Genomic DNA, 68466 nt, shown 5'->3' with positions numbered 1-68466 from the left:
TGTTATTATCAATTAAGCTGCTAGAGCAGATGGTTGTGTGTTGTTTGGTTAAAGCGTGTAGTCGCGGTTTCGAACTCCCCCCCCCCCCCCCCCCGCCATTTATTTTTGGATTTTTGTTAATTCTTTGTTAATTAGCCATATTTAATCATTTAATTAATATAATAAATATTATAAAATCTGTAAATAAATTTACATATTTTTTTATTATTCATTTAATCATAATTAACCATCAATTAATATTGTAAATATATATAAACTCATAAATAAATTATTTTATAAAACTGACCTATAATATGGGTGTTTCTCGCATATTCCGTCTGTGTATGTACGTATATGTAAACATATATGTATATATACGCATATATAATATCACGAAAACTAATATTTATGATTTAATATATAGATATACAACAAGTAAATTTTATATATAAATATATTTATATAATTGAACAAACTAAAAATATTTTTCTTTAAAAGATGTATTTTACTTTTATATAATAATATACCTTATATAATTTAACAAACTAATAAGTTTTCATATGGTATCTTTGTATATAATATTATATTAATTATTATTTAAAAGAATATAAAATTAACTCAATCATAACTATCGAACTCTTTTATTCGATCTAGATCATTTACTTAGTATCTTCGTATTCTATTTTTCTTATTAGGTTTTATCGTCAACGCGTGATTTCCGCGAATCGTCATTCTTATTGATATCTATTTCCTTTGCTCGTCTATTTGAGATGAGTACCACATTCCCCGTATTTTTACTTGCTTTTCACGTTTTGTGGACATGTGTGTAAATTAGATTTCTCATGCATACTTATAAACAAAACTGCAACCATTGTCTTATGTGCTAACGAATTTTATACCATACTTGTTATGTGCTTATTTGCTTTATGTGAACCGCATTCGGAGAGGTCCAACATAATCTCATAATATTATGATCATACGCGAGTCGTTATAGCTTTATACTTCTTGACATCTCATTTATACTTGCTCATTTGGTTAATTTGTTATTCTCATATGACATGTTGCAATTACTTATTTTTATATATACTATACGTACATTTAAACTGGTGTGTTGCTCACTCAACCTCGTGTTGACAAAACCATTTTATTTTCAACGCATATGCAAGTCATCGTGTTATGTGAAGTAGTTGAAGTTTGGAAGATCACTTAAGGAATTATATTAGAGAAAACTTAATGAGGCAATTATTATTTTTATGGTTTTTGTTTGTTTGATGCACTATTGTTTTGATTTGGATATTGTATGGAATATTTACTTTAATTGAATTTATTAATTAGATATTGAAATATATAATGTTGCAATAGTAACATTGAGAGCTGTGGGCAATCAATTCACGCACCGGCATTTCCACCGTAGGTTGGGGTGTGATAGCCGCAAGTCAACTACTTTAAGACATTTGGATGTCCCTGCACCCTACTTCATACCGGTGCTCAGCCTGATCCAAAATTTGCTGAAAAGGCAGATGAGTGTTATTTTGTTGGTTTTGCTTCTAACAAGACTACTTATCGTGTCTATAATAAGAAGACCAAGCTGATAGTGGAATCATTCAATGTTGACTGGCAAGAGCTTAGCACCACTGATGCATGCACGGGACCAAATTGGTTGTTTGATCATGACTACATGTTCAAACAGTTTCGTGGCATGTACACTCCACCATCGGCGAACACTCAAGTCCCATATTCTTTACCAGAACCTTTATTGATGCAATCTCTTATCAATAGTATGTCCGAAGTGAGTTTACTAGTTGAGCCTTCCAACATAATAGTACCACCTGTTGTACCACCGGATGATCCCTACCTATAAAATAAGAAAATAATCAAGTTGTTGACAATCCTGCCCCTCAAACTGTTGATTCAACTGAGATGGTTGAAGTTGAAGATGTATCTGATACGGATTCAGATAACTCCTTTATGTCGGCTGACAATGTGGAACATCACAAGGCTGAACCCATGGTAGACACTCAAGCAGCTCCAAGCGTGGTAGAATTTGTTGCCACACCTCCCTCTCAAGAAGAAATCATTCAAGATGCTCTTGCCACTGAAGATCATGGTGCTGGCGAATCTGACAATACTGCATCAACTCCCATCTATGCGATTGTTTTTTCTTATGCCGAACATCCCTAGGAAGAACAAATTGCTCAAGAGAATAGAGTTAATCAACCTGACTATATTCAATCAATCGCTGATGTTCTTGAAAATGTTCCTCGCATTTTTCATCCCATTGAGACTCTGACTGTCATCTTCAAGCAGAACCTGTCACCATTGTTAATGGCATTCCTCAGTTGCCCATCCATCGAAATCATCCCACTAACAAAATCATTGGTTCTCCATCTGCTGGCATCCAAACAAGGAGAAAATCCGTTACCATTAACATATGTCTTTTTGAATGTTTTATTTCATAGGATGAGCCGAAGGACTACAAGATGGCCTTAAAGGAAAACTCGTGGGTTGAAGCTTTGCAAGATGAGCTGTTGCGGTTCAAGATGCTTCATGTTTGGAGGCTAGTCAAGATGCCAGCGAGCAAGAGACCAATTGGGATAAGATGGGTCTTTAGAAACAAGAAAGATGATAAGGGGTAACAATAAGAAATAAAGCAAGAATGGTCGTGCAAGGTTTCTCTCAACGTGAAGGTCTTGATTATGATGAAACTTATGCACTTATGGCTAGGCTCAAGGCAATCCGTCTCTTCTTGGCCTATGCCTCGTACATGAATTTCAAAGTGTATCAAATGGATGTGAAGAACGCTTTCTTGTATGGAAAGGTGAAGGAGGAGATCTATGTGAAGCAACCACCAGGTTTTATGGATCCCGATCGCCCAAACCACGTTTACCGTCTTGATAAAGCTCTATATGGACTTCATCAAGCACCTCGTGCTTGGTATGCTACATTCGCTAAACATTTGTCAAAGAATGGATATAGAAGAGGAACTATCGATCAAACGCTCTTTATCAATAAGGTGAAGGGTGATCATATCTTAGTCCAAGTGTATGTTGATGATATTATCTTTGGATCTACATCTGATAAATTGTTCAGAGAGTTTGCATAGGTCATGCAAAGCCGGTTTGAGATGGGCTCATTAGGAGAGATGACTTTCTTTTTGGTCTTCAAATTGAACAAAAGGAAGACCACTACGTGAAAAAAGGGCTTTAGCCACACATGTGCTGAAATCGGTTTGCCACACTTAAGATTAAATGTGTGGCTAAAGGTCACCAATCATAGTTTCAGCCACACAACTTTTAATTGTGTGACAAAAAAACACACATGTTCTGAACCTTATTCACACATGTTCGTAGCTTTAGCTACACATGTTTGGTCATGTGACTAAAAAACATACCTGTACACAGCTGGTCGAAACCTTTAGCCACACTTTAACAAAAAAAAGTGTGACAGTTACTAGCCACACTTAGAAAAGTGTGGCCGAATGTGATCTACGACCACAATAGGTTTCAATGATGTGGCTGAATTCTAATACATATTGTCACACTTACGGGTCAATGTGACCATATAACATTGTTTTTTAGCCACTTATATGTTTTTATGTGTGACTTAAATCTAACGATGACATTAAACAAAACGCATGACTATTAACATTTAATAGTCACATTTTAATTATTTCATATATGGCTAAAAGCTAATATATATGGTCACGCTTACGTGTTTATGTGACCATAAAGAATTATTTGATAGTCACTTATAATATTTGATGTGTGGCTAAAAGCTAATAGTGACAGCAAAACAACAAATGTGACTATTATTAGTTAATGGCCACACTTTATGCTTCATGTGACCATCACCTTCACCTTCTCCCAATTACAAACCTAATCCATAAACGTCGATTAAAGCTCATTACTCTTCTTCATCATTTTGCTTCTTGCTCCAAACTTCATCAACCATCCTGCGATCAGATCTAACGGGGGTTTTTAACATGATTAATTAGAACCCTAGAGATGTCATAAACATGTTAGGGTTTGAGTTTTGTTGAGAACAGTTGGCTGACAAATTCGTTCTCATTTATTGATTGGTCTGTAACTCGATGTTAAACAATGATTATTGATTAATTCTTGATTTTAGGATATAGTATTCTGAGTCTAGTTTCCAGAAAGGAAAACTTTGTAATTTTTGAATGAGTGTTGAATATCTTTTATGATTTTACAAAAACATATGTCAATGCTGATTCGAGGAGTTATATTCTGTTCCATTATTAGGACAACATAACTCCCTAATAACAAACCCAAACGGGTTGGTTCCACTTCTGGAACTTAGTATTATGAGTTTAAAAGATAACCCAATTTCTCTTACACAATTTGGTTTAATGAGTTGATAGAACCATTAAATTAGTTTTTGTTGCGCAATCTGCTGAACTGGTAGTACCTATCTGTAATAGTTGAATTATTGTGAGTTTTCTGTGCATGAGAAAAATATAATAAAAAGTGTTTGAGAAACCTGATTCATATATCCTACTGTGGTAAATTCTATAGAATTTATCCTTAATCTTTTCTTTGTGAATAAAATCAGTTTGTACATGTCAGAATCTGTCTCGTGAACTGAATGATCATAAGTTAAGTTGTATGATGAATATTTGGTTGCTTTGCCATGATATGATGTGTGGATACATTTAAGGACTTTGGTACTGTTGACATTACTTATTATCACCAACAATTTTTCGGGTCAAGTTTGTGTTTGTGTCTGAGTTCATACGTGGGTCTTAGAGTCATGTGTTGTTGAACATATTCTCATAACTTAAAACACTTGTACTAGGTAACAGTTAGCGAGTCAAATGCATTCATTTGGTTTTCAGAAAACTCTATTACACGCGACACCAGGTTTTGGATTGAAAACACGGACATACTTACATATTGGTTTTGAAAACACTAAACGTTTGCCTATACTTGTATTCTGGATTGAAAACGCAAAACGTTTTGAAGTATTGGTTATGTAACATGATGAAACAGGTAAAAACTAGCTGAACAGCTGATTTTTTATTGCTGAATTGCTGCAACATTGGTCAAAACGGGTTGAAACGATCTCTTAAGTGCCGAAACGAGCTGTTAAGTGCTGAAATGGACGGAAAATCGCTGAAACGAGCTGTTTAACATGTTGTTTGCTATAAAAACGAGCTGTTAAGTGCTGAAACGAACTGAAAATTGCTTAAACCAGCCAACACGAGTGTTTGTACTCGACGAGTTGGGTTTCGGTTTAGACTCATTTCTCAGTTTTTTTTTATGCCGAACGTTAACACGGGATAAAATGTTTTAGTTTTTTTTTTTTTTACTTTTTTCGTTTTTAACAACCCGAAACCCGTTTAGACCCGTTCCAACCTTGACCCATTTTGACCCGGACTCGTTATGACCCGAACCTTTTGACCTTGACCCGTTCTGACATGAACCATAAAAACCCTTTTTTTAATTGACCCGTTTCGACCCTGGCCCGTTTCGACCCTAACCGTTCCGACCCATAACCCGTTTCGACCCAACCCAACCCATTTGAAACCCCTATGTTTAATGTATATCGACGGGTTAGGCGAGTTGTGCCTCTTAAGACACAATTTAAAAAAAATATTCAAAAATAATAATAATAAATCATAAGTATATCAATCAATCAATCATACCCAGTGAAGTCCCACCAACAGCAAAGCTATAAGTAGAGGGTGGGATGTAGGCACACCGTACCTCTATCCAAATGGATAAAGAGGTGGCTTCCAGAGATACCCTCAGCTCTAATATGTATGGGGAAATATAAGGAAATCAAAGTTCAACAGTAAATAATAATAATAATAATAATAATACAAATAATAATAGTAATAATAATAACAATAATAATAATAATATATGGGAAGAAAATACTATTATTTTGTGTGACCAGAATAAGGTAAATAGACGCCCTAAAGTATTCATTTCTCCCTAAAAATCGTTAACTTTAATTGCACTTCTCCAAGAATTCATATCCTCAACCATGTCCTCTGAGAGGTTTAGGTCTATCAGATCATGTCTAATCCTCTCATCCCAAGTCAATTTAGGCCGTCATCTACCCCTCCTCCCCTCTATAGTAATGTTTTCTACGGATCTAACAGGATTCGTCGTCTGTCTCTTCACATGTCCAAACCATCTCAATCTCCACTCTCTTATCTTGTCTGATATGTTCGCTACCCCTAATCTCTCCCAAAAAACAATGTTTCTTATTTTGTCTAACCTTGTGTGCCCACACATCCAGCGTAGCATTCTCATTTCTGCTACCTCCATCTTCCGCACATGTGCCTTCTTGATGGCCTAGCAATCTGTTCCATATAGCATTGCAGGTCTAACTGCGACCCTATAAAATTTTCCCTTTAGTTTAGTTGGGAAACTCTTGTCGCACAATATACATGTGGTTGCTTTCCATCTACACCATCCTACCTGAACTCGATGGGTCTTATCACTGTCCAATTTCCCATTGCTCTGAACAAATGATCCTAGATACTTGAACTTCGTTACCTGCGGAACCAGCTGCCCTTCAAAATATAAATAAAATCAGAAAAATTAAATAAACTAAAATATTTCCTCCGTTGTCCTTGTTAAAAAAACGACCTGAAACCCGTTTTGACCTGTTCCGACCTTGACCCATTTTGACCCGAACCCGTAATGACCCGAACCTTTTGACCCTGGCCTGTTCTGACCCGAACCATAACAACCCTTTTTTTAATTGACTTGTTCTGACCCTGACCCGTTTCGACTCATAACCCGTTCCGACCCATAACCCGTTTCGACCCAACCCAATCCATTTGCCACCCATATGTTTAATGTATATCGACGGGTTAGGCAAGTTGTGCCTCTTAAGACACAATTTAAAAAAATATTCAAAAATAATAATAAAAAAATCATAAGTCAAAATATAAATAAAAAATGGAAAATGTAAAAAAAAAACTAAAACATTTCCTCCGTTGTCCTTGTTAAAAAAAATTACCCGAAACCCATTTAGACCCGTTCCGACCTTGACCCATTTTGACCCGGACCCGTAATGACCCGAACTTTTTAACCCTGACCCGTTCCGACCCGAACCATAACAACCTTTTTTTAATTGACCTGTTTCGACCCTGACCCGTTTTGACCCATAACCCATTCCTACCCATAACCCGTTTCGGCCCAACCTAACCCATTTGCCACCCCTATGTTTAATGTATATCGACGGGTTAGGCGGGTTGTACCTTTTAAGACACAATTTAAAATTATATGCATAATGGGACATTATAGATTTCAAGACCCAATATGGTCCATTAGGACATGTATGACTTGTTTTTGTCAATTATGGTCTAATATGACTCCCTATAACACGATATAACCCTTAAATATCTAATGTTACATATCACATGCCATAATAGGCCACTAAGAGATTTCAAGCCCTAATATGGCCCATTAAAGCGACTATGACATGAAAAAGGCAATAATGCGCCACTAACACCAACAAGGCCCAATAAGACCTATTGATGAAAGTATCACATGTTATCGGCCATTAATATCTAACTATGACTAATGACATTCCCATACAACCTTCTTAGAGCAACTATGATGTGATAAAGGCTATAATGGGCCACAAACACCAGTTAAGGTCCAATAAGGCCCATTGATGAAAGTATGACATATTATTGGGCGTTAACCAGACTATGACTCACTAAACTCATATTCAACCCTTTTAGAGCAACTATGATATGATAGAGACTACAATGGGTCACAACAATCAAGGCCCAAGACGGCCCATTAATGCAAAGTATGACGGCCAACTATGACTCTCTACACTCCTATACAACCTGTTAACGTAACTATGACATGATAGAGACCATATTGGCCATTAACAACAATCAAGGCCCAATATGGCCCATTAATAAAATTATAACATGTTATTGGGCGTTGACACATGCCTATGGCTCACTACACTCATATACAACCCTCTTGTAGCAACGGGGACATGATAGATGCTATAATGGACACTAATACCAATCAAGGCCCATTGATGAATGTATGACATGTTTTGGGCGTTAACATCTAACTATGACTAATGATAGTTCTATACAAACTTCTTGAAGCAACTATGACGTAACCAATGGACACTAACATCTAACTATGACTAATGATAGCCAAATAAGGACTATTGACGAAAGTATGGTGTGTTTCAGGCGTTAACACCTAACCATGACTAAAGACACTCCTATACAACTCTTTTAGAGAAACTGTGACATGATAAATGCTATAATGGGACACTAACACAGATCAAGAACTAGTATGACCCACTAATGAACGTATGGTTTATTGGGCGTTAACACTGATTACTACACTCTTATACAACTCTTTTAGAGCAACTATAAATATCACTTGTATTTATTTTATATGTTTAAGATACAATTTCTTATATTATTTAAGGTTTAATTATTTGTTATATATATATATATTTACACTAACAACTCTTTATTTTAATTATTAAAAATAAAAAATTAATTCTATTTAGTTCATATTAATTTCACTTCCCTCAAAATTTCAAATTAAATTCACCCCCTCTTTTCTTCAAAAAATTTTGAAAAACCCTCCCATTTTAAATCTAATTTGACCACATATTTAACCTACCTTTTTTTCTTTTTCTTCATTCCTTCTTATTCTTATTCTTCTTCATCTCTCTACACCCACCATAATCCTTCATCCTTAATTCTCTAACTCACTCAATTCTTAACCAAATCATTTGATTCCGGGCTCTAATCTTATTATTTTTGTGAGAGAAATTCCCATGTGGTGTCGGTTTCCATCAATTCTATCTCAATTTTTGTCGGATTCGTGTTGAGTGTGAAGAACCCTAAGAACCAAGTTTGTGGATTTTCAATTTTAAGTGTTATTTCTTGTAATTGAATCTTAGTACACCTTCTTTAATCGCTAAAAAGGTATGTATTTCACTTGTAATTGAAGCTTAGTACATATTATTTCGTCGCTAAAAGGTTAATTGATGAATTAGAACCCTAGAGATGTCATAAATATATTAGGGTTTGAGTTTTGATGACAACAGTTTACTGACAAATTCGTTTTTGTTTATTTATTGGTATGTAACTTGATGTTAAACGATGATTATTGAACTATTGTTTATTCTAGAATATAGTTCTATGAGTCTAGTTTCCAAAAAGGTAAAGTTTGTAATTATGGGACGAGTTTTGAATAGTTCTTATGATTTTACAAAAACACTGGTCAAAGCTGATTCGGGGAGTTATATTCTGGTCTGTCTTTCCGGCACCATAACTCCCTAATGACAAAACTAAACGGGTTGGTTCCAGTTCTGAAAATTATTATTATGAGTTTTGAAGACAACCTAGTTGGTCTTGCATAATTTGGATTATTGAGTTGATAGAACCATTAAACAATTGTTAGTTGTGCAATCGGTTGAACTGTTGGTACATACATGTAATGGTTGAATTATTGTGAGTATTTTATGCATGAGAAAAATATAATAAAAATTGTTTGAGAAACCTAATTCATATATTCTACCGTGGTAAATTTTGTAGAATTTATACTTAATCGTTTCTTAGTGAATAAAATCAGTTTGTACATGCTATAATCTGTCTCATGAACTAAGTGATCATAAGTTAAGTTGTATGATGAATGTTTGGTTGATTTGCCATGATACGATGTGTGAATACATGTTAGAACTTTTTTGTACATTTGACATTGATTATTATCACCAACGAGTCGTCGATTCAAGTTTGTGTATACATTATGTCTAATGTGATTGTGCGTGATAGTCGTCGTGCTATGCGTGGACGTACCACGATACCTAGGAAGGGTGAAAACCATCATGTGGGGCATCACTTGCTGGATCACATGAGGATGGTGTTGGTAGTGGCGATGTCGATGGTCTACAAATGTGTACTTGTGGGAGACACGTCATCTATCGTGCCTCGGGATACCTCTGGGAAGAAATTTATTGTAAAGATTTGGGATAGGTATGTTTTTAGTTTTAACATTTTCATTATTTATGTTACAAATATACTTACTTGGTTATTTCAATATTATAGGTTTGCGAGTCATGAGATTCATATATAGGAATTTCATAAAAATACTAATCGAGCACTATGATGAACATTGGACTACATTCAGAATGGTGCCAAAGAATGTGATCGCTCGTATGTTTGCTCGTTTTCGGGTAATATATTAGTTAATTATTTTATATTTGCTTGGTTTGGTTTGGTTTGGTTCGGTTTAAAGGGTATACGGTTTGGTTTTGGTTTACATAAATCAAAAACCGTTACCAACGGTTTGGTTTATGGTTTGACGAAAAACCACGAAAACCAGACCGTGAACACCCCTACTTGGCTTTGAGGTTTCGTCTCACATTAACCCTTTACTAGTTATGATGCTAATATTTTAACAATTTTTGGTTCAAAAAGTTAGAGCCGAAACGGAAAAATAACAAGAAAATGAAAGGAAGTCAAGAAACGAGTTGGAAGAACGAGTATAACGAATGGAACAAATGGAAAAAGAACATAAGGAAAATGAAGAAAGGAGGCAAAAACAATTTGATGAGTTTATGAGAAAGTTTGAGGTCGGTAGTAATTAATAGTAGTTTTAAATATTTTGAATTTATAACTTATTAGTGAAGGTTTGGTAATGTAAACTCGTTTTGAATTTATGTTATTGGGTTTGTTAAACTTATGAAATAGCCACATTTATCTATGTGTGACCAAAAGTATGATAATAGTCACACTTTATATTACAGAAACATTATGTGTGACAAACGGTAAAATAATGGCCACACCACAAACTACAAAAGAGCGTTTGAGTGGCAAGTTCACATTTTTAGCCACATTGAAAATAACCTCCCATGTCTATATGATATGATTGGTCACACAATACATCACTATGTGTGACGAAAAGTTTGACAATAACCACACTATAAATTAGGAAAAGCATTATGTGTGACAAACGGTAAGACAATGGCCACACCACAAACTACAAAAGAGTGTTTGACTGGCAAGTTCACATTTTTAGCCACATTGACAATAACCTCCAGTGTCTATATGATATGATTAGCCACACAATACCTCACTATGTGTGATGAAAAGTTTGACAATAGCCACACTTTAAATTACGAAAAGCATTATGTGTGACAAACGGTAAGACAATAGCCACACTATAATCTACAAAGGAGTGTTTGAGTGGCAAGTAAACATTTTTAGCCACTTTTAATGTAATATCCACTGTCTATATGATATAATTAGCCACACTATTATTAAATTTAAGTGGCCATTGTTTTGCTATATCCACACGGTATAGGTCACAATGGACGCTTAACACAACCCTATTGGCCACATTATTATAAAATTTCTGTGGCTAAAACATGAATTCATGTGGCTCTATACGTGCAATTCTTACTCATAGTAAATAGTCATGTGGCCATTTTCTACCGTTTAGCCACACTTATTGGAGAGGCTTCTTGATGGCCAGCAACTAATGCTTGTACCCTTTAGACACACTTATAACCACATAAGGCCACTAAAAACTGTGTGTGGCCATATCATACCCACAGTGTCGCGACCTTTGGTCACATATGACCTGAACCAAATGTGTGTGGCTAAAGGCCTACGGCCACACTTTTTTCATGTGACCAAAGGTCAATTTTCACGTAGTGGACGAATTTTAATTCATCAAGAAAAGTATGTTCGAAACAACGTCCAGAAATTTGGATTCAAGGACTCATTTCCTTTTCTCACTCCGATTGCTACCAGATCTGTGCTTGCTCCAGATCCATCAAGGATTCCAGTTGATCAACATCTATATAGATCTATGATTGGCTCCCTGATGTATCTCACTGCCAGCAGGCCGGTCATCATGTTCACTATCTGTCATTGTGCCAGATATCAATGTAATCCAAAAGAATCCCACCTAACTGTTGTAAAGCACATTTTTCGGTACCTAAAGGGAAAGCCCTGCTTAGGTATTTGGTTTCCCAAGGACTCGCCTATGGTGTTGCATTCTTACACCGACAGTGATTATGGGGGTTGCAATCTTGATCGAAAGTCAGCATCGGGTGGATGTCAATTCCTAGGTGATAGGTTGATCTCCTTGTAATGAAAGAAACAATTCACCGTGTCCACCTCCACTCCTGAAGCAGAATACATTGCCGCCTTAGCTTGCTGTTCTCAAGTGATATGGATCCAGCATTAGCTGCTGGATTACGGTTTATATTTCTTTAACACCCCCATTAAGTGTGATAATGAGGCAGCGGTTTGTATTGTCAAAAACCCGGTCCAACACTCAAAGACAAAACATATTGACATCTGAATGCATTTCATTCGTGACTGTTATGACTGGAAACTTATCACTATTGAACGGGTCGACACAAATTACAACTTTGTAGACCTGTTTACAAAAAGCCTTTAATCGTACCTAATTTTTGTATCTTGTTGAGCCATTGGGCATGATCTCGTTTGTTCAAAATTAAGTATTTTTTTTATTTTATTTTTTTATTTTACTTAATTTTTGTTCTATTTTATTTTTATTTTCATTTTACTTTATCTTATTTTGATAACTTTTTTTACTTTAGCTTTGCTTTTATCTTTCTGAATAAAAAATTGTAAATACTTCCCAATATGTCACAATTTTAGAGGGAGAAAATGAGTTAAGTTTAACTCACAAAAAAGATTTTCAATTTATTTAAGAAAAACAAAATGAGTCACTTGACTAACCAAAAGTATTTTGTACTTTAGTAATTAATTATATTTTAACAAGGAAATCATAAAAAGGTTCAAAAAGGATTTTCTCTCGTTTAGATCAGGGAGCTCATGCTTAAAGGGAATAGGATAATATAAAAATTATAAAATTTTGAGAAATTGATCCGACCTTTGGAAAATGATAAGAAATTATCTTTAATGATCCTAGCACATGAAAAGAGTAGATCAAAAGCCGACAAAATCATTGCTTGATATGTAGATAGGCTTGACAGATGAGTAAGTGTCACAATCATATAAACTTAAAATCCCGCCAATGCTAGTGGTTACACAATCATGAAGCGGTTGCCGACTCCAATATAAGTCATATCGATGAAGGAAAAAATGTTATTAGTTAGTCATACACGAGCCCGTTAGTGATTGGTCACCATAAAAATTATTTCTTGTTTTAGATTCAAATATTGAAAAATAAAAATTTATTAAAGCAGAAAAACTGCAAAATGCTTAAAAATATTCAAATTCAACAACAAAATTATTGATAATATATCAAACAAAAATGTGTATATTAGAACCACGTAACGTGGGGCAAACAAGTAAGTCTTAAACACTTTATATAAATCTTAAACACTTTATATAAAGGCTTGTAAGTCTATATGACAAATAAGTCCATGGTTCAACCTTTAAGAATTGTTTAAAAGAAAGTTTGAAAAATCTTTAAATAATCTCAAAAATGTTTTGATCAATCCTTAGGGGGTCGTAGTCAATTCTGTGTGATACTGATGAACACAAACTATGCCCAAGGTATGATGGAGTTTGTAATGGTCGGATTAAATGAGGACCGCATAAGTGTCGTGCTTAATATATATCTTAACATATCACGTTGGCATAAAAATACTTGTTAAGTTTTAAGTGAACAAATATATCTACAATCGACTTTGGGTTCTTGGCATAATAATATCCAAATAGAAATGCGATCTATGACGTTATAGATAATGTGATTTCATGTCGAGATCTTTCTCACCAAAAACATATATCTCATGTATTATGAAAATTGATGTAAATTAATTAAGTTTAAAATTAATGTAATTAATATAATATTAATTTCATCTTTACTTCAAAAAAATTTTATTTCAACTTTAGTTTTATTTTTGTTTTGTTTACATCCTTAAATGAATTTTGAGGGTATTATCTTTTAATTTTATTTTTATCTAATTAAACTTTAATTTTATTAAGTTTAAATTTTTGTTTACTTATTTTTTTAAATTTTAAAGTCTCTTTTAAAACGGGATTAATGTTTTACAGCAAAGTCCTCTATGCAACGTCTGTTAAGTGTTGATTCAACAAAAATATATCTTGTATATATTTAAAGTGTTTGGATTTGGTGAATAAATATTTTGTGGGTTTAAATTTGTAAATTTTTTCAGAGTTCGGGGGTTGAGAATGTAAAATCGTTTATAAATCGAGATGTTTGACCATATCGTGAGATAGGTTGACCCTATAAATAGGTCAACCCAAAATATCTTTCATTTCATTCCCTCTATCTTATCCAAAACCCTTTATCTCTCTTACTTTTTCTCCTAAACACCACCGCCTCCACCGTCTTCAAGATCTAATCCGGATCTTGTTACAAACACCAAATATTCTCCTCATAATCATACTAATATCATCAAATCAAGATGAATCCGCCACATGTGGTATATTTTGTCTTTAATTTCATCTTGTTTTTGGTTCTGGGCTCAAGAACAGTTTTTGACGGGACTGTTTTTGTCTAATTAGGTTCTTATATGTTGTTCTTTGACTGATTTGTTGCTATAATCTTGTTATCGATATCTTTAGGAGTGTGTGTGTTGATTTAATTGGTTTTTTTTATATTGTTTTGTGTAGTTTTTGTATTTTTTGTTTTTTGGACTGTTCTTGGGTTAATCTACCCAGAAAAAGAGTTTGTACATGGGTTATGACTGCCCAAATCTTCATATCTGGTGGGCATGAACCCAGAAAAATGTTAAGAGTTTAATGAATGGATGATTGTATTGTTTGGTTTGAATAATCGGATGGGGATTCTATTAGAGATGAATGATTGTGAAAACTAGTTCAAAGACCATGTAATCGAATGGTCTATTCGATTAGAGAAAAGATTGAATGTGATCTAGTTCAAGAAAAGTAATCGAATGTTCGTTCGATTGGAAGTGTTGAGTTAGGAAAACATCTCAAGGACCATGTAACCGAATGTCATTCGATTAGACAACATTTTTTTGAAATCTGTGAAGTACCAAGTATTTGAATTGATATTCTATTAGAAAACAAATCTCATAAAATTATTTTAAGGGCAGTCTAATCGAATGTCCATTCGATTAGAAAGGTTTTGAATAAATTGTTATCTTCTAAGGAAATTATAATCGAATATAAATTTCTAATCGAATCGAATTGATTTTTTAATCTAAACGAATCACCATTCAATTTGATTAGACATCATTCGATTAGATTAAAACTTTACATTCGATTAGATCACTTAACACTTGTAAATTTTCCTAATTAAACCTAAATCTAATCCAATTTGTCTAATACATTATCTAATCGAATACACATTCAATTAGATTAATCTATAACTAGATTAGATTACATTCAGATTCGATTAGATTAGTTTATGCTTAAAATTCTCAAATGTCGTCATTTCTAAAATAACTATGCAAGCATTAGATTCGATTACTTGGGACTTGAAATATTTAACTTTTGCATACAAACTAAGAGTGAATCCTAACTCAACACTTAGACAGTTTTTGTATATCCTTCTACAAACTAGTTTACAAAATGTTGTAAAGATTATCTTTTAATTTTATTTTTATTTATCTTTTGTATATAGTTTGTAACTTTATGCTCAATTAACAACACTAATGTTCCTTTTGTGTGTCATAGGGTCATAACAACTCTTGTCCATTGAAGATCCCAAAGAAAAGAAATTATAAGGTTTTTATATCTATGATCAAGGGTTTACAGAAGTGTCATCTATCTTACGCAATTTCTACTGATCCAGAGATTCACGGTCCATGGGTTGAACAGTTTTGGACCAAGGCAAAAACTAAGAAGAATGGTTCCAATATCACCTCAAAGATAGATGGATTGGATGTAGTAGTAAATGAGGAGGTTATCCGAAAAGCCCTGCAGATTAAAGACAATGCTGCTGATCCATTTACCACATTCTCCAAGGAAGATATTGTTGGGTACCTCAAGGAGATTGGATATGATACAGTATGGGGCACCTGTATAAAGAAGCATCTTCACATCTACTGGAAGCTTCTCTTCCACATTGTTGCTAACTGTCTATCCTCACAAAGGGAGGATTTGACAAGTTAAATGTTGACTGGGTGGGAGTAATGGTGTGTTTGACAAAGAATAGGAAGTACAACTATTCAAGACTGTTCTTCAAGTACATGCAGATGAACGTGCTTGTTAAGAATAGACGAATGATGTATCCGAGATTCGTCCAATTGATCTTGGATTACTTGCTTCCTGACACCCCAAGCCAGTATATATGGATGAAGTTGATGATGAAGGAAATGTTGTCGAGTCATCCGAGCCGTATCATGTGAAGATGGTTCGGCAATCTGCGTTGAAGGCCATTCTTGAGCGAACGGGTAGAAGTTCATATAAGTACAAAGGTTATGAACCTGGGGTAAAGATTGGTCATTTTCCCGATACGTAGACTGATAGTGATGATGCTAAGGTAGAAGAGGAAGGTGATAACAGTGGTGATGACCATGATGATGATGGTCATGACGAAGAAGGTAATTAAGAGGAGGAACAGGATGAACCTGTTGATGAACCGGCTGATGAGACTGAGACTGAGACGGAAGTAGATGTTGTGGTGGAACATAGATTTAAGCAAAAGCACGACAAAGGCAAAAGAAAAGCTGGTGAATCATCAAGAAAGTCTGTTGTTGCTGCTACTGAGGAGGAAGAAGAGGAAGAGCCAGAGCATCCACTGAAACGCTTGAAGAAGACCAAAGATTCCAAGAAGTCTTCGCCTTCCAAAGTACATTCCATTAAGGTACGTTTCCCTTCGATTACCGCTATGATTAGTGAATCCCTAGCACCCACACCCTTGTCCACACAAACCACCACTATACCAGACCCACACGTAGGATCACCCACAACCCTAGCCAAGACCATAGAAGCCCGTAAAGCCAAACAGATAAAATTTACCAAAGCCCAAACCTCCACCTCACCAAAAACCAAATCCAAAACCAAACTCAAGTCAGCACCCAAATCCCAAACAAAACCCAAAACTAGGATTATCCTGAAAACCAAACCCAAACCCAAACAAAAACACCATCACTTAGAGACGAACCCATTACACCTCCTGAAACATCACCAACCCGACTAGATTTGCCCATACCATCTATGTTTGAAAACATTCCTTTAACCACCCAAGCCCAAACCTTAACTTTACCTAGAACCACCGCACCTGTTACCTCACCAACATACCAGTTCACTTCACCGATTAGAGGCACAACATTTTGGTCCTCTACATTCACATCATCCATACAATCCCAAACCACCACATCAACCATAAAAACCACAACTGAGCCAACCAGCCTACCGTTAGCCTTAACCATTTCATTCCCAACCTTATTCCTAACCCTACCTATACCAACCACACCACACTCAACCATATCAACTACACGTCCCTCAACCCAAAAGAGCAGTATCATAGCTGCCACTCCCATCTCAAGTGGCAGGTCGACAAGTCGACCAGTGTTCCGAGATCCTGTCCTCGATAGGATTAAGGCATTGGAGGAGGCAAATGAAAACTGTGCCAAGCGTGAGCTAATGTTGATAAAATTCATCAAGGATCAACAGGCAATCAATCAAGAGGTAACAAAGCAACGCGATGCTCTGGCTAATCGAGTGGCAACTCGACAAGAACAGAGGGACTTGGACCAAGCCTTGATCGTGAGTCAGCGGGAATGGATTCAAAATCTGCAAAAAAGAGTCGATAATCAACAATAGTTGACTAACCAAAACTTCTTGCGAAACGCTGAGCTTCACGATGAGACTGAACAGCTTCAATCACGTGTCTCTGGTTTAGAATCCGATCTTCCCTCTGCCTCAACCTTGGCTAAGCAATTCAGAGGGGAATTGAATTCTAAACTCGATCGATTTTGGATAGATTTTGAGCGACTGACTTCAAGAGTAGTCTGTTTGAGAGTGAATCCAGTTCCTCACGGGACGCGGATAGAGTGATGGGTGAAAGTGTGAAGCTGCGTAACTTGGTAAGGCAGCTTGAAGGAGAGTTAGAGGAGCAGTGCGAGACACAAGGTCACGTGAATGAGGCTGGTCAACCGATACCTTGTAGTAATGGAGGTGATGCGGTTGACAGATGTGGATGTGGAGAATCTGAGAATGCATCTCATGAAGACCTTCGTATGTTTCTCCGTGTTAATGAGCCGATGACCGAGCAGAGCAATAGACAACAAAATACTCTAGCTAATCTGGTCGCTGATGCCGAAAGGGGTCAGATCTCAAGGAAACTTGTATGGTTTCCTATATACCGGTGAGACAAGAAAGGATGCTGGTGTAGGTGGCTTAGGTGTGAAGGATGTCGTTGAGCCTACTTCTGCTACTGAAACAGTTGTAAGCACTAAGCTAGTGGTTACTATTGCCACTACAACTGGGCAGGTCAGTTCCACTAGTTCACCTCTTGTTGCACCTACTTCAGGTGAGCATGTCAGTGCTGCTTTTACAACTACTCTAGTTCAGTTTATCCCACAACCTCATGTAGCTCAAGGTGGTGGTGGAGGTGATGGAAACGGCGACGATGAGAATGATAGTGATAACGATGAGAATGACGGTGATGATGAGAATGAGGAGGAGGAAGATGATGACAATAATGACGATGACCATGAGTATGACAGTTATGACGAGCCTCATGGTGGTGATGGTGGAAATGGTGATGATAGTTGTGATGGTGGTGCCACTAGGAATAAGACGGGAGATGAAGATCTGCCAAGTGAAGCTGTGAAAACACGAGAGACTGATGTGCGGTTGAGGCTGAAATTACCTCTATTTTTAATGTTTGTTTTGCTGCAGTTACCAGCTCTACAGTTCAAGAAGTCATGGAAATAAATGATGATAGTGATAACGACATCAACTATTCTCCTAACCCGGATACTCCGATAAGGGAGAATGTAGAATCTGCAAATGAAGAACCCGTTGTTGCTCCTGCCGCCAAGCCTACTCAACGAAAGTCAAACAAGTGCATCAAGTATTACAATGTGAGCCACATGGCGAGCCTGATATGGAGGTCGAAGTCGTACCATGATGCTGATCCTATCCTCTACGCAATGGCAACAGAATAGAAGAAGATGTGCCAACGGCGATCTCACATATCTGTCCTATGCAGATATGCACACACAGACACTGTATGTTCTTGATATGAACTACTTCAGAAGGGCAGTTGGTGGAGGAGATGAGGAGGATACACTACAAAGAGGTTCAAGCGCTTTCTCAAGCATGAATGGAGGAAAGTCTATCCAAAATGTGATCTCAATCTAGCTAGAGCATACAAGTCAAAAGAGATCAACCCGATCACCAACAAGCCGGTTAAAGGATGGAGGTACAAGATGCCTGAAGACCATGGAGAGCCTATCATGCATGGAATACCATTTGATGACAACCTTCTTTATGACTTCATCTCTTGGGAGTTTGATAACGACACGGGAGAGGTGATAATTCATTGCAAGAGTATGCATCACCTCATATTCTTTGATGAGCATGAACTATCGGGCTTTTGAAAGGAAAATATGCTTAAGCTGCATGGATCTCCTTTGTGCACCGTTGAGGACGTGATCAAGGACAATACCGACGCCATCGTGGGCAAGTTCAACAAGTTTGTCCGCTTACTTGTTTAAAAACAACCGTTTGATGAACACGAGGTGTTTGAGTATGAGTCTGAGTCTGCTGAAGATAGAAGATAACAAGACAAATACCAAAGACAATAGGGAGATTGTAAGGACCATTTTGTGATATTCTTTCGTATTTGTATTTAACGTTTCATTTATGTATTCGTTAGCTAGTTGAACTTATCATTTTGTATGTTTGGGCCCAAGGCCATCTACATTTGAGCCCATTGGGCCGTTTATAATGAAAGAATGGTGTATGAGATTACACACTATATATAGATTGTGTAACTCATACACAATATAACCTTTTGCAAAAACCTTATCTTTACAACCTTCAAACTCTCTTCTCTCTTTCTTTCTCACGGCAATAACAAACACCAAACAAGATCTGAGATCTCGGTCCTCACTTGTGATTTCCGCTAGCTAGTGTAGAGGTTGATCCAAGATAACTAGTTGTGTTGTTAGATCCGGTCAAGGGACCTACATTAGTTGATGTTGATATATAGATCAATTCATATTAGTAACATACAAGTTTAGGCAAAAATAGGTAACTTTGATTATATTGCTCATCTACCGAATTGGGTAGGCCACACAGGTTTGAGTAAAAAAAACACAACATTCTATTTACATAATATTCATACATTCTATCATAGATAACAATTGTACCTTACGTTCACGAAAATTATTTACTCTAAAACAACACAAAACCCGTAGTGGTTAACTTAATGATTGTTAGGTATCAAAATAGTAGAAGGACTAGTTTATAATAGTTGAATAATATAGGGTGTCTTTGGTTAGTTAGCCTGATTGTTGTACTTAAACCCAGAAGGGCACATCTAATGGATATCGATGAATTGAGTTTACTTCTTCTTCTCTTAGTTTCTTCTTCTCTTTATCGATCTTCGCTTTATTACCGATTGTATTGTAACAATGGTATCAGAGCTTTCTTTCCTCTCGACCTTGGGTTAGGGTTCGTATTTTTACAACCACCATTGAAGTTAGGGCATTAACGACTCTGTTACAACAAGAAACATTGGTGATTCAGTTCAACACAATTAATTCATTGGCGATTCAAGAACAAAAGGTCAACGAAAACTGGGCGGGGATTTCAAGTAGAAACGACGATTCTCTGCCACTCAATCGAGAAATTAGGGTTACAAAGATCGTTTCACGGCAAGCAATATTAAACAGCAACAACAAATAAAGAACGCTTACATGGAATTTTCTTTGTACAAGATTATGGCCGTTAGCCAACAGGGAAATGTTAAAGAATATTGTGAAAAATTCCGATTTTTGTACGATAAGGTTCAAACTTCTGAAGAAGTTTCTGAATATTATTTCATATACCTCTTTATGGATGGTCTTGAACCAATAATTAGAGATGTTTTCATAGCATGGCATCAATATAGTCTTCACACATTGAAAGACGCCATTTCTTTGGCTTTGAAATTGGATGCAAATGAATTGAAAGATTCGTTTTCTCCTTATGATCCAAATTCTTCTTTATATGATACCTTCAAGGTATTTGATATTAATGATTCATTGAAGCAAGAAAGGGTAATTGATATTGATGTTTTAAGAGAAAATGGAAATGATAATAAGATTGCCCCCAAGGTGTTTGATGAAATGCCTAAAAATCTTGAACATGAAATCGGAACTAATATTCTTGAAACCATTAATGCATATGGGACTGAGAATGTTATTCAAGCTAAAGAATCATCTGATAGTGAAAAGATTGATCAAGATGAAGGTGGGGTTTTGAATCAGGATGTGAATATCAAACAAAACGTTGGTGATCATGAGATGATAAATTTGGTTTGTTTCCCTACTGGAATTGGGGTTGGAATTCTTCATTATGGAAAACAGTTTAAGTTGATAGATACAGGTTGGTTTTGTAATTTGGAATGTAAAGGTGGTGAGATTATGGAGTTTAAATTTGTTAAAGAACCAACAACCAAAAACACAGAATTGAGACCATCAAATGTTACAATTGATAAAGAAGATACTGGGTTTTTGCTATTAGTTAATGAGACCATAGGTTGGGTTTTATATGATATTACTGAGTTTCCAAAGAGGGTCCCACCAGATAATCCTTTAGTTTTTCAATGTCGTAATTTGGAAGATAGGAAAGGAGAGAACAGTGACGCTAGTGGTGTTTATACTGATGTTAGTGTTGGTATAAAAAGTTGGCTAGTTAAGTGGAAGTTTAAAGTCGTTCATGCCAAAGTTGGTGAGTGTGTTAAGAAGAGACTACTAAAATGGGCAATTACTAGTTGGAAAATTAGTGCACAACAGGCAAACGTGTGTATGTGGCATAAATGGAAATCCAAATTGTTGGAAAAAGATATTATATCTTGGCATTTAAAAAATGGCCAACCTTTGTTCCATGTTTTCATAGGCAAATTTAATGCAGCGAATGATCAGGCCATTAATGAGCATCGTGGTTGGGTTGGATCAGTTTGTGGTACTAAACAAATTCGTGAAACACATTATGTTATATGGAAATGTCTCAAAAACCACAGCCCTCAAGGTGGTTATGGTTTGTTGAAAGTCAAGTTTAAATGGATTAGTATATTTTTAGTTGTATGTTGGAAGCTGGTATACATTTGGAACTTTGATGTGAGATTGATAGAAATAAAAATCAATATGGGTCAGTGGGTACTCATGGAAGGAAATTATGGTGGAACCATGGAAATTATCAATCAAGCCATATGGTCTCTTATAAGTGACTTATCATGTTCTGTCACAGCTACACAAGTTTACTTTCAAGAGGTTCGTTATCACTATGTCCGGAACCAACATCTAGCTGATGAAGAAAACAAAATGCTTCTACTTTCAAGTGAATTTTCCCAGTTGGTTTTTGATAGTTTTGATTAGTAATTTTTTTCCCCCTTCTTTTCTAATTTTTGAGGATAAAAATCTTTTGAGGGGGGAGTATTGTTAGGTATCAAAATAGTAGAAGGACTAGTTTGTAATAGTTGAATAGTATAGGGTGTCTTTGGTTAGTTAGCCTGATTGTTGTACTTAAACCCAGAAGGGCACATCTAATGGATATCGATGAATTGAGTTTACTTCTTCTTCTCTTAGTTTCTTCTTCTCTTTATCGATCTTCGCTTGATTACCGATTGTATCGTAACAATGACTCAAAGGAGGTACGATGGTACATGCTTAATTTTGACTTCATCCTATGAATGGTGTGGAAAGAATTATGTTTATTCATCTTATTTTCCATTCACTATTTTAGTACTAATTGGTTAAGTTCATTATCTCAACAATTTGAGAAAAGATTTACGGCACAAGTACACACGTTTTCATAGTAATTTGCTAAATTCGTTGAACTTTATGTTTGACCAATTCTTGACTTGCAGGCAACAGCAAACTGATGAAACACTGTTGCAGTGGAAACGTTATACATATGCATCCTATATTCAGCAGATTAGCACTACCAAAGTACTATGCCAACATTTATGTCTACGGTGTGTCTTCTATTTTAGTGTTCTTCATTTTATATACCATGTGTGTTGTGAAGTGAGAGAGTGAGAATGCGGACTTTTGTAATTTAATTCAAAGTTTGCCATGCCATATACTCTCTTTTGTGAGGTATTTACATAGATTAACCTTTTTTCGATAATGACAAAGCTTAATAACCGAACCGGTATCAATTGCATCTTCAGCGCGGAACGCAGGGTAAAAGTCCTTGTTAAATATTAAAAAAGAAAATATGTGATCAAAAGTTAATGTTATGTTCAATCCCCTTTAGTCATAGCACGTGGAATAGACATTATTATCTATCAAAATATCTTTCTCACTGACACGTGGAATAAACTAAACACAATAATAGAATCAAATTCCACTGTTGGATTATGCCAAGTGTCGCCAGATCTTAGCAAGTAAATCCTATCACGCAGTCGACTTCACGTAGAAATTTCAATCTTCATATTAATGTACAACTTTTAGATGCTGATATTCTTATGATCAACAAATTAAAATGCGAAATAGCATCATTGCTCAGTACCTGTTCTCTTTATCCCTTTTGATATTACTACTATCAGAATGTGGTGGTGCACTAGATACAGTCTATGCAAATCAAGTATTCAAAGATGGTGAAACCATTGTTTCTTCTGGGAGTACGTTCGAACTGGGATTCTTTAGCACCCGAATGTCCAAGAACCGATACTTGGGGATATGGTACAAAAAGATATCACTCTGTACTGTTGTTTGGCTTGCTAACAGGGACACACCCATTACCCACAACTCGGGTATGTTCAAGCTTAGTAGTGATGGAAACCTGGAGATTCTGAGTGGCAGCAATACCATGGTTTGGTCATCCGAATCAACGGTATCTCGGGGCAGTAATAGTTCAGTGTTGCGGCTTCTGGATTCTGGAAATCTGGTTGTGTCTGAGATGGATAATTACAAAAATATTATTTGGCAAAGTTTTGATCATCCTGGAGACACACTTCTGCCCGGAATGAAAATCCGGAAGGACTTGATAACAGGAATAGGGCCAACGATGGAATGGAATTCTTGGAAGAGTCCTGATGATCCATCTACGGGTGTGTATACAAATATATTAGACACTAATGGATATCCGCAAATACTCGGGTTGCGGGGTCAAGTTGTAATATCAAGACTTGGACCATGGAATGGTCTCGGGTATAGTGGCCTTCCTATTGATAAAGAAAATCCAATCTACAACGCCGAGTTTGTTGTTAATGAGAGGGAAATATATTGTTCGTATGAGCTTAAAAGTTCGGTTGTTCAACGGATAATTTTAACATCGGATGGCCGGACACGCATGATGCATTGGATCGAGCGATCCCAAGAGTGGATTGTGTATGGAGATCTTAAAGTAGATAATTGTGATCGTTTTGGGTTATGTGGTCCTTATGGAAGCTGCAGCATTAACAAGCGTCCGCCGTGTACTTGTTTGCCAGGTTTTGAACCAACCAGTCCAGAAGAGTGGGATGTGTCTGATTGGTCAGGTGGGTGTAAACGCAAAACGCCTTTGACTTGTGGAGATGTGAATGCGGATAGGTTTCGCAAAATTACAGGAGTCAAAGTACCAGATACACGAAGGGCGTGGTATAATGTGAGCATGACCCTTGAAGAATGTGAAATGGCTTGCAGAATGAAATGCAATTGTACGGCTTATGCAAATTTAGATATCAGTAGCGGCGGAAGTGGATGTTTGATATGGTTTGATGAGTTAATGGATATACGAGAATATGATGCAGATGATCATATTTACATAAGGATAGCTGCCTCTGACTTAGCAGGTACACTTGTTTCTTCATTACCTTTGATCTTTGCCTACTAAAACTAGCTGACTGTTATTGCTTGCTAATAGAAGGTCAGCAGATCGACCCCAACAAAAAGAAAAGAGTTGTCACCAGTGTCTTATCATTTTCATCAGCTGCACTGCTTCTGTGTGCGGGAGCTTATGCCTATAGAAAGAGAAAGAACACGCTTCAAGTGAAAGATCAAGGTAACCCAAATGAACCATTTATGCATGTTTCTAATAGTACGGCGTTTACTATTCATGTATTGTAGAGTAATTGGGTATATCTTTTTAGGGGACTTCGAATATGCCCTTGATAAAAAGAATACAAGTGTCCAGACACAACTCCTTGGTGATATACCATTCATTTGCCTATATAAAGTAATAAAAGCAACAAATAACTTCAGTGTATCCAATAAGATTGGTGAAGGTGGTTTTGGTTCCGTTTACAAGGTAATTTGTTGATTTTTATTTAAAAGAATTTTAAGCATACGGAAAATTGTACTGAAAATGTAAGTTAAACTTTGATCTTTTAGGGTGTGTTGGAAGACGGGCAAGAGGTGGCTGTGAAACGACTCTCAGGCACATCTCAACAAGGGATTGAAGAATTCAGGAATGAACTCATCTCTATTTCTAAGCTTCAGCACAGGAATCTTGTGAAGCTACTTGGATACTGCATCCATGGGAATGAAATGATTTTGATTTATGAGTACATGGTTAACAAATGCTTGGACTCAATTATCTTTGGTATGGATGTCTTTATTTTGTAGCATTTATTACCAGATTGACACATCAATAGCACATAAGTAATATTTCCAATTGCACAGATGAAACAAGAAGTTCAATGCTTGATTGGCCTCAACGCTTTGGTATCATACATGGAATAGCTCGAGGCATTCTTTATCTACATCAAGATTCCCGCGTTCAAATTATCCACCGAGATCTCAAGGCAGGTAATATTTTGCTAGATGATGACATGAATCCAAAGATATCTGATTTCGGCCTTGCTAGAAAGTTTGTAGGACATGATAGCATTGGCAAGACAAAGAAAGTGGTTGGGACATAGTAAGAACCTTCAAAATGTGATCAATATATTACTAATAAAAACTTTCTCTAAAGAAAATGCAACTAATCTGTTTTTATTTTCATCATCCACGATGCTGCAGTGGCTATATTTCTCCTGAGTACGCAGTACACGGGCGTTTCTCTATAAAGTCCGACGTATTTAGTTTTGGTGTTTTGGTGTTGGAGATAGTGAGTGGTAAGAAAAATAAAGAATTCTCTCATGTAGATCATAGTGACAACCTTCTTGGACATGTAAGTTAATTTGCTGGCCTAAAATTAATTTCAATATCGCAATTAATGCTTCTTTAAAACAACACCCTTTACTACAATATGAATTCTGGACTGATGTAGGCATGGAGACTTTATAAACAAGGCAGGTCTATTGAACTTATTAATACATCTTTGCATGCCTCATGTGTGGTCCATGAAGTAATACGATCAATACACGTGGCACTATTATGCGTGCAACATCATGCAAAAGATAGGCCAACAATGTTTTCAGTGCTTCTAATGCTTGTTAGTGAAAGTGATTTGCCTCCACCAAAACAGCCTGCTTTTTTCACAGAAGAGGAGAGTACCAGTAAACTTGAATCTGATTCTTCACTTGATGAGTACACGATAACACTATTGTATCCTCGGTCGTAAGAAGATGTGTAATCATCAAAATGCATAAAAAGGCCTAAGGTATGCTTCTTCCTCCAACATGAAATGTATAACTCATCCATAACACATCTAAAATGCATATTCTCGTGTTCTTAGTCTATGTGCTTCACTGATATTTAAAACTGATTATGCATATTCATGAAATGTATAATTCATCCTTCACACACTGAAAATGCATATTCTCATGTTCTTAATCTCTGTGCTTCACTGATATTTAAAACTGATGATGGAAGAGAAAATGCTTACCTTCACATATGATGTGTCCTAAACAAGTCAATTACCGGGTCGTGGTTGATTATGAATCTACTTAAATTTGGTTTAACTACTAGATAGCAGGTTTCACTACCAGAAAGTTGAGTTTTAGTGCTAAGAAAAACCTTTAAGAAAATACAATATTTCAGACTTGTTTAACCTATGTGACCATGTTTGGGACATGAATCACCAAGATGACGGGGTTCGGTTTGGACTAGGTAGCAGCAAGAGTAGCATCGGTTGTAACCCGACTCGCATCAGGAGGGCAGTAGTAGTTTTGCCAGGCGTTGTGATTCAATAGCCACATCTAAATCCTTACTCAGGAGGTCATTTGTGATATGGTAAATATGATGTTGGTGCAACGTGTACCACGGAACGGAAACTTGATACAGATTCTGTACAATATTGTGTTCTTAACCTAGCTTAATCATGGTTCATAAATGATTGATATCACCATAATGATTGGTTTATAATTTTCGTGAAATTGTGATTAGCTGCAATGATTATATATTGACCTTGTAGTAAATTTTGGGAAATTGGTGACCAAATTGTTTGTATTGGAAAGTCTAATACTGCGGCACTGAAATGATTTCCAATCAAAACAATATAGGCAAAATAACATATACGAACTAAATTTGCTGTCAAAGGTGCAAGATTAGGTTAAAACTCAATAAATTGTGATTTTTATATATTATTTGTAACAGCAAAGGCCCGGATGCCTGTGATCACTTTGTTAAAGAGATCACTCTTTCATGCGAAATACAAAACGTAATGACGCGGCTGACCAACACAGAAGGAAACCACAACTAGGAAAACCCCAGCTCAACCTCATGGAATGATTAGGGGGATTACAATAAGTTAATTAAAATAAATTTATCATGATCAAAGTTCAAGAGACTTTTTTTTGGCAATTTTCGATAACACATGTAAGGCGCAAGTTAATTGGAAGCAAAAGACTGATAATACATGTTGGTTTATGTGTTTTAGTTGTCTTGTTTAGCTGGCTGGCCGAAGCAGAAGTAGACATTTTTAAAGTATCAGAAAAGAAAGAAAAGCAGCGATTGAAGTGGGTGAGCTATAGCAAAGCCGGCTCTAAGGGAGGGTCGGGTGGTCGATGGACCCCGGCCCGACACCTCAATAGGCCTGGATTTCTGTAAAAAAAATTATATATATATTTTTATGAAAAAAAATATGTTATATAATTTTTACACTCTTGGTATAGTGGTAAAAGGGTATGACTTTCAACCAAAATGTTGAGTGTTCTAACCTCAGTTGAGACATTTTAACCCTATTATTATAGAAATAAAAAAAATACACAATAAGCCCATAAAAATTACAGGCTTAAGTCATAGCAAAATAAGCCCATAAAAATTAAATTATAACAAAATAAGCCCATAAAAGTTAAATTGTTTAAACCCAACAAGATACCTCTTCTTACTTAAGGGCTTAAGGCCCAAAAATTTTTTGCCTTCGGTACAAAAATTTTAACCGTATTCGGAGTCGGCGTGAGTTATAGCTATCATGAATAGATTCAAGGATGTTTTGGTTTAAACCTGTATAAACCATATTGGGTTTATCAAATTGTAATAATCAAGTTTTGTGAATTTTTTTTATAATAAATCTTTGGGAATTAACCAATTTTGCGTGTTTGGTTTTAAATATGTTACCAATTGGATTTTTAAATTGGTATTAGAGCCAAGATCAAGAAGTCATTATCGATTGAGACCATGTAATCGATAAGCCATCATCATCAAATGAGCCATTGCTGACCAATTAAGGGGTTCGATCGAAGGCATGTTATGGGCCCGTGACGAAATTAAAGCAAAAAAGACAATTAAAAACCAGAATACCTCGTGTAAAACCAAACAAAGACAAATGAAAACAAAAACACCAAAAATAGCACTTTGTGCATTAGTTCCGCCGTATTTTGATCGATGTGGAAATGTCAATCAAATACATTTATAAAGCTCGGTTCTTAGCTACCTTTACTAGTAAGGGTAAGTAAGATCATTTTTACAGGAAATTAGTAGAAAATGCTATTTTATGAATTATAACTTAATTAAACTAAACGGGACAATCGATGTCACTGATATGCTATTTTATTGCTTCAAGGACATCACAGTTAGTCTTTTGTACACTTATTCACTGTAGTATATGATGGTAATTTGAGCATTTCTTGTTACGGTAGTCTAGATGTTCATTGGAGCTTGATTTGGTAGAGCCGTTTGTTCTTTCTTCTATACTCGTTTAAATTTTGTTGGCATTCTATTGCAGGCAGTTTTTACCTATCTGAGAAACAGAAGATAGTTTTCGTTTTGATAGCACTGCGGTTTTGTGCCTCAATCAAAAGTCTTATGAATGGATTCCTCTTTGATGATGGACCATATAGAACTTGTACCCATTGGGCCACAGCCTACAAGTTGTGAAAGTGTGATAATTTGTTAGCTAAGGGTGGAGGTTTAACTTATAGTCCAAATATTATGCTAACGAGTAAACACTTATAGTTGGTCCAGTTGGATAGGTGATGTTACCATTTCTGTCTCTTAGGATACACTTCGAATGGAAGTTGAACATCGATTTCTGCAGTAATCCTGTTTTCACTACATTGATTCTGGAATTCTGTATTGTTAATAAGACTTATCTTTCCAAAATCTTGGTTTTCTACTGTGAAAGAGTGTAGTCATGACTCATGAGTCATGGTGAATTGATAATAATATTGGGATTTTATTATGTGGTGGGATGAAATCTGAAACACTATAATGCCACAGCCCTTAAATGTCAACATTCCAATGTAGTTAGTGGCATGCAGGAGTTCGACTCTGTAAAGTAGAAGTCACCTTTGATTTGATGTTATTGAAGAACATAATAAGCAATAGGATGCAAAAAATTGTTTTTTACTCTCTTCAAAGGTTGTACAGGTGAGTTGGCAAGGCGGGGCTTTGCTCATATAATCATAAAATGATAAAAATATGAAATAAGTGGAACACCATTTCTGTGTTACTGGTTGCTTTGCTGTTGAGGGTTTACTTGTGAGTTTGCAGAAGGTTTTGCACTATCACATTCAATTGTATAAGTTGTAACCATAGTGAGTAATGCAAGTATAGTTTTCCTATATACGCTCGTGACAGTTCCATGTAGCAAAGAAGAGCACTTAGTTGTAGTTTCATATTTTCATATATGTGACTGACTGTTAATTTGGATCCTAATTTGTCTGTAACATATGGTGTGCTTTGGCCTGTGAGGAAAATTGTATCGTGCAAATTTCTGGGCTATGAAGGTAATTTATATTGAAAATTTGCTAAAATTGGTTAGTGTATGGATTTATAGCTGTACATGGTATAAAATTTGCCTTCCTAAAACACTAGTCGTACTAGCTGGAAGGATGCCTATAACTTGTTACTGTTGGAAGATGAATTGTTCAATTTTCTAGCCCTCCACGGAAATAAAGTGGTCAAGAATCAGGACTCTCATCCATCTATCCTTCACATGTGTCTGTATAAATATGTGTGTGTGTATGTATATGTATGTATTGTCATGGATATCAGTGACGAGTAACATTTGTAGTCTAGTTGTTTCAGAGACAATGAATATCTCTTGTCTTATATTTATAACATGCAATCAGTTGTTTCTACAAAAGCTACCATCTATATTGTGACAAGTTCTATTGTTCTAGTCCTTGAGAGTGCTGGATTTGCAGTGTTTGTAGATATGGATCGGCATTTCTTCTGGTATGCTATATATTGATGCTTTCATTTGACTTTGCATTTATTTTAAGTACTCCTTGCATATAATTTCTCATATTTAATAATCATCTTGAAACAGCAGCATTATTTTACTCGAATAATGTTTGACTTGTAGTAGTTTGATGCAAATGTTTCAGCAATTAGTTAAATATTCTTAAGTGCTCACTAGTTATTACATAGTTATTTGACTGAAAGTAAAACACTTCTATCGAACTACTGTCAAGTCAAGCATTGTAGCTATTGTGGGAACTTTAAAGAGAGTATTTTTAGATACCGGAAGCAACTAGTAATCAAACACTTCAAGTAAACTTTGCATACTTTGGTCTTATAGTTTTAGTCTCTTGAATGTTGTTTTTTGTTCTTTTTTCCCCTTCTCAATACATCGACCAGCTTCTTTACTGTTGTTAGATATTAATTCTGTGATTTTTCCTAAGAAACTTCATATTATGTTCATACAGCTACTTTTACGAATGCTATCATGACAAGGTTGGTTGTGAAATAGTAAGCAACATAAACAAGAGCACATGTTGGGGCCCAGTGCCACCGTTGGATGATGGGTGATTATGCCACCTTGTTGCAGTGCATAGAGAGCACAGGTTCTATATAAGTTCCAACTTGTCAAATGAACCTAAGCATTTCGGTAGAAACTAGTTTATCTTCATGTTCTATGTTATCTATTAAAGTATTAGGATCCATGCATATGGTGGATTTCAAACACATGATCTTTGCTTTCATATCATACTAGAGTTGGTGAAAAATATTACTGTGAAGTTGCTAGAAATGTTCTTTAGATGCTTGATTAGCTATTTGATTTCTTCAAATAACTTGAATGAAAATTTGTAGACTAGTCACGTGTGTTGTGTGTATTGATACATAAACCGAAAAGGGTCGATTTTATGAACTTATTCGTCTGGTAATTTTAGACACCTTACAATGCACTTAACATCAATAGGTAGTTGTGAGGTTCATGCAAATGTTGCTTACTGTGTTGAAAATGCCTCTAAGGTGAATGTTGGTTGCCATCTTTCTTAGTTTCTGAGATACTTTTTTCTTATTTGTGCAGAATTATTTCAAAAACAGAGTGAGATCAAGTTCTTTCAAATAGGATGGAGCATAGACACATGTCTAATCAACTCATGATACCAGAGCATTACCAACACGGAAACAATCATCCTCCTGTTGAACAGCCTTTCATCCCTACGGGTAACTTATTCTTGTTCATATAAATTTTTATTTTCATTAAAGTAACTTCCCATGTTTATTTGGTAGATATAAGCATTTCTGAGCCTTACTGGTAGCTTGTAGAGGTTGCATTTTGTTGAGGAGGGGTGGTGGGGTCAGTCAACGAGCCAAATTGGGTTATATTATTTTATTTAATGTCTTCAATAAATTAACCATGCATCTTTTGCAGGGGGTGTGGGCATGGAGAATGGTCACTTTGTCACTCCAATGGATCATCAAATAAGAGGTCGACACCATTCAAATTCTCATTGGAGTTCATCTGGTTCTCATGTGCCGATTCAAGAACCTGCTGTGGATGGTTTTAGTTGGCCTCCACGTAGGGGATCTAATCTCTCGATCAATGGTCAGGATTCGATGAGGAATGTTAGAAGAAGATATGGACCCGAGTTGGAACCTTGTGTGACCAGAGCTCATGTGCCCAGCTATGGTTCCTGGGATTACCAACCGACAACACACTCTGCAAAACTACTCTGTCCCTGTCCACCCTGTCAATCTAAGTGCTAGTGGAATACTGTTCCTTATGCTGCTTCATATCACCAAAGGACCTCACATGCAGGTAAATAATTTTTTAATTTATAAAGAATTTTTGAACTTTTGGTTCCATGAATAAAAAGATGATGAGTAGGCTAGAGGTCGCAGTATTAGCAGAGTATAGGTCAAAACTGGCCGGGTCGGGTTGACCCACCCAGCTTTTTGTCGTTTCTTACACTTTTTATAGATGCTTTAACTTGTTGGCAATAAAAACACGGGTGTAAACGAGCCGAGCTCAAGCAGTTCGAGTCTTATTTCTAAAGCTTAAACTTGGCTCGTTTATTAATTGTTAATTAATTTTTTTTGCATTTATAATTTATTTTTTTATACATAGCTTAGTTATAAGTTTTATACATAATATATATTTAAGTGTATATTAATAAGTATTATAAATATTAATTTTTTATATTAAATAGAAGTTATATAAATATTAGGCTCGTTTAGGCCCCCATGCCGACTTGCGCTCAATTCAAGATATTAATGGCCTGCGACGTGAAACTAGTCAGGTCGATGCTGGAGAGAGTTCTTCCTCACATTTCCCATTTTCAGATGGACACAATTATCATCATCAAAGACCAACACCTTTTTACAGACACAATTATCCCCTTTAGTCATAGCACGTGGAATAGACATTATTATCTATCAAAATATCTTTCTCACTGACACGTGGAATAAACTAAACACAATAATAGAATCAAATTCCACTGTTGGATTATGCCAAGTGTCGCCAGATCTTAGCAAGTAAATCCTATCACGCAGTCGACTTCACGTAGAAATTTCAATCTTCATATTAATGTACAACTTTTAGATGCTGATATTCTTATGATCAACAAATTAAAATGCGAAATAGCATCATTGCTCAGTACCTGTTCTCTTTATCCCTTTTGATATTACTACTATCAGAATGTGGTGGTGCACTAGATACAGTCTATGCAAATCAAGTATTCAAAGATGGTGAAACCATTGTTTCTTCTGGGAGTACGTTCGAACTGGGATTCTTTAGCACCCGAATGTCCAAGAACCGATACTTGGGGATATGGTACAAAAAGATATCACTCTGTACTGTTGTTTGGCTTGCTAACAGGGACACACCCATTACCCACAACTCGGGTATGTTCAAGCTTAGTAGTGATGGAAACCTGGAGATTCTGAGTGGCAGCAATACCATGGTTTGGTCATCCGAATCAACGGTATCTCGGGGCAGTAATAGTTCAGTGTTGCGGCTTCTGGATTCTGGAAATCTGGTTGTGTCTGAGATGGATAATTACAAAAATATTATTTGGCAAAGTTTTGATCATCCTGGAGACACACTTCTGCCCGGAATGAAAATCCGGAAGGACTTGATAACAGGAATAGGGCCAACGATGGAATGGAATTCTTGGAAGAGTCCTGATGATCCATCTACGGGTGTGTATACAAATATATTAGACACTAATGGATATCCGCAAATACTCGGGTTGCGGGGTCAAGTTGTAATATCAAGACTTGGACCATGGAATGGTCTCGGGTATAGTGGCCTTCCTATTGATAAAGAAAATCCAATCTACAACGCCGAGTTTGTTGTTAATGAGAGGGAAATATATTGTTCGTATGAGCTTAAAAGTTCGGTTGTTCAACGGATAATTTTAACATCGGATGGCCGGACACGCATGATGCATTGGATCGAGCGATCCCAAGAGTGGATTGTGTATGGAGATCTTAAAGTAGATAATTGTGATCGTTTTGGGTTATGTGGTCCTTATGGAAGCTGCAGCATTAACAAGCGTCCGCCGTGCACTTGTTTGCCAGGTTTTGAACCAACAAATCCAGAAGAATGGGATGTATCTGATTGGTCAAGTGGGTGTAAACGCAAGACACATTTGAATTGTGGAGTCTTGAGCGCGGATGGGTTTCGCAAGATTAACAGAGTCAAATTACCTGATACACGAAGGGCGTGGTATAATGTGAGCATGACCCTTGAAGAATGTGAAATGGCTTGCAGAGTGAAATGTAATTGTACTGCTTATGCAAATCTATACATTAGTGACGGGGGAAGTGGATGCTTGCTTTGGTTTGATGAGCTGATGGATATACGAGAGTATGATGCAGATCACAATATTTACATAAAATTGGCTGCCTCTGAGTTAGCAGGTACACATATATCTTCATTACATTTGCTCACTGTCTACTAAAACTAGTAGTTGACTGTTATTGTTTGCCAATGGAAGGTCACCAGTTGAATTCCAACAAAAGGAAAAGAGATGTCACCAGAGTGTTATTACTTTTATTAGCTGCGCTGCTTATATGTGCGGTAGCTTATGCCTGTAGAAAGAGAAGTAAAAGGCTTCAGAGGAAATATCAAGGTAACCCAAATGAGCCATTTATGCATGTTTATAACACAATGGATATGAATTTTAGGATTAAAGTAGTGTTTATATTTTTTCGTTAGGGGACATTGGATATGCCCTTGATAAAAAGAATTCAAGCGTTCAGACACAACTTCTTGGGGATATACCATTTATTTGCCTATATAAAGTAACAAAGGCCACAAATAACTTCAACGTGTCCAATAAGATTGGGGAAGGTGGCTTTGGTTCCGTTTACAAGGTAATTAGCTGATTGTTCTCTTATCAAATGCTTAATGTACGAAAATTGCGCTGAAACATGTAAGTTGAATTTAATCAATCTGTTAGGGTGTTTTGGAAGACAGACAAGAAGTGGCTGTGAAACGATTGTCAAACACATCTCAGCAAGGGATTGAAGAATTCAAGAATGAACTCATCTCTATTTCTAAGCTTCAACATAGGAACCTTGTGAAGCTTCTGGGATACTGCATTCATGGAAATGAAATGATTTTAATTTATGAGTACATGGTCAACAAAAGCTTAGACTCAATTATATTTGGTATGAACCGATTTATTTGTAGCATTTCTTACCAGATTGGCACATTGTAGAACACAAATCAAGTAATGTTTAAAATTACCAGATGAAACAAGAAGTGCAATTCTAGATTGGCCTCAACGCTTTCGTATCATACATGGAATGGCTCGTGGTGTTCTTTATCTACATCAAGATTCCCGCCTTCAAATTATCCATAGAGATCTCAAGGCAGGAAATATATTGTTGGACGGCGACATGAATCCAAAGATATCAGATTTTGGCCTTGCGAGAAAATTTGTAGGCCATGATAACATCGCCAAGACACGGAAAGTGGTTGGGACATAGTAAGAACCTACAAAATGTGATCCAATATATTTATTTTAAAATGTTTCAAAGCAAAGAGAAAATGAAACTAATATATGTTTTTATTTTTGTTATCTACTATGCTTCAGTGGTTACATTTCTCCCGAGTATGCAGTGCACGGACGTTTCTCGGTAAAGTCAGATGTATATAGTTTTGGTGTTTTGGTGTTAGAGATAGTCAGTGGGAAGAAAAACAGAGAATTCTCTCATGAAGACCACAGTGACAACCTTCTTGGACATGTAAGTTAATCTGCCAGACTTCTTTTTTGTTTTTGAACGGAATTTGCTGGACTTAATCCCACTATCATTATCATTGCTTCTTTTAAACTACACCTTTTAATTGTATAATAGAATATAAATTCTGCTCTGATGTAGGCATGGAGACTTTATAAACAAGGCAGGTCTATTGAACTTATGAGTGAATCTTTACGTGCCTCGTGTGTGGTCCATGAAGTATTACGATCGATACACGTGGCACTATTATGCGTGCAACATCATGCAAAAGATAGGCCAACAATGTTATCAGTGCTTCTAATGCTTGTCAGTGAATGTGCCTTGCCTCCACCAAAACAACCTGCTTTTTTCACAGAAGAGGAGAGTACCTGTAAACTTGACACTCTTTCCTCATTTGATGACTACACGATAACATTGTTGTATCCACGATAGCTAATGTATGTACCTCCAGTTGCTTCAGTCGTTTCAATCATGGAGAATCTGATTGTTTCGTCCATCAAAAGCAGGAGATCATCAGGTTGGCAGCGCATTAACCAAACCTAAATTATGAATGGGAGTGTTCACTATTTACTATCGACAAGACCAATTAAGATCTTTGTTATGGTCTGGTAGGATATACCTCTAGAGCTAAGTTACCTCATACTCGGCATGTGTAATCATCAAAATGCATAAAATCCCGCATGAAATGTAAGGTTCATCCCTAACACAACTTAAATGGATAGTTCCCCATGCTCTTAATCTATGTGTTCCATTGATGCTTGAAACTGATTGTGTCAAATTGGTCTGTCAGTTACGATGATAGAGAAAATTCTTATTAATAAAGTGCTTACCTTCTCATATGAAAGATCATGAATGTACTTGATGAATTTGGTTTATATGCAATGGGACGTGTTTAGCTAATCCCAAAAGTGGGGCTTGTACATGTTTCGCTGATGAGTTATAAAATTTAACTGAAGTGAAAAAGTTGATAGAATATATTTTGGGTATGTTTGGCAAGCATCTTTTAGCAGCTTCTAGGAGCTTTAAGTTACAAGCTTTTAAGAAAAAGCTCATATTTATGGAAAAGTCTTGTTTGGTTTGAGTAGCTTGAAGCTTTTAGGTTATGAGAAAAAGCTTGAAGCTAAAAGCTCCAACTAGTAGCGTTTAGAAAAAACTACAAGCTTTTAGCATTTCAAATTTTACAATTTTGGTACTTGAACTGTCATCACTTTTTTGTTAATTTATATCCTAATTTCATATTTAACCCTTATTCAAAACAAACTACCCCCTATGACTTTTTAAAAGGCCATTACTTTTTCACACATTAATATCTCTTTAAACAAATTTCATCATAAAAACGCGCATTTTATTCTCTTTAATTTGAGTATCATATTATTATACTTCTTTAACTTTAAAAAGTTATCATATTATGTGATTAATTGTTAGGATCAGCAGTAGTTAATTAGGGTCAGAACGAGTCGATGTCATGTGTAAGATCAAATTAGGGTCTGAACGAGTCGATGCAAAAAGAGCTAATTTAGTTCGCTTCGTGTTGATACAGTTTTGAGTCGAAAATGGTCAAGTTAGAATAGGTTTGGGATTAGAACAATGCACCGCACGAGCACCGAACTAGTTTTATTAAAAGCTCCGGGTACTCTGCCAAACACCTAAATATTTATAAAAAGCTACCGCTAACAGCTACAGCTTCTAGCCTCCAGCTTTCAGCTACCGGCTAGCAGTTTCCAGCTACAGCTACTAGCTAGTTTTACCAAACATACCATTTACATCTATTTGATTGGTAAGCTATCCATTTGAAATAACACCAGAGAAAGTGTGATATATCACAAGGTTAACTCTCCCTCTTTGTTGTTGCCTTTTTAAGTTATCATATAAGAAATTAGTTATTAAAAAGTTACCCGATCTCATCCTAAGACCACGTGTTATGGGCTAACAACCCTAGCCACCTCACTCATAAATGGCGTCAAACACCAAAACGCGCATGTTAAAGAAAGGCGTCAAACAGGAGGTGCCACCCCCTTAACGTTTGTTAGACAGAATTTTGGTGGGGTCTATGTAAACTCAAACCATTCGCCAATTTTCTTTTACTTAATTTTTATTTAGTAACCCAACATGATATTGGGAAAAAACGACCACCTAGTCACAAACGGTAAACAAAAATTGCGGAATTAGTCTTCGTTTGGCTAAACTTTTTCCCGACCCGAATGAACCAATAAGGATGCAAACAAATAGGGTATTTAAAAGTAAATAGGACACAATAATTTTAGCGTGGAAAACCTCTCAAGGCGAGAGTAAAAACCACGGGACTACTAGAGCCGCTTCAAATCCACTATCACCAATAATAGCAATACAAAGTCTTCTCTATGTAAAACTAGAGGCATACACAAATCATCATATACTTGGAACAAACAATCTTCAAATATATGGAATCAAACTACAAAAGATTAAACGAGTAAAATGTATCACCAACGAGAGAATAAGTCAATCTCTGGAACGTCTCTTATCTTCACAAAACACCAAAAACTTGGAGCACCAAAATTAATCTCTTTTATCTTCTTCTCAGTTTGTCGACAGAGAAGGAATGCACAAAATCAGTCTCTGGATACTTTCTTTTTGACGACAACCATAATAATAATACACCAAAGGTTTTCTATTAATACTTGCTTTGATATCGGCTTGAATACAAGAAAACAAACCCCAATAATCTTTCTTTTATATTCTCTCGTGGACCGAAGCCCAACTCAAAGCCACCACTCCAACATTAGTGGACATGTTGGCCCAAACCAAAACACAAATATAATTTTGTGTGTACTGTGCATTCGTGAACAAAAAAAGTTATAACATATTTTGTTCTCTTCCTTTTATTATTAAAACAATAATAATGATAAAACCCCATGAACGATTAATTTTTTGGCTTTCACATAGGCAAAAATACCCCAACAAATCTCCCCCTTTTTTTGTTTATGATAAAGAACTCACCACCCCAGCGAGTTCAGCTTCTCCCTTGCCAAAGATTTGGCTAACATATCGAAACATTTATCATTGGTGTGAACATTATCAAGTTCAAACAACTTGTCTTTAATAGCATCTCTAATTCAATGATACCTCACATCAATATGTTTTGTTCTCTTACGAAACATGAAATTCTTAGCAAGGTGAATAGCACTTGATTATCACAAACAACCACATAACGATGTCGCATAAAGCCAAGCTCTTGCATAAATCATTTCAACCACAATAATTCTTTGCATGCTTCTTTTGTTGCCATAAACTCTGCCTCGGTAGTAGACAAAGCAACACACTTTTGCAGTCTTGACTGCCGTGACACGGCTCCCCCTGCAAATAACATCAAATATCCATAAGTGGATTTCATTTTGTCCAGATTTTCTGCCATATCAGAATCCGTGTAACCAACAAGCATCGGCTCCTCATTTCCAAATGTTATACCCAATTTGGAAGTACCTCGTAAATATATAAAGATCCACTTAACTGCTTCCGAATGCTTCTTACCCGGATTTGACAAGAACCGACTAACAACACCTACTGCATGGGCAATATCAGGTCGTGTACATACCATTGCATACATCAAGCTTCCAAGCGCTAATGCATATGGAACACCATCCATCTCTTCAATCTCTTTATCAGAAGTAGGGCAATCTTTTTCAGTTAACTTAAAGTTGGGAGTAAGAGGTGTACTAACCACATTAACTTTAGACATCTTGAATCTGCTAAGCACCTTTTCAATGTATTGCTTTTGTGACATGTGCAACTTCTTTGAAGCTCTATCTCTAGCAATCCGAATGCCTAGAATATTTTTAACTGGCCCCAAGTCTTTCATAGAAAACGACTTGCTTAATTCTTTATTCAACTGGACAATTCTTTCCGCATTTTTTCCAGCAATCAACATATCATCAACATAAAGCAATAATATGATGAAATCATCACCACCAAACCTCTTAAAGAAAACACAGTAATCAGACGCAATTTTTCGGTTGCCTTGCTTCCCCATAACTGACTCAAATTTCTTGTACCACTGTCTCGGTGCTTGCTTCAACCCATAGAGACTTTTCTGAAGTTTACAAACATAATCTTCTTTGCCTTTAACATGAAAACCTTCAGGTTTCTCCATATAGATTTCTTTATCCAGATCACCATGAAGGAATGATGTCTTGACATCCATTTGCTCAACCTTAAGATCAAGACTAGCAGCTAAACCAAGGATCACCCTGATGGAACTCATCTTCACAACTGGAGAGAAAATCTCATCAAAATCAATACCCTTTCTTTGACTGAACCCTTTGACCACCAATCTTGCCTTATACCTAGGTCGTGAGGTATGCTCTTCAATCTTCACTTTGTAGACTCACTTGTTCTTCAAAGCTCTTTTGCCCTTATGCAACTTCACCAACTCAAAGGTATTGTTCTCATACAAGGAATTCATCTCATCTTGCATGGATTCAACCCTCTCTCTCTCTTATACTTATCTTCCATGGCCTCTTTGTAATACTTGGGTTTTCCCCAATCAATGATCAGTAAGACGTACTCCCTATTAGAATAACGAGTCGAAGACGATCTCTTGTAGACCGCTTGAGTGGGACAAATGCAGGCATATCTATTGGTAACTTGTGATCAGTAAGACGTACTCACTATTAGAATAACGAGTCGAAGATTGACGATCTCTTGTGGACCGCTTGAGTGGTACAAATGCAGGCATATCTATTGGTAACTTGGGATGAATATCCTCATCTAACTCTACCTGCTCTTGATTATCAACATTATCGGTACCATGTTGTTCGTCATTTTGAATATCATCTACATGATGTGACTCAGTATGTTGAGTAGTAATAAGATCCAAATCAATGAGATCATTAGTATACTCAGGAACTACCTTCGTCTTCTCAATATCTTTCAAACTCTCATCTTCCACAAATACAACATCACGACTTCTTACTAGCTTCTTTAAAACCGAATCATATAGCCCGTATCCAAACTCATCTTGCCCATAACCAAGGCATATACACTGTCTAGACTTCACATCAATCTTTGATCTTTCATCTTTAGGAATATGCACAAATGCTTTGCATCTAAAGACCCGCAAATGATGATACGAAACATCTTTGCCACTCCAAACCATGTCTGGAACATCATTATGCAAAGAAAAACAAGGAGTAAGATTAATAACATGTACCGCTGTATTTAAAGCTTCTACCCAAGGCAATCCTGGATGTGAGAGTAAATACTTAAACCTTTCAACCAAAGTTCCGTTTATCCGTTCTGCTAAACCATTCAACTGTGGTGTCTTAGGAGGTGGCCTTTTGGTGTCGAATACCTTTCTCTCTACAATAAGCATTGAAAGGACTAATATATTCACCTCTGTTGTCTGTACGAATACACTTGAGCTTCTTCCCAGTTTGTCTCTCAACTAGGGCATGAAACTGCTTAAACACATCAAATACTTGATTTTTAGACTTTAAAGTATAAACTCATACCTTCCGCGAATGATCGTCCATAAACAACAAAATATAAGCAACCCCCAAGTGTTCTAGTCTTCATAGGAACACATACATCTGAATGAACCAAGTCAAGTATACTTTCTTTTCTATGAGGCGGGTGATTATGAAAAGAAACTATCTTTTGCTTACCATTCATACAATGAGAACACTTCTTCAAATGAGCATCTTTCACACCGGACAATGCATCTTTCTTCAATAAAATAAACATCCCTTTTTCACTCATATGAGCAAGTCTCTTATGCCATAGATCCATCACATCAGAATTCGTCAATGAATGAACTGAGTCTCTGGAGATCTTTGGATGTGCCATGTATAACTTTGAAGTTCTTTTACCTCTTGCCACGATCAACAAACCACGAGTGAGTTTCCAAATTCCACCACCAAAGGTACTGTAGAAACCATCATCATCTAATGTCCATGCGGAGATCAAATTAAGTCTAATATCCGGTACATGTTTCACATTGTGTAAAACCAAATCCACCCAGTATCAAACTTCAAGCAAACATCCCAAACACCAACGATCTTTGATAGCTCATTATTACCCATCTTGACATTACCAAAATCACCAGGAGTATAAGATAAATAAAAATCCCTTTGTGATGTCACATGACAAGTAGCACCACTGTTAACAACCCAACTCGAATCATCACGTGAAATGTTCACCCTATAGTAATCACAACAAATATGAAACTCTTCGGTGGCACTGCTAGTTTCAGAAGTACCTTCATCACCGTCGTCTTTCTTTTGGTTGTTCGTTTTATTGTTGTAATTAGCCTTCTTGTTCTTCTTTTTCAATTGTTTGCAGAATTTTACTGTGTGCCCTTTTCTTTCACAATGATAGCATTCAAAATCATCATACTTCCCTTTGGACTTACTGTGGTGCTTTGCTCTATTACTCAGACCTCTACTATGGCTTCTCCCCCTACTTTCAGTAACCAAGGTATCTAAATATGAAGAGGAACCTTGTGACTTTCTTCTCATCTCTTCATTTATAATACTACCTTTAGCCAATTCCATAGTGATAATAACGTTTGCTTCGGAGTTGGAAAATGAAGTCCTAAAAGTCTCCCAAGAATCCAGTAAAGTACCAAGAAGCCATAAACCTTGTAGCTCGTCTTCAAACTTAATGCCCATTCCTGAAAGTTGATTATAACACCTTGAAAAATATTCAAATGGCCAGTAACAGGAGTTCCATCATGGTATTTCAAGTTTATCAATTGTTTAATCAAGAACAACTTATTGTTCCCGGTCTTCCGAGCATACAACTCTTCAAGCTTGGTCCATAGAGTACGAACATGACTCTCCCCGCTAATATGGTTCAAAACATTATCATAAACCCATTGTTGAATATACTTACAAACCTTTCTATGCAAAATATTCCACTTTTCAACAGTTTTACTTCAGGTTTATCGATACTAAAAACAGGCAAATAATAATCCTTCACATAAAGGTCTTCCATCTTGCCTTTCCAAACATGATAATTAGAACCATACAAATTCACCATCCTAAATGTATTTTCTTCCATCGTTCAGACAATCCTTAACCCAAGAACAAGAGCCGATGCTCTAATACCACTATGTTGGGAAAAACGATCACCTAGACACAAACGGTAAACAAAAATTGCGAAATTAGTCTTCGTTTGGCTAAACTTTTTCCCAACCTGAATGAACCAATGAGGATGCAAACATATAGGGTATTTAAAAGTAAATAGGACACAATAACTTTAGCGTGGAAAATCTCTCAAGGCGAGAGTAAAAACCACGGGACTACTAGAGCCGCTTCAAATCCACTATCACCAATAATAGCAATACAAAGTCTTCTCTAGGTAAAACTAGAGGCATACACAAATCATCATATTCTTGGAACAAACAATCTTCAAATATATGGAATCAAACTACAAAAGATTAAACGAGTAAAAGGTATCACCAACGAGAGAATAAGTCAATCTCTGGAACGTCTCTTATCTTCACGAAACACCAATAACTTGGAGCACCAAAATTAATCTCTTTCATCTTCTTCTCAGTTTGTCGACATAGAAGGAATGCACAAAATCAGTCTGGATCTGGATACTTTCTTTTTGACGACAACCATAATAATAATACACAAAAAGTTTTCTAGAGTTTTCTACCAGAATAGTGTACTTAGAAAAAATATTTACCAATTTAGTGTAGTTTTAAAACTATTTATCAAATTGGGTATTTTCTTGAAACTTGTTTTTCTCTCTCATATTTTAATTGGATAAACCAAATTCTTAAATTAACATCTTTTTAAACATATAATTTTATCCATTAAAATATTATTTTAACACCAATTTCCTCTTCCATAATTAAGAATAATTCTATTATTCTATTAATGTTATGAATATATTAATTTTTATGGTTTTTTCTCCAAGTTTTCCTATCCTATATATACATCTCATTGTACCTCCTTATATTACACACATAATTATTGAAATCTCCATCTTTCTCTCTACATCTCTTCTTTACATGTTTGACTATTAGGCTTGTTTCAAAACAATTAATAGTTTTCTTTTTATTGTTCACTGTAATATTTGCCATACACATAGTATTGTAATAAAATAATATTAAATTATCTATTAATTTATTTCAAACACACTGTCACAACATTCAATAGTATTGGTTCTAAACTTAAAATAAGTTTTCTAACCTTTAAAAAACTAAATACGACGTAAGCGTGTAAAAAAATTATTGATGTTGCTTTATAAATTTCATTGAAAATGAAGTTCTACTCATAATATAAGTTTTTTGGTACGTATAAGCTAAATGTCAGTACTCACAATATAAGTTTCTTGGGGTTTATATGTTGTTCGGATGGTATCGCTTTGATTCGTCACAGTGCCGGTACAAGTGTGACATTCATTATAACTTGTGATACAAAAAATATAATATTTTCAATGACAATCAATATTAGAACATCAAGAAAAATACACACAGCAATATATTTCGATTTTTTTATTAATATAAATGATGCAAGTTATAACTTACTTTTAAATATATTTTTTTTCTAAATTCAATACTGTTGAAAAGCTATGGCTGTGTAGTAAAATAAATAGTAATTAGTTTACTATTATTAATTTTATTACAACGGTTGTGTGAAAGAAATTTTTGTTTTGAAAGCATTTTTATTTATTTATTTATTTTACGTACTTAAACTGTAACTTTAAATAAAAAACTGCTAATAGAATTATTCAAGATCAAAAAAAAGATTGTGAACTACAAAAGGAGGAATCGGTGTTAAAATAATATTTAAGTGGCTAAAATTATTTGTTTAAAGAGATATTAATTTAAGAATTTGATTTATCCAATTGAAATACGAAAGAAAAAAACAAGTTTTAAGAAAGTACCTAATTTGATAAATAGTTTTTAAACTACATCAAATTAGTAAATACTTTTTCTAAGTACACCATTTTGGTTAAAAACTCTTATAACTTGCATCATTTATATTAATAAAAAAATCAAAATATATAGCTGTGTGTATTTTTCTTGATGTTCCAATATTGATTGTCATTGAAAATATTATATTTTTTGTATCACAAGTTATAATGAATGTCACACTTGTACCGGCACTGTGACGAATCAAAGCGATATCATCCGAACAACATATAAACCCCAAGAAACTTATATTGTGAGTACTGGCATTTAGCTTATGCGTACCAAAAAACTTATATTATGAGTAGAACTTCATTTTCAATGAAATTTATAAAGCAACATCAATAATTTTTTTACACGCTTACGTCGTATTTAGTTTTTTAAATGTTAGAAAACTTATTTTAAGTTTAGAACCAATACTATTGAATGTTGTGACAGTGTGTTTGAAATAAATTAATAGATAATTTAATATTATTTTATTACAATACTATGTGTATGGCAAATATTACGGTGAACAATAAAAAGAAAACTATTAATTGTTTTGAAACAAGCCTAATAGTCAAACATGTGAAGAAGAGATGTAGAGAGAAAGATGGAGATTTCAATAATTATGTGTGTAATATAAGGAGGTACAATGAGATGTATATATAGGATAGGAAAACTTGAAGAAAAAACCATAAAAATTAATATATTCATAACATTAATAGAATAATAGAATTATTCTTAATTATGGAAGAGGAAATTGGTGTTAAAATAATATTTTAATGGATAAAATTATATGTTTAAAAAGATGTTAATTTAAGAATTTGGTTTATCCAATTAAAATATGAGAGAGAAAAACAAGTTTCAAGAAAATATCCAGTTTGGTAAATAGTTTTAAAACTACTATAAATTAGTAAATATTTTTTCTAAGTACACTATTCTGGTAGAAAACTCAAGTTTTCTATTAATACTTGCTTTGATTTCGGCTTGAATGATGATGTGCTCTACAAGAAAACAAACCCAAATAATCTTTATTTTGTATTCTCTCGTGGACCGAAGCCCAACTCAAAGCCACCACTCCAAAATTAGTGGACATGTTAGCCCAAACCAAATCACAAATATAATTTTGTGTGTACTGTGCATTTCCTTTTATTATTAAAACAATAATAATGATAAAAACCCATGAACGATTAATTTGTTGGGCTTTCTCATGGGCAAAAATATCCTAACACATGATAGTTAAAGAGTGAGTGAGTCAAGGCCTATTGCCTACGTGATGTAACGTGACAATGCGTTATTACATTGCGTTATTACACTTTTTAGTTATACCACAACATATAGACAAGGGGTGAGCTCGGGATGTACCTGTATCGATCCCGAAAATTTAAAATATTTGGTACGGCCGGTACCGGCACCGAAATTTTCTGTTCGATACCGTTATGCTACCGGTATTTCGTGCAAAATTCAGGAAATACTGGTACCCTACCGATACCGAAAACTAAAAACTTTGTATAGATTCGATACCGACTGTACAAAATCGATACCAAATTTGGTACCGAAGCCAGATAGGTACCGATGCCGAAAATGCTCATCTAATATAGACTAAAAAAATAGTTTTGTGAATTTTATCTTTGATTTACACCACCACTTTGTTTTTTAAAAATTGTTAATATTTTAATTGAATGACAGTAACTATTCAACCGATAAAGTCAAATGTTCAACTAGTAAAGTCAATCACGCCGTTTACTTGACTTAGAAATTGCAACCGTTTGAAGTCTCAGCTATTTTAAAATTATTACTATTTTAATGTGATTTTCAGTTTTTCAAGCCTTCTTGATCAATAAAAAATGAGAAAGAAGATGATTGCTCCTTACGTGCACTCTTGTTTATTTCTCTTATCATTACTGTTATCAGATTGTGCTGCCCTGGATACACTCTATGCAGATCAACCAATCACAGATGGCAGAACTCTTGTTGCTGCTGGAAATATGTTCGAACTGGGATTCTTTAGTCCCGGAAAATCCAAGAACCGATACTTGGGGATATGGTACAAAAAGATATCACTCTGTACTGTTGTTTGGGTTGCTAATAGGGACAATCCGATTACCGACAAATCCGGTATGCTCAAGCTCAGTAGCAGTGGAAATTTGGAGATTCTAAGTGGCAGCAATACCATGGTTTGGTCATCCGAATCAACGGTATCCGGGCGGAGTAATAATTCGGTGGTGGTGTTGCGGCTTTTGGATTCTGGAAATCTTGTTGTCTCGGAGAGGGACGATAATAATAAAATTTGGCAAAGTTTTGATCATCCTGGTGACACATTTCTGCCAGGAATGAAATTCGGGAAGGACTTGATTACAGGAATAGAGCGGTCGACGACTTCTTGGAAGAGTCCTGATGATCCTTCACCAGGTGTGTATAGTAATATATTTGACACAAATGGATATCCACAAGTTTTCGAGTTGCAGGGTAAAGATGTAATATCAAGACTTGGACCATGGGATGGTTTCGGGTTCAGTGGCCTTCCTATTGAAACAGAAAACCAAATTTATGCCTCTGAGTTTGTTGTTAATGAGAAGGAAATATATTATTCATATGAACTGAGAAGTTCAGTTGTTCAAAGGATGATTTCATCATGGGATGGCAGGACACGGATAATGCGTTGGATCGAGCGAACCCAAGAGTGGATTGTGTATTCAGATCTTGCAGTAGATAACTGTGATCTTTTTGCAGCCTGTGGTCCTTACGGAAGCTGCAACATAGACAAGCGTCCACCTTGTACTTGTATTCCAGGTTTTCAACCAAGAAATTCACAAGGATGGGATGTGTCTGATTGGTCAAGTGGGTGTAAACGCAAAACGCCTTTGAATTGTGGGGATGTGAATGCGGATGGGTTTCTCAAAACTACTGGGGTCAAATTACCGGATACACGAAGGGCATGGTATAACGTGAGCATGACACTTGAAGAATGTGAAGTGGCCTGCAGAGTGAAATGTAATTGTACTGCTTATGCAAATTTAGATATCAGAAATGGAGGAAGTGGATGTTTGCTATGGTTTGACGATTTGGTGGATATACGAGAGTATGACGCGGATCATAATATTTACATTAGACTGGCTGCCTCTGAGTTAGCAGGTACACATGTTTCTTCATAACCTTTGTTATTTGTCTACTAAAATAAGCTGACTAGTATTGTTTTGTTTTCCGATCAAAGGTCACCAGCCTGATTCCAACAAAAAGAAAAGAGTTGTCACCAGTGTCATATTGTATTCATCAGCTGCATTGCTTCTGTGTGCGGTAGCTTATTCGTGTAGAGAGAGAAAGAAAAGGCTGCAGATGAAAGATCAAGGTAACACAAATGTGCCATTTATCCATGTTTATAGAAGAATAATTTTTAGGATTATTGTAATATATAGTAATTGGCCATATTTTCTTATAGTGGACATGGATTATGCCCTTGATAAAAAGAATGCGAGTATCCAGACACAACTTCTTGGTGATATACCGTTCATTAGCCTATATAAAGTAGGAGAGGCCACAAATAACTTCAGTGTGTCCAACAAGATTGGAGAAGGTGGCTTTGGTTCTGTTTACAAGGTAATTAGTTGATTCTTCTTTAATAAAAAGCTAAGCGTATGGATGATTGTACAGAAATATATAAGTTGAACTTTAATCTGTTAGGGTGTTTTGGAAGACGGACAAGAAGTGGCTGTGAAACGACTGCCAAACACATCTCAACAAGGGATTGAAGAATTCAAGAATGAACTCATCTCTATTTCTAAGCTTCAACACAGGAACCTTGTGAAGCTTCTGGGATACTGCATTCATGGAAATGAAATGATTTTAATTTATGAGTACATGGTCAACAAAAGCTTGGACTCAATTATATTTGGTATGAACCGATTTATTTGTAGCATTTCTTACCAGATTGGCACATTATAGAACACAAATCAAGTAATGTTTAAAATTACCAGATGAAACAAGAAGTGCAATTCTTGATTGACCTCAACGCTTTCGTATCATACATGGATCGGCTCGTGGTATTCTTTATCTACATCAAGATTCTCGCCTTCAAATTATCCACCGAGATCTCAAGGCAGGGAATATATTGCTGGATGGTGACATGAACCAAAGATATCTGATTTCGGCCTTGCTAGAATGTTTGTAGGACATGATAGCGTTGCCAAGACAAAGAAAGTGGTTGGGACATAGTAAGAACCTACAAAATGCGAACCAATATAATACTTTTATAACCTTTTTTCCACAGAGAAAATGAAATAAACTAATATGCGCTTTTATTTTTATTATCTACTATGCTGCAGTGGCTACATATCTCCTGAGTACGCAGTACACGGGCGTTTCTCTATAAAGTCTGATGTCTTTAGTTTTGGTGTGTTGGTGTTGGAGATAGTGAGTGGTAAGAAAAACAGAGAATTCTCTCATGAAGAGCACAGTGACAACCTTCTAGGACATGTACGTTGATTTGCTGTCCCAAAATCCCAATATTGCAATCTATGCTTCTTTTGAATAACAGCCTTTCAGGATATACTAAAAATATGAATTCTGGTATGATGTAGGCATGGAGACTTTATAAACATGGCAGGTCTATTGAACTTATGAGTGCATCTTTATGTTCCTCATGTGTGATCAACGAAGTAATACGATCAATACACGTGGCACTATTATGTGTGCAACATCATGATAAAGATAGGCCAACAATGTTATCAGTACTTCTAATGCTTGTTAGTGAAAGTGATTTGCCTCCACCAAAACAACCTGCTTTTTTCACAGAAGAAGAAGAGAGTACCTGTAAACTTGAATGCGATTCCTCACTTGATGAGTACACGATAACACTATTGTATCCTCAGTAGCTGTTAAGTTGCTTCAGTTGTGTCTAACATTAGAAATCTGATTCACTTTTGCAGTGAATTCAAAACTCTTAAATTAATAATGGTGGCAATCCCTTTTTTACCATCCACGGGACCAAATAGTAAAATATGATCATTGTTTTGGCATGACATCTTGTGGACTAAAGCTAAATAGAAAATTTTATGCCTCACTGAATTTAGAGATGCGCTCTCTAAGAGACTTCCTCCACCAATATATATTGAAACTTTTTCTTTCATCCAATTCTGATTTCTAAAAGAAGTGAATTATAGTTCATCCAGATGAAATGACAAAAGTTGTCCTCGTGTACCTAATTTATGTGATCCATTAACATTTCAAAGTCATCATCATCATCATCATCATCGTACTCAGTATATCCCACCAATAGCAAAGCTATAGTAGGGTCTGAGGAGGGTAAGATGTAGACAGCCTTACCTCTACCCCATAGGAATAGAGAGGCTACTTCCGGTGAGACCCCCGGCTCGAAAGTAGTTTTGTATCAAGCCTTAGACATAAGGCACATAACACTCAGCCATTGGCACACCGGCCGATTGGTGCATGTACCCTTGTCTTTCAGCTATCAACGCCACTACATGATGCCTGATTAACCTTCCGCCACTTTTAACGTTATTTTCACGAGATTAGTAAAATAACGTCAAAATTAGTGCAATTTCACTTTTGCCCACCCGAGGGTTCACACATATATACGTTATATGCGCGCACCGCAAGTAGGGCTTCATTAACATTTCAAAGTGATATTTCAAAAAGAATTATATACATCTCTATTTCAAAGTAAGTGTCAAGTTATTCTATAAAGGGAAATAAAAATGAGAACGATGAGAAGATTTGTACTCACATAAAAAAACCTCACAATAAAAAAAATAATAAATAAATTATAACTCAAAATTTAATTAAAAAACGAAAAAAAGTAAAAACACACAAATGTTTTCACTGTCTTTCTCGTTCTAATAAGACAATGTTGAGTGAAAAAATCATTTTGCCTTTTCGTTATTATTGGTTTTATGGTTATTTTCGTCATTGATTGTGTCTTTTTTTATTGTGTTATATTACTCAATGTTGTTTTATATTTTGGTCAGAATTATGATACATTTTGCGATTGACTGTGTCTTTTTTAGTTATAATTGTGTCTTTGTTCATTTTCGTCATTGTGTCTTTAATCTTGGTATTGTGACTTTTCGTCGATTTTTTTTAAAACATGAATGACGGGGGAAACAATTTTGTTTTTAACATTTTTTGTTTTTTACGTATATTTGAAGTTATGATTTTTTAAAGAGTTTTTTGCGTGGTCACAAATCCTTCTCATTTTTTTATTATCTTTCTCATTATTGAGTTCTAAAATTCCTACAGAGGTGGTAATTGTGTGATATAATTTGAATTAATCAAGGGATTGCACCCTACTTTTCATGTCTACCCTTTTCACTTGACTCTGGTTTTTGTTTGACTCCAACTGCACTATTGGTAAAACACTATTGCCTTTCTTTACCTGCAATGTTGTTTCAAAACATGTTGTTCTGGACATGCAAACTGGCTCATGCTAGACCGTCCCAAGCCCATCACATGAGAGGTAAATCAGCCTCACTCAGCAGCAAGGCGATTGACGCTTAGGATCGGTTTCAAACCTATGACCTCTAGGTTATTGTACCACGACCTCTACCTGCAATGTTGACTTAGATGATCTTCGAAATTTAGTAAATTGAACTATGTCAATACTGGAATTTAATATACATAAGTGTGGATTTTTCAAAACAAATGTAACTTCAATAGGAAAAAGTCTAAGATGTTGATTAAAAAAATACAAATCAAGCTTCAACACCTTCTAGATAAAATAGCTTTTAGCAATGTCATTCTAATAAATATTTCTACGGACGCTAGTGTGAAAAAAACAGAGAAAAATCATAGCTATTTAAGGTTGTTGTACACCGCAATTTTTTGTATTAAAATGAATACTACTGGACGATCAGATTGCACCCAAGTGTCATCATATCAAATGGTCAATCATGCAGTTGACTTGGACTTAGAACTTTCAACAACTATTTACAACGGTTTCAGTTTTCTGATCGATGTCGAAAGGTCAATCAAAAACATTTATAAAATACCTTTACTAGCTAAGGCAAGTAAGGTGTCGAATCCACAGGGAATCAGTGGAAAGTGCTAATCAAGTTTAATACTTTGTAATTAATTATTTAGGATGGACAAACGATGTCAAGCAGATTAAATAATGATTTGTTTGTAAACAATTTGAGAAAAGTAACCAAACTCCAGGTTTCAGGTTGTGAAGCAGACTAGACCAATTGTTAAACCTATTTGGAAAACTCGATTGATTACACTTATAATCAAAAGACTAGATATTTGACCTCACTAACTGACAGAACTTAATCCGAACAATTGATTTGGATGAATAATAACCTAATTGATTACCAGTTTTAAGATTTGATAAATGTAAGTGATTTAATGGTAAATGATAAACGGGCCAATGACTCAAAGAACTTAATCCTAAAAGTTGATGACCACAAATCAATAAACTGATAAAAACACAAAACATTCAATTATGAAAAACTGTTGAATGCATAAACAAATGTAAAGATTCAACTAACCGAATGATTAACCAAACCTAAATCCAATATTAAGGTTCAAAATACCAAAAAGTCTAACAACAAACACAACTCTACGCCCGGAGATGGTCATAAAAGCTTTAGCCTAGCATATGCATCTTGAAGATCTTGATTCTTGGTTGAGATGATGAGAACATGAATGATTGTGGTGAGTGGTAGGTGTTAGGATGGTGTATGATGGCCTCCAAGAAGTCCCAAGAATGATTATGAATGAATGGTATCGACCTTAGGGTTTTTGGGCCTTAAATATGGAAGAAAAATCACCAAAAACTCATTTTCCGTCAGACCATACCGTAAGCTACGGTCTGGCCACCGTAGCTTACGGTTTCTTAACTCTGCTTTACGGTCTCTGCTAGGCCAAAACACTGTTTTCTTCATAAAATCTTCATTTCAACTCCGTTTTCCTCCCCGTTTGCGGCCACGTCTTCGTAATTCAATTCTGTATCATCTCATAGATCATTAATTTCATTTCCACTCCACCATGAATGCTCCAAATTAGCTTCTTTAAGCTCCGTTAAGCTCCGATCACATGTAAACATAAAACCAATCAAAGTATTTGTGTTCGATACATATAAACAAGTAAAACACACAATATAAACACTTAAAGCACGTTCTTTCATCCTTACATCATTTTCCACCCTCCAAAGATCAATAAAAATGCAAAATAAGATAATTCCTCTATATCATCAATGGAGGATCATTCCATATGTTTATTCTTCCTTATTTCTTTTATATCTACTGTATTAGTTTGTGCTGCCCAAGACACCCTCTATGCATATCAACCAATTAAAGATGGTGAAACCATTGTTTCTTCTGGGAACATGTTTGAATTGGGGTTTTTTAGCCTTGGAAAATCCAGGAACCGATACTTGGGGATATGTTACAAAAAGATATCAGTCTGTATTGCCGTATGGGTTGCTAACCGGGAAACTCCGGTTACCGACAAATCGGGAATGTTCAAGCTTAGTAGTGATGGAAACCTGGAGATTATTAGTGGCGGAAACACCATGATCTGGTCATCCAAATCAACGGTATCCGGCCGGGGTAATAATCCGGGGGAGGTGGTTCTGCAGCTTCTGGAAATCTTGTTTTATGGGAGAAGGTTGATAATAACACCAACAACAATGTGATTTGGCAAAGTTTTGATTATCCTGGTGACACATTCTTACCAAGAATGAAAATGGGGAAGGACTTGGTAAAGGGGTTGCGCCGAGATATGATTTCTTGGAAGAGTCCTGATGATCCTTCTATATGTATGTATAGTAATATAGTAGACACAACCGGATATCCGCAAGTTTTTGGGTGGCAATATCAAGTTATAATATCAAGGCTAGGACCGTGGGATGGTCTGGGCTTTAGCGGCTTTCCCAACGATAAAGCAAACCCGATTTATCAATCTGATTTTATTGTTAATGAGAAAGAAATATATCATAGATATAAACTTACAAGTTCTGTTGTTCATAGGGTGGTTCGAGCGAATCCAAAAGTGGATTGTGTATGGGATCTTAAGGTAGATAATTGTGATCTTTTTGCATTGTGTGGTCCTTATGGAAGTTGTAGCATTGACAAGCATCCACCTTGTCTTTGTATGCCTGGTTTTGAACCAATCAATTCAACAGAGTGGGATGCATCTGATTGGTCAAGTGGGTGTAAACGCAAAACACCTTTGAATTGCGAAGATGTGAACGCAGATGGGTTTCACAAAACTACAGGAGTCAAAGTACCTGATACACAAAGGACATGGTATAATGTCCATGACCCTTGAAGAATGTGAAATGGCTTGCAGAATGAAATGCAATTGTACTACTTATACAAATTTAGATATCAGTAACGGGGGAAGTAGATGTTGATGGTCTTCAGAATCGATTAACAAAAATTGACAGAAATTAAACGAAATATATGAACACGATTGAATACGAACGATTATATATATTATTGATTTTGTCTTGAAAGGAATGAATTACAATGATAGCCGGTGGTGGTATTTATACCCACCGGCGGTTACAATTTCTACCGTCGCGATGGTTCCTAAATGAACGCAACGCTTCTTTTGTTTTTCTAACTAGTTACAATATCTACACAAACTATTAACTAATTACAATTTACACCCTAACTTTGTTAATTGTCTATTTAACAAAGTTTAACTAAACTATAATAAACTAACGGGATATTTAACGAGATCGGGATTATTCCAACAATCACCCCCTTAATCTCGATCTTGTATTATGACTTGCTATTTCTTCATAGTAGTGTAGTTTGACTCCAAACGAGATGAGCCTCCTGATCCTTCCATTTTGGACATTCACTTTAATAATGTCCGAGCTCGTTGTACTTATGGCATCTCACATGACTTTTATATTCACGGATAGGTTCGCCTAACCTTCCATGGCCTTTGTCTTCATGAGCTTGTTCACTGTCTTTACTTTTCCCGGACCAACAACATTTACCCCGGCCTTGTCAAAAGTTTTCTTGGTTTGAACTCCAGTTGCCACAATGCTTACATTTATGTTCTTTAAACTTTTCTTTTCCAGATGTGTTGGTGAACATAAGTTTATTATATTTCTCTTCTTCATTGGTTGACTCTTTGATGCGTTCTTCATATTCTTTTAATCTTCCAATGGCTTCTTGAAACAACATAGTATTCAAATCTGCAAATTGTTCAATTGCAGCAACAATCTGAATGTACTTCTTTGGTACAGATTTAAGTAGTTTTCGGACTAATTTTTTATTATCGATTGTGGATCCAAGGTTGTTAGCTTGTGACACGAGTTGACTAATTTTTCCCGTGAAGTCATCGATAGTGTCCGTATCTTTCATTTTCAAGGCTTCAAACTCATATTCAAGAGTTTGTAATCTAGCCTCTTTAACCCTGTCTGCTCCCACAAAACGAGCCTTTAAGTCTGCCCATATGTCTGATGCTTTCTTATGATGAGCAACTTGAAGAACAATTTCTTCGGGCATTGCTTGAAAGAGATATGCAATACCCATTCTATTTTTCTTAGCATCAACTGCATCTTCTTCCTCGAGTACCTTCGAGATTCCATGAACATCAAAAATTGCTATGATCTTTACTGTCCAAATTGTATAATTTGTTGAACTCAAAATTGGGCATTGTAGCGTCATTGATGGTCCTTCTTCCTTTACGGATTCATTATTCTTGCTAGCCATTGATTGAGTCTTCTTCCTTCTCCCAATCTTGATATGACTTGATGTGTCACTATTCAACTTTTACTTTTGCTTTCGGTTGAATTATATATACTTGCGAGTACAGCCCACTGGTCTTTCGGTCACCACTGGATTTGATCAAATCTCTGCTTAAACTGCTTTTGATAAATTTCTTCCTGGATCGAATCTCTGACCTCCTGTAACTTGCTAGAAAACAGCCCCCTGGTTCTTTCGATTGCTTGATCACACCACTGCTTAACTGCCTGCGACCAATTACTTCTTGAATCGAAAATGTTGAACCTCCTGTTTCTTGATCTGTTTTTTTCTTGTTTAATAGTTATTTAATTTATTTAAAAAACATCTCTTTTTAAATAATTTATAATTCACTTTTCCTTATTAATTTTATCACTTTCTTATTCACGTTTAAAGTTCCTTTGAAATTTCAAAGATTAATATTATTATTAATATATATTAATATCAATTGTATTTTAACCCTTTGTCTTGATTTTTCCACAATTCTGGGTTCACACCACGTTGCCTGAGAGACTGCCGGCAAACAATTCCGGCTACCCCTTTACGTTTTCCCGATTAGTTTTCTAACTCTTGATCGATGCTTTGAACAAAACAAAGGTATGTTTTCCAATGTGATTTCGTTCTTGATTTCAACAGGTGATTAGGGTTTCGATTTAGGGTTGGCAAAATTGAAAACAGGGAATCGATTGTGTTCTTCGTGCCTTGCTTTGATACCAATTTGATGGTCTTCAGAATCGATTAACACAAATGACAGAAATTAAACGAAATATATGAACACGATTGAATACGAACGATTATATATATTATTGATTTTGTCTTGAAAGGAATGAATTACAATGATAGCCGGTGGTGGTATTTATACCCACCGGCGGTTACAATTTCTACCGTCGCGATGGTTCCTGAATGAACGCAACGCTTCGTTTGTTTTTCTAACTAGTTACAATATTTACACAAACTATTAACTAATTACAATTTACACCCTAACTTTCTTAACTGTCTATTTAACAAAGTTAAACTAAACTAACGGGATATTTAACGACATCGGGATTATTCCAACAGATGTTTGCTATGGTTTGATGAGTTAATGGATACTCAAGAGTATGAAGCATGTCATAATATTTACATAAGAGTGGCAGCCTCTGAGTTAGCAGGTACATATGTCTCTTCATTACCTTAAATCTTTGTCTACTAAAACTAGCTTACTTACTGTTTGCCAATTGAAGGTCACCGGTCTGTTTCCAACAAAAGGAAAACAATAATCACCAGGGTCTTATCGTTTTCATCAGCTGCACTGCTTCTGTTTATGGTCGCTTATGCTTGGAGAAATATAAAGAAAAGGATTCAGATGAAAGATCTAGGTAACACAAACAAGCCATTTATGCATGTTTATAACAATATGTTTTTAGAATTTATGTAATGGAGAGTAATTGGGCATATGTTTCGTTAGGAGACATTGAATATGCCCTAGATAAAAAGAATGCAAGTGTCCAGATACAACTTCTTGGTGATATACCATTCATTAGCTTATATAAAGTGGAAAAGGCCACAAATAAATTCAGTGTGTCCAATAAGATTGGAGAAGGTGGCTTTGGTCCCGTTTACTAGGTAATTAGCAGAATCTTCTTCAATTCGATGCAAAGCATAATGCAAATTGCACAGAAATATAAGACTTAAAACTATAACTTTTAGGGTGTGTTGGAAGATGGACAAGAAGTGGCTGTGAAACGGCTGTCAGACACATCTCAACAAGGAATTGAAGAATTCAAGAACGGACTCATTTCTATATCCAAACTTCAGCACAGGAACCTTGTGAAGCTTCTTGGATACTGCATCCATCGAAATGAAAGGATTTTGATTTATGAGTACATGGCCAATAAAAGCTTGGACACAATTATATTTGGTATTAGCCTCTTTAAGATTTCACGTTTAAATATGTAGTTGCATATGTTATTAGATTGACACATATTAGAAGCACACACAGTCTGATATTACAAATTGCACAGATGAAGCAAGAAGTTCAATGCTTGATTGGCCATCATGCTTTGGTATCATATACGGAATGGCTCGTGGTATTCTCTTTCTACATCAAGATTCTCGAGTTCAAATCATTCACAGAGATCTCAAGGAAGGTAATATATTGTTGGATGGTGACATGAATCCAAAGATATCCGATTTTGGCCTTGCTAGAAAATTTGTAGGACATGATGCCACTGCCAAGACAAAGAAAGTGGTCGGGACATAGTAAGAACCCACCTAATGTGATCCTGCATATTACTATAAAAACCTTTTTTCCACATAAAACGAAAAAACAAAAACTGAAACTAACATGTTTTTATTTTTGTTATCTACTATGCTGCAGTGGTTATATCTCTCCGGAGTACGCGGTACACGGGCATTTCTCTATAAACTTAGATGTATTTAGTTTTGGTGTTCTGGTGTTGGAGATAGTGAGTGGTAAGAAAAATAGAGAATTCTCTCATGAAGATCATAGTGACAACCTTCTTGGACATGTAAGTTAATTTGCTGGCCTGAATCCCAATATCGCGATACATGCTTCATTTAAATAGTATCCTTTCAGGATATATACTAAGTATGAATTATGCATGATGTAGGCATGGAGACTTTACAAACAAGGCAGGTCTATTGAACGCATGAGTGCATCTTTACATGCCTCGTGTGTAGTCCAAGAAGTAATACGATCAATACATGTGGCACTATTATGTGTACAACATCATGCAAAAGATAGGCCAACTATGCTATCAGTACTTCTAATGCTTGTAAGTGACGGTGCTTTGCCTCCACCAAAACAACCTGCTTTTTTTACAGAAGAGGAGAATACCAAACTCGACTCCGATTCCTCATTTGATGAAAGCGTGATAACACTATTGTATCCTCGTTAGCAAGCTGATGTACTGCTTTTTTATGGTTGTTAATTGTATTTGTCACAATTAAACTGTTCCATCTTTGTGTACCTGTAGTTGTGTCAGCTAACAGCATTGTCAAAACATTAGAACTCTGATTATCACTTTTGTAGCACATCCAGTCCAAACTCCTCTAAATAATGGATGGTGGCGTTCACTTTTTAGGATCGACAAAACCAATAAGACTAAATAGTAAACTTTGTTGAATTTTAATCTTTGATTTTGAACAGAAACAAAAGCCGCAATTGTAGGACAAAAGCCAAATCTCAAATTGAAACATAAATTAAGGGAAGAAGTACCGTGTGTTCGTATGACCGTCCGAAGCCACTACAATCCATCGGATTAACACCCTAATTACTAGATACATTATCGGCCCAAATCCAAACCATTTTACGCCCAATTGTAAACAATGGTAAGCGCATCTCCATAAATCAAATAAAACCCAAGTATTTGATATATGGCCCAACAATAATATAATCCATATTTCTCACTGTTATATATTTTAAATTTGACAAAAATATAAATGGTTATGTCCTTTAAACATGGTGAATTTATGGGCTTAGTCCTTTAAAATGTCTAATTTCAGTCGTTATTCTATATATGACAAAGTTCCTCGGTTTTGGTATTTTATACTAACGGTCATCCATTTTGTCAGTTAAGTCTTCACATGCGTTAGTGTCATACCCCAACTTAGGGCATAGAAGTGTGACTATCAGTTGGTACCTGTTTTTGTAAATTATGGGTTAATTTTAGCAGAAAACTTTTTATATTCATAAAATATTAAGTTACATTAAAAATTTACTCGAGAATAAAACACCCGAGTATTTGTTTTACAAAACATTGTATATTTTATTACAAGAATTACATTTATCAAAGTTGAGCCATCTTGTAACGCGAGCTTTTATCTTCATGATGATTCCAATCCTTGTTATTGGTTACTAAATTTAATTACCTGCAATGTGGGAAAAAATACGTCAGCATATATATATATATATATACATATATGTTGGTGAAACGTACGACTCTAAAAAATATTTAAACTACAGTTATAATACATATATAGTTTTATGTACAAGCTCAACAGAATTATTTCATTTTCAGGATTTGTACCGTTGCCCTACACACAATAATTCTCCGAGCCACATAGCCCAAAATAGAGAACCAGTTATAACTGTTAGCCCACAACCACATAGCCTTTGCATGATTAGGCTACGTGGCCTATTAAAACGTGTCACGTGTGGACACGTGGTTCGACACGTGTACCCGGTTGCTTAACCAGGTCATCGCGTAATGCAGTGATCTAATGGGTTTGGCCATCGCGTAGCACGAAGCCACCCAAGTATCGGTTTTTGTGAAGATCCATCACGTAACGCGATGGGTCTATGATTAACCCGCCGTGTAGCGCGATGGGTCAGAAATTTCTTTAAAATTTCCGTTTTAAGTCCCTTAACTTTTAAGAATTAGCATTCTAGGCTAAATCTTAAGTTTGAAATTTTCCAGGTGTTACACTTAGTCATGTGAGAGCATAAAAGCAAATTGCAAATATATATATATAACTTTCAAATTTTTTAATAGATGAGGAAAAACACCATGGCCACTTTTCTCTCTTATTCATCTTCATCTATATTCTCTCACTTCCCACAACCGGAATTGTCATTCACACCGCCACAACCGGGATTGTCATTCTATCTGTCCACCAACTCTAAAGTTCTAGGTTTTATGATCAGTTTCAACTCCATACCGCCACGTTTAAATCAAAACACATGCACTAATTCAGGTTTTCTAGTGATTAAAACTATTGAAAGGCTTATTCACTTATTGTAGTTGGTCGGCCCTGTTTGGCTGTTTATATCCTATCACCACATGTTTCAGTTAACAAACCAAACCCACATTTGGTCATGTTTTTAAATCAAATTCACAGCGAAATTCAAAAGTGAAACTTGATTTTTGGTTCTAGGAAGTGGGATACGGTGGAGTGTCTCGATGAAGGAAACCGGTCGAGGAGAGGGGATTCGAGATACGGGGTACATTTGAGTAGGAAGAAGAGGGAATTGTCTTGGTTTGTTGTTCAAGCGACGGTGATCATAGTGGCAGGAGGGTGGAATGTCGGTCGTGTTTTTTTAGTGAGAGAGAAAGAGTAGCGAGTAGATTAAAGGAGAAAGTGGATATTTTTTTTCAAAAATAATAGCATATTAATTTATTCAGTTTGTAATAATATAATTAAAGTTATGGTTTATTAATAATAAGGGATGGAAATTACCTTTTTAACCTCACATGTGTGGCACATTTCAAGACTTAACAGACAAAATGGAGGATGGGCGTTACTTTAAAGGAATAAAACTAGGGAACTTTTTCATATAAAGGATCAAGAGTGAAAGTAAACTTTTTTAAAAACCTGGTCCATAAATTCACAAGTTTAAAGGACAAAATTAGTATTTTTATCTTTAAATTTTAAGTTCTATGAAAGACATTGTTCCTATGATAATATGGAGTTGTAAAGGGTGCTATATGTGTTATAATCTCAACTTTGTTTCTGGTCTTTACGCATATGTTTAGTTTATAGCTCATTATCACCCACATACCCCAAATCGGCATATCGATTTATGGCATAATAGCAATATTTCGTCTATTAAGGAGGATTCCCAGAATACTTAAGATAGAGATGATCATAGAAAATGTGAAATATTTGACAGGATCCGTTTCGGGAACGTAGAATGTAAGAGAAATTCATATGTTAGAACTCCAAAACCTACCTACATTAGAAAACATAGTTGATTAAATCGAGGATATTTACAATCTCCTCCCATAACCAACTAAGAGTTCATTTGCCTTGTAAGTCCTAAACCTGACTAGGGTACTGAAATATTATCCATTTACTACCCGAACAAGGCCTGACATGGACCATTCGGTATGTAATTGCCTTTCTTTTGATTCTAGTAAGTGAAATATTTGTGATGCTTTCCAAGATCTCATCAAAAGGTGGAGCGCTTTGGGCATCAGATTCTGTACTTTCAATAGCTGTTCAGATCGGTGCTTCAGGAGATCATAAACAATTTTTCACTAGGGGTTGGTAGCCCCTAAAAATGATATTTGGATTTGGTGGGTTCATAAGGATTTCAGTTGTTGACTTCTTTTACTTACTACTTTATTTATAGTAATAGTAAGCAGGACTTGAGAAGTCTTGTTTTACGCCAGATTTCTTTGGCGGTGTGTATGGTTGGTTGTTGACCAACGGAAAGAAAGAGATTGTGTCAACTATACCTACCTACGAATGTAATCTCAACCTAATGAGATGTCTTACTCGTCAGCGTGACCCTCAATGTGAGCTCCTCTTGCTTCTATCATGTATCGGGGTTGCTAAATTGTTAGAGCATTCCCATTCCATTCTCCAAATAATGTGAGGGGAGTCTTCATTTTTTAGAGATGGTTAAAAGTTGTTGTGAGAGAAGGAGAGAGAAAATGTTACTATTCATGGTTAAATTTGGAGAAACACACTATTCACCTCTATAACTTTATAATGTTTTTGAAAGTGGTTGTGAGTGAAAGAGAGATAAAAAGTAATGATACAAGTATAAAAGTATTATTTAATTGAAAATGGAAGAGAAAAGATTATGTTTTTAGTGTAATTATAGAGATGGAGATGGAGAATGGAATGAGAATGCTCTTATTCGGTCTCCGAACATGCCAACCTATGTTTGTTAAGGATGTCGTCTCTATTTTTGACAACGGGCTCTGAGAGGTGATCGAGGATATTGTGGTATGTGGTGGTCCGTTTTTTTAGGGATTTTCAATGGAGGCTAACCACTCTCCCAATTCGTTTTGGGCTTAGGCTTATATTCAGCTAAGGATGTTTCCACGTATGCTTAAGATCGAGAGCACAACCTTGGAAATTACATAACCATATTTTTAGGCATTGTGGTATTGATGGTTTGAATCTGGATTATGGGTGTGCGTTGGATTGTTTGCATAGTTCCCTTCCCGATCTTGATCTTGGCGGGTTATCTAATATGGACACCCCCTAAATTCCCAACATGCTTTAGCGAGTGCCCTTTATAGTAAAACCGTCCAAAGTTTAGGAGAGGAGTTTAACTTATCTACAAGAGCAATATTAGAATGTCTTTAGGCTCCCATGCTCAAGATTTAATTTCTTGAACGTTATCCCATCGAAAGGTTAGGGCAGCACATTTCAGCCACTACTAGAAAAAAATGCTTTCCACGACACGCGTTGAGTGTCATTAAATGGTACAGATGACATGCAAATGCGTGTAGTTAATGGCACAGTCATAAACGAAAAATGACATGCACCCGCGTGTCATATTTAATGACATGCATTAATGACAAACATTTGTGACACGCATGTATGACACACTTTCATTAATTGCATTTATGACACCAATTTACGACCAGCACTAATGCGTGTCATCGTATAATTTTAATTTACTTTTGTTATGGATAATTACCAATTTTTATATTAAAGACACCATTATAGAGAAAAAATATTCATTTCATTTCATAATTAGACATAGTACGTCAAAATATTACAAATATTCTCAAGTTATCAAAAATATTGGTTAATAGTCAATACAAATACATGCATCACTACCGGAAAATAAACTGTGCCGCATAACCCGACCATTCTTCCCGAACTGCATCAAAATCCGCATCCGTGTATTCCTCTTTGTCTCCCCCGACCTAAGAAGAAATTAAAAAAAGATAACGTTACCAGATTTGATTGAGTCAAAATGAATTGGGTCAAAATTACAAACCAATACAAATTACAAACATAAAAAAACAAATAAACTACACTTACATTGTTCTTGATGAGCATGCCAAGTCCTTCACGGATGATCTCCTTCATGAAGTTTAAGTCATAATAACCACACTCGGTACTTCCCGGCTGAGTTGGACACTACACGGTTACAAATAGTAAAATATTGAAGCCCTATAATTAAGATTCTAGTGATTTATTAAGATTTTAGGCCCGTTTGACCTTTATAATCTTAAGTGTCTTGAATAGTATTCCATAAAATGCATGATATATATAACTATATAAGAATTCAACTTGAGCGTTTGTTCAGGTCAACGCAGCAGCGCGTGCTGGTCAGTTTGCGTGCACAATCCAACACATATTATACTTAGTCACCATTGTCCTAAATGATCTTTTAAAAATGCAATTTCAATAAGGAATTAAGTGCTCACCTTGTTGTTCACCCAGTTGACTTTGACCCGCATGTCGGATCCCATTTTTACAGCGTACAATACCATTGCCCTACAAGTAGGTTATGAAATTTACAGCGTATTATATCAAAGAATATAATATCTAATCAATAATTTTAATTTGTATTACTTACGCATCGATAATTTGCTTCAGCTGCGGATTGACATCAATAGGCCTTAAGGAATCAAGATAATAGTAAGTACTAGTCTTCATGTCTAATACAGCTAACACCCATTAATTTCTATAATAATTGAACAAAAATAAAGCCAAAAAACTTAGCCCTAAATTATTAACGAACAGTTATTTAAATGAGAATTCAAACCCGGGATTATAGGGGACAATGACGATGTCATTTTGTTTCTTTTAGTCAACCGATTTGCAATTATTTTACTTGAATCTTCAATATGTTTGGATCTCACTTTACGATCATCTGTCATGGTTGCACTTGCAGTCACAAAACAAATTCCAAGATTTGGAATCAACCCATTCTTGAGTTGCTTGTACAAGTACCTGTTTATAATATACAAAAAGTAAATTGATAACTAAATTGTGCTTCAATCAAAAACAGTTTTTTACATTAAATTATTCACTAACATCATATATGAAGTAATAGTAGAACCACTCAGCCAGTCCAGTGTAAAAACAGCTTTGAAATATTCCATACTTAGGTACGTGTAACTCTCGTACCCAAAACAATCATCGTCACTCTGAACTTTTATGGAATCAACCTTTGCAAGTTGTCCGTCAGCCACAAGTGCAGCCATTGTCAATATAGGACTTTTCTCAATTCTCACCCTTGTCTTCCGTTGTGCTCTCGTCTTCCTTTTTCGAAAAGACTCTTTATCTTTTCTTGTATTCTTTCCCTTTCCTTTATGTTTTTCATTTTCCTCACTAGGCTCCGCTGTTTCATTTTTTTCTTTATGAATTTTTATTGCTTTACTTGTCTCCTTTTCTTTTCCATTATTTTTTCTTTTTCCTCATCAGGTTCTCGTAACCGTTTTTTTGACTTTCTTACTTTCTATTTCGAGTAACGGTATTGCAGATGGTTTCCTCACCGCTTTATTCTACAAAAATACAAATATATAATTTAAATTAAACCTCATGTACATATGCATTAAATCTATGTAAATGATATTACCAAGTCCGAGAATCGAATGACAAGCTGTCTTGGCCAACTTAGTATGTGTCCTACTCCATCTTTGACTTTAAAAATGAACTCTTCTTCTAGCGGAATTGGTAGTGTAGGTTCTCCTTGCAAACTACATTTCAACATAACTTGAATGTTCTCACTTATTTCCATCATTATAGTTCCTATGGCGACTATATATGTAGCAACCTCAACCGCAAGATAACACCTCCTATCCTACAAATATATATAGGATGTTAGTTGTAATCAAGACTTGCAATGATATAATACTTAAAAATGATAAAGACTTACACATGGTTCTTCAGGTGGTTCGTCTTCAACGTCTTCATTGCCCCACATTTGGCAACTTTCAGCTTCGGAAGCACAAAAAATATTCATACCCCTTTTCAACTTCTCTACATCATCTTCAAGTTTAACGAACCGTTGATCCCTTGTCTTCTTCTCTGTGTCCATGTAATGCTTAACCTTCTTTGGTAAGAAAAAATATTGGCGTGGCGTAACAAATTTACCCATTCCACGTACATACCCACGTTGTTCCTTCGTACCAAGGGCCTGCGTAAGCACATCATGTTGACCATATGTATCCTCTACATTACTTCCAGATTCTTTTAGCTTATCCTATAATTGAGACAAAAAAAAATATTATTGCACACGTAGATATATACAATAGACGCGCTGGCAGCCCGCGCACCGGTCTGCACGTGTTGGCAGCCCGCGCGCGCTGGTCTGCACGCGCGCGCTGGTCTGCACGCGCTAGCAGCTTGCGCGCTGGTCTGCACGCGTTGGCAGCCGGCGCGCGCTGGTCTGCACGCGCTAACAGCCCCGCGCGCTGGTCTGCACGCGCTAGCAACTAACGCGCTGGTCTGCATGCGCTGGCATCCCGCCCACTGGTCTGCACGTGCTAGCAGCCTCCGCGCGCTGGTCTGCACGCGCTGACAGCCCACGCGCTGGTTTGCACGTGCTGTTAACAAACCGACTGGCGCACGTGTTTGTTTATAACCTTATCTGTAAACACACAATTATAGTTATTGAGACAAAATAAAGAAACTTACAATTTTATAAACAATTTCTTGGACATTAGAGTCGAAACCTCCGGTTTTCCGTTCTCTTGCGTTTTTCCACAACAACGACCTATCAATCTCCTCTTCCTCCTTTCCGGTCTCTTTCATCTAAACAATAGAAGTGGATTAACATACACAAATACAAGTAATATATTATATTATTTTAATACATACAATCTCTTCAGTGAGTCCGGCATATCCCTTCCTGCTTAAACGAATTGTATATATTCTTTGCACGTACTTCTTTGGCTTTCTTACTTTTCTCTTGCGTTAGAAAGTTTAAGGAGTGTCATGCATGTTTTTATAATTAATGATCTATGAACAAATACACACACGAAAATTTTTTACAAACCTGCCACTTTTTTGGAAGTCGTTGTGCTACAAAAACTTTCCAGTCATCTTTTTTCATAGACGGAAACGTAGGCGGAGGATTGAGTAAACTCTCCTCATGATGGTTATTTATATGATTCATAATGTAATTCTTGTATAAATAATGCTTGAAGTTTTTCCATTTGTCCCCAATTGACTGGAGAATGTTTTTCCGGCTCTTTGGGTCAACTATAAAATGTTCCTAAAACATAAAACGCAAACAGTATAATTTAAAAAAAAATAAAGATAACTAGAATTTAAGATCAGAAGTTAGACTTACTGAAACATATTCCCATAACTCTTGTTTTGTTTCCTCTCTAACGTCTAGCCAAGACTCGTAAACTATAGGAACCAGATTTCTTGCTACCATTCCCTCGAAAGTAGCAAGTTTTTTTGCTCCTTATCCAACTAGGACCCCTCTCCTATTGTAAGTAACTAGAGTTTTTCTTTTGTTGGATTTTGATTTTATAGTCGGACCCCGGTGTGATTTGGAATCTTCATGATCCAAATCCGATTTAGATTCCATGTCACCACAAACAAATTTGTTTCAACCTGATTCAATTAAAATATTAGTTACAACCACGAATTTTAAATAAAAATAGATCCAAGTCACTTTTGAAACTTCATCAAACTCAAGAGTTGAAATCAAATTAAACATACCCAAGTATTTCAAATAAAATATCAGTTGCAGCAATTTTAAACACAATCAAAATAAAAATACAAAATCAAAAAGTTTTAGTATCCACAAAATAGTTTAAACTAATATGCCCTCGGCATCCGTGCGCGTACACAAAACATTTTCATCAATGTCTACTAAAGCAGAGTCTTGTGAAACATCAACAGTAGCCTCAAATTCAAGCATATCATCATCTTCATCAGTTGCTCCATACTTGTACATCTTATGTGGTGTGAAGCCAACAACATACAACTTCTCATCTTCTTGATCCTGAACATAAAAAACTTGTCTCGCTTGGCTAGCTAATATGAAGCGTTCAGTTTGGTGACTAAGCCTATCAAAGTTAACCACCGTGAATCCAAAATCATCTTTTTTTACTCCACGACTATCAGCCCAATCGTACATGAAAATGGGAACAGTAAACATACGATAATCAAGATCCCATATCTCCTTTTTACTGTTCATGGTTAAATTTGGAGAAACACACTATTCACCTCTATAATTTTATAATGTTTTTGAAAGTGGTTGTGAGTAAAGGAGAGATATAAGGTAATGATACAAGTATAAAAAGTATTATTTAATTGAAAATGGAAGAGAAAAGATTATGTTTTTAGTGTAATTATAGAGATGGAGATGGAGAATGGAATGAGAATGCTCTTATTCAGTCTCCGGACATGCCAGCCTATGTTTGTTAAGGATGTCGTCTCTATTTTTGACAACGGGCTCCGAGAGGTGATCGAGGATATTGTGGCATGTGGTGGTCCGTTTTTTAGGGATGTTCAATGGAGGCTAGCCACTCTCCCAATTCGTTTTGGGCTTAGGCTTATATTCAGCTAAGGATGTTTCCACATATGCTTTCATAATATCGAGAGCACAACCTTGGAAATTACATAACCATTTTTTGAGGCATTGTGGTATTGTAACATCCCGAAATTTCCAAGAATAATATTTTTCATATTATTTACCTATGATGGAAAAGTTACTTAATTTAGTAGAGACTTAATAAAATAATAGAGATGAAAGAATAAGTAGGCTTTATATGGAATTAATTATGGACCAAAAAGGAAAGATGGGCCTTAGGTCCATGGGCTTAAGGTAGTATAAATACCCCTTAAACCCTAATCCCTTCCATTTTATCTCTACACCATAGCCTACACCTTGATAAACATACACAAACACTATTCTCTAACCCGAGTCAAGATCCGAAGGCGAAAACCCGAGATTTATTGGTGCTAGAACGTTGAGACGAACCAAGACAACAAAAAGGCTTAACCGTGTTCGTAAACCGACTCGTTTAAGGTACGTTTATAACGGGATCTTGTTCATTTAGGTTCGGATTCGTTTAATAATCCTAGATCTGAGTTTATGAGGTAAAAACGAATCCAACGAAACAAACCTCATTGAAACTGATTAACATTTGATGGGTTAATTGTGTATAAAGAACCCGTATGTATGTATGAACAAACCGCACCCTATAAATACGAATATATAGACGAACGAAGGGTTAGGGTTTGTAGGCGCTGCATAGACGATTCCAATGATACCTAAATCATGATATTTCGTTAAGAAACGAAGGTTTAATTGTAGATCTCGTATGAGTTGACTGTTCATATCGATATTGACTTTGACCTCAG

General features: G+C 35.9%; 2 protein-coding genes, 1 long non-coding RNA gene and 2 pseudogenes across 5 annotated transcripts; all 5 read left to right on the top strand.

Annotated features, from left to right (window-relative positions):
• The first annotated feature begins 23596 nt into the window (after nucleotides 1–23596).
• LOC143549188 (G-type lectin S-receptor-like serine/threonine-protein kinase At4g27290) lies at nucleotides 23597–26778 on the top strand. Its single transcript, XM_077040157.1, has 7 exons — nucleotides 23597–24887; nucleotides 24962–25096; nucleotides 25185–25342; nucleotides 25426–25636; nucleotides 25717–25954; nucleotides 26056–26206; nucleotides 26306–26778. The coding sequence occupies exons 1-7, from the start codon at nucleotides 23597–23599 to the stop codon at nucleotides 26597–26599; spliced, it is 2478 nt and encodes an 825-aa protein (XP_076896272.1). The 3' UTR covers nucleotides 26600–26778.
• Nucleotides 26779–30247: 3469 nt separating this feature from the next.
• Nucleotides 30248–32110, top strand: LOC143549744 (uncharacterized). Its single transcript, XR_013138189.1, has 3 exons — nucleotides 30248–31252; nucleotides 31676–31815; nucleotides 32024–32110. It is a non-coding gene; the product is annotated as an uncharacterized LOC143549744 (long non-coding RNA).
• Nucleotides 32111–33224: 1114 nt separating this feature from the next.
• Nucleotides 33225–36683, top strand: LOC143549177 (G-type lectin S-receptor-like serine/threonine-protein kinase At4g27290). The gene is made up of 7 exons (XM_077040147.1): nucleotides 33225–34515; nucleotides 34593–34727; nucleotides 34814–34971; nucleotides 35058–35268; nucleotides 35351–35588; nucleotides 35697–35847; nucleotides 35983–36683. The coding sequence occupies exons 1-7, from the start codon at nucleotides 33225–33227 to the stop codon at nucleotides 36271–36273; spliced, it is 2475 nt and encodes an 824-aa protein (XP_076896262.1). The 3' UTR covers nucleotides 36274–36683.
• A 9762-nt stretch (nucleotides 36684–46445) lies between these two features.
• On the top strand, nucleotides 46446–49593 carry LOC143550224 (G-type lectin S-receptor-like serine/threonine-protein kinase At4g27290; annotated as a pseudogene). Its single transcript, XR_013138289.1, has 7 exons — nucleotides 46446–47857; nucleotides 47937–48071; nucleotides 48162–48319; nucleotides 48404–48614; nucleotides 48697–48933; nucleotides 49045–49195; nucleotides 49300–49593. The product of XR_013138289.1 is annotated as a G-type lectin S-receptor-like serine/threonine-protein kinase At4g27290 (transcript).
• Nucleotides 49594–52899: 3306 nt separating this feature from the next.
• Nucleotides 52900–58340, top strand: LOC143549166 (G-type lectin S-receptor-like serine/threonine-protein kinase At4g27290; annotated as a pseudogene). The gene is made up of 8 exons (XR_013138097.1): nucleotides 52900–54094; nucleotides 56500–56591; nucleotides 56664–56798; nucleotides 56888–57045; nucleotides 57130–57340; nucleotides 57444–57681; nucleotides 57800–57950; nucleotides 58053–58340. The product of XR_013138097.1 is annotated as a G-type lectin S-receptor-like serine/threonine-protein kinase At4g27290 (transcript).
• Nucleotides 58341–68466: the final 10126 nt, after the last annotated feature.

The sequence above is a fragment of the Bidens hawaiensis genome, unplaced genomic scaffold (genome assembly GCF_021521415.1).
Source record: "Bidens hawaiensis isolate Kalapana, Puna unplaced genomic scaffold, B.hawaiensis_p1.1 tig00000978_1, whole genome shotgun sequence".
In the NCBI taxonomy this organism is placed as follows: domain Eukaryota; kingdom Viridiplantae; phylum Streptophyta; class Magnoliopsida; order Asterales; family Asteraceae; genus Bidens; species Bidens hawaiensis.
This window is presented reverse-complemented; position numbering and strand designations above follow the sequence as displayed.

Coding starts and splice junctions, on each gene's coding strand:
- LOC143549177 (XM_077040147.1), top strand. CDS start 33,225: ATGCGAAATAGCATCATTGCTCAGTACCTGTTCTCTTTATCCCTTTTG. Junction 34,516..34,592: donor GGCTGCCTCTGAGTTAGCAG/GTACACATATAT, acceptor TGCCAATGGAAG/GTCACCAGTTGAATTCCAAC. Junction 35,589..35,696: donor CGGAAAGTGGTTGGGACATA/GTAAGAACCTAC, acceptor ACTATGCTTCAG/TGGTTACATTTCTCCCGAGT.
- LOC143549188 (XM_077040157.1), top strand. CDS start 23,597: ATGCGAAATAGCATCATTGCTCAGTACCTGTTCTCTTTATCCCTTTTG. Junction 25,343..25,425: donor GTTTTGGTTCCGTTTACAAG/GTAATTTGTTGA, acceptor TTGATCTTTTAG/GGTGTGTTGGAAGACGGGCA. Junction 25,637..25,716: donor CTTGGACTCAATTATCTTTG/GTATGGATGTCT, acceptor CCAATTGCACAG/ATGAAACAAGAAGTTCAATG.